Consider the following 72,089-nt stretch of genomic DNA (forward strand, 5'->3'; position numbering starts at 1 on the left):
AACTCAGGTTTTTAAAGATATAAATATCTTATTTCCAAGGCTCCCCAACAACCTTGCTCAAATTTCTCCCTTCAGGGGTAACCAGTCTCATGTTTTCTTCTGATACAGTTACCAGTACCACACTTAGCCCATTCTATGATTGGTTGTAAGATACTTGTTCTAAAGTATAAAGACGTATCACTTAAGATAAATGTGTGATTATCATTTGTTGTTTTCCTTCTACATATCTGATACTTGCATTAATTGAAATTAAAATCATAAGGAAGATGAACACCTTGATATAGTACACTCAAGGTGTGATCTTCTGTAAAAAAAAAAAAAAAAACTAAAACTAAAACATGATAAGAGCAGGGGATGTGGCTCTGACTAGCAAGTGCGAGACACTTGCATTTAACCCCAGTACTGTCAAAAAATGTAAAAAAGAAAAAAAAGAAAGGAAAAAACTCAAGGGATTTAGTTCTGCCCATTTACCTGGTGTAAATGCTTCACATATTCCTGGTTCATTTATTTTGGTAAAACACAAACTGTTAGAATATTGTGTTAACTTGCATTTAAAATGGACACCAAAAGAATAAATTATATTTACTATGCATACTGAAGTATTCCCACAGTCTAAAATAGGGGTAGTACGCAGAAGACAATAATTCACTAAATGAATAAATATACAACTCTATACTTTTTAAAACTATTACAATTCTCAATTATGTATGAAGAATAAAATTCCTGTCTATAGCAGGTCCCCAGACTGACCTCAGGTTCAGTGACTCATTGAAAGAATACAGGGGTCTCAGAAATCTGTTATACTCACAATGAGTTCTCCCATTCCTGATGTCAGAAAACCCATGCAAATTGTTGTGAACTGGGAAATCATCCAAAGCCTTGAATTATAGAGTTTTATCAGGAATCGGTCAGATAGTGTGCAATGCCAACGTGACAGATCTCAGCTACACAATGTCCACACCCCCAACAGAAATAGCTATGATGTGAAGTCTCATTTTTAAGACAGATTTACCAAATCAGATATCCCACCTGGCCCAAAGCTTCATGATGTTACAAAAGTATTGTCAGCTTGCAGAATATCTCTCAGAAACTTTCCACAGGCCAGTCATGAAGAGAGACTGAGTAAGGCCTGGCTGTGGACTTAATCTTTCCTTGCTCATGGTGTATAGCCTTTTCATTCTATTTTACCAGTTTCCTTTTCTAGATCCATCTTATCTCACTTCTGCTGCTATAATGTATCAACTCATGCTCAGACTAGTAAATTACTTTGAATTCCCAAGACATATTTTGCTCCATGTTTCTATGTTCTCAACCCTCTATGGATTAAACACCATAAATCCTTTAATACTTACTTGGTTCAAATATCTCATCTGTTTTGTGGCTTGTCAGTGAGATAACATGCTCTATGTGGCTGAATGACATACTAGAAAACAGCCAAGATTTAAACTGAGTGTCCTGGATCCAAATTTAATTTTTGCTATTTACTACCTGACTCTCCCTGTATGAAGTTAAATGTATATGAAGTGATGACTTTTAGTGGTTATCTATCTCATAGAGAAATTAGAAGAAGAGAATTAATAACTCTGAATGACAAATTAATATTTTATGAGTAGGTGTATTTGTGTGTATATATGTTCGTATCAGCAAATAAGATTTGATACATTTTAATATATACATACATACAAATTCTAATTGCTTATATATAAAACACATTGAAATATTGAGCATATGCTTATCAAAACTCTTTGTTTAAAGCTAACTACTAGCTGTATTAATGCAAAGTACAACAAAAGAATAATTATATCTTACTGTTTTAATGGTATATTATGATTAAGAATAATCTAGGTCCAATATCTTTACTATGCTTTTGTGAGAAGGCAAAGGAGCAGTAGATCATGGTATTTATATTTGGCTTACTGTTTATTGTATTCATAACACACAACATTGAAATTAAGCTAAAATGGAGAACTAATATATTTGGAATTGTTTTCTTCTCTTAACCTCTGTAAATAAGGTCAAAGCTCAAGATAAAATAAAATAAAAATCTTGTTCTATATTTCTTGTTGAGTACTTTGAAAAACACAAATGTAGTTTGCTCTAGTTTCCATTACTTTTCTTTCTCTTTCTACAGATTCTCTTAAAGAAGGGGAAAAATATTGGTAAATGATTAGTGCCGTGATCCTGGCCATGGTCTGCTGACTTACCTAGGCCATATCTTGTAATGAAGTTACTACATTTAAATACTTCATTTCCCATGGTGTAGCAACAGTTTTCAAAAAATGGCTGGGTTATTTCTGAAAGACATTACTTTTCTTGACACAAAATTTGTGTTTTATAGCTCAAGGTAGTTACATACCTATCAATACAGCAATAATAAGGGAAAGTTAAAATAATGATAGTAGTCATCAGTTTTGAACTCTTAAAGCTACTATTAGTATGTTTTATCACAGAAAGAAGTCTTCAAAGAAGACCTAGTTATGGATCTGTTCCCCGAATGGCCACTCCCTTCTTTACTGAATAACCTTTTATGGATTTAGGAAAACAAATCACTTGATGACAGAGACAATGTACATAGTGTAGTTCTTTGGTCTTTCAACTGAAATAATTATTTAAAAGATTGCCATTGCCCCCTTTCAGGTTTGAGTGAATTTTGCATAAATCTTTCTTCAGTATTTCTCTTTCATTGTTTCACATAGTTGAAGAAAATATTAATGTTCATGCCTGCAAGAGTGCTCCTGCTTTTAGCTTATGTCATATATCTCATATTGTACATTTGGCTTTTCATTTAGTGACACAAAATAATATTTATTCCATCTCTTGTAACTTGCACTTGTCCACTCACTACTTCATGTTCTCTTTCATATTGAATCATATTGAACTTTGCACACTGTGCTTCAGGATTCTTGATAGATGGGTGATATTTCAGTGAAGTTGAGAACAGAAGGTGGCATAGGAATATTATAGTTAAATCAAAATCTATTGTTATTTTGAAACACTGAGCATATAACATGTCAAATAAGTATTAGCCTACTTTTTGGAGTATATTAGTCCTGAATTACTTCCATGTCGTCATTAATTGTTTTTGTCATGCTGAAGATTAGAGGAAGAGATATTTCTTTGCTCCAAGGAAAACTTAAATATTTTCAATTCAATTTGTGTGAGTGTAACATTGCTCATTTCGGGAAATAATAAGTGCATTAATGGAAAAGTTAGCAAGTTGTTTTAAATGTGTATTATTAAAATACATCCAAAATAAGAGGTTTAGTGATCCTGAGTACAGTCAGTTTTAATGAACCAAACAGTCATAAAGATTATAAATGCACAATATAAACACAAAGTTACACTTACAATACTATTGCTACTGGTCGCCACATTTAGTCTCTGGGGATATACAAATTAAAATCTTCATTAATGTAATAGAAATACAGCCAAAAAATAATCTGCTTCATTCAAAGTAAAAAGCTCATTTTCTAGATATGTCTCTAAAGAGAAACAAGAATAAATGGAAATTCTAACTTGCCAAAAACTACATGAATGGGCACATTCTGTCAGGAGATTTCAGAAGCTCTCAATATTGGAAGTGTTTATAACAAAGCCAAATTCATTTAATTGATAAAATTAGTTGCAAAACATCAGGCAGTATAGTTTTTCTTTGGCTTAGAAAACAGTACCTTGGGGACTAAACGGACATTTAGCATCAATTCAAGATTTGTGCAATAAAAGGAAAGAATTTTAAATACAAAGAAGTTCTGCATTAAAACTGTCTCTATGCACAAGTCTCTCCTTCACATACATCATATATATTTTTGGTATAGGCTTGCATTATTTAGGAAAATAGCTAAAACATATTTTAATATTTAAGTAAACAATTTAAATACACTGTTTAAACTGGAAAAAATATCTGGAGCATTTGGTCATGTAGTTTTTATACATAAGTGTGTTTGCTAATGCTCAGGTAACTATCCAAATTAATTATAATATTTGCAGTAGAGTTTTTAATTCCCCCACTATTATGTTTATATATTTGTATTACAAAAATAAGATTTGTTCTTGTAAATAAAATTCTAAAAGTGAAAGTAATTCCTCTTAATGTGATTAAAATGCAAATATGTTTTATAAAGAAATAAATAATTATACCAAACTTTCAAACAAATAAAGTGTTTTTGATGTTTTCCTCTTTTGCAGGACTGTGTTTTGAATGCGTAGTCTCATGATTGCTAGGCAGGTGCTCTACCATTTGAGCCATGCACAAAGCCCATTTAAAAAAATTTTATCAAAAAAGAATACATGTCAAAGTTTAAGTTTATGTTTGTTTCATGCATCCCAGTTTAATTTTGAATAAGTTTGTCAAAAAAAACATAGATTTTAATTTTATTTCATGATTTGACAATTTATCAGTTAATAACTAGTAAAGATATTTGCTTCTGCTCAATAGAAAATGATAAGGACCAAAATTATTTTCCTACATACAAAAGCTGAAAAGTTTACAAAAATATATGAAACAGATTCTTGTTTGGTTTTGTAATACAACAGAGCAGTTAATGAAAGACAATTGCTTCTGAGAGATAAGAAGGAAGTGGAATGAGTCTTATTTTTGCTCTAGCTTATTGCCTTGAGGGAATTTCCAGGCTATAGATTACCAAGAGAGAATGTAAGTGATGTCCAATGGACTCCTAGAATATAGTAGCTGGAGTTAAGAGGGGAATATGAATGAAGCTTTTGTTCATAGGACAGAGCACAAGAGAAGAGAGAAATGTATAAAATGAGATCTCTATTGACCTGAAGAGAGTCTCCATCAAGAAAGAAGCAGTGTATGCGTGTGAAGGAACTGTACACTTAAGGAGAATATATCAACACTGTAATAGAGGTAACCATGCCTAGTGATACAGAGGTCTAGAAATAATTTCTTTCTTCTTTCGCCAAACTGGAAAGCATCATGAGCAGAGCATTGGCATAATAATGGACTATAGTTAGCTGTAGAATAAATGGTGTTGTGATCAATTTATAACAAATTGTAAATCTCATTAGAAAGAATTAAGTAACTTAAACGAGTCACAAAATAAAAATATCTAAACTGGAAAAGTGAAATATAATGCCTCACATTCAGTCAAAAATTATTGGTCACAACAAGAAGTACCGAACAAGCAGCATAATGAGAAAATAAATTAATCAAAATCAAGTCAGTAATAAAACCACAGTTTAAATTAAGAGCAAGAACACTAAAACACTGTTTTAACTGCATTTTATATGTTCAAACTGTTGAAACTAGAAAGTAAATCCTCCAGCTATTGAGTGAAATGTGGAAGCTAAAGAAGATTCAAACTAAAATTCTGGAAGTAAAAATTACAAAATGTGAGATGCAAAATTCTGTATCCGTTAGACATTTCAGAAGACAATATATTAGTGTAAAAAAGATAAATTAACTGATACTATTCAGAAATGATAAAAATTATTTAAAAGCAAAATATAAAACATGAAAAGAACATGGTGAGCTATGATGAATGTAAGCAATATCAAAATACACACACATATGTATATTTATGCACATATACCATATATAATTATATATATATATATATATATATATATATTAGTTACCAGGAGAGAAAAGAAGGGTATATACATTTAAAATTTTAAATTGAAAAATGCCTAATATGTTAAAATCTTGGGAAAAACATGTTTGTGAGCATGAACTTTTTATATGATTCTCATTATTATAAGACTGATATTTTCAATGATAGTGCTAATTGACCCTCATCCTAATTTTTAGGTTATTTTAGTTCCAACCAATCCACAACCCTTTTTATTCAATTTGTTTTAAGTCCATCCTAGAATTTATAATATGACTTAGAGCTGATACTTATATCAATATTTTATTTTTTCCTAAAATAAGTTATATAATTACTCTGGATAAACAGAGCATATGAAAGTGGTTTCCACACAACTACCAAGTTGTTATTAAGTCTCAAGGGTGAATACAATTTATTTGTTGTGCTATTTGTAAGACAAATATAAAAATTGTACCAACTATTCTAAATTTAATGAAAACAGGGAGATCCAAAACCCCAATAAATGGTAAGGTCAAAGAATAAATTAATTTTATCATATTCATATTGTTAAGAGTTTGCTTCCATCTTGGACTTATTCTTGTGTGCTTCTGCATAGCATGTTATATTTTTACCTGACATTAATAATTCTTCCAACATTTGAGAGCTAAGGCAGAAGGATCGTGAGTTTGAGGCCATCTTGGGCTTTATACTAAGACCTTGCCAAGAAAGAACAAAATGAGAGAAAGAGAGAAAGGAAGGAAGGAAGGAAGAAAGGGAGAGAGGGAAAGAGAAAGAGAGGGAGGGAAAGAAAGAAAATAATCAATAGAAGTGAGATGACAAGAAAATCTTCAAATAAAAATCTAGTTAATATAGAATCTTATATCTAGTGAAAACATCTTACAAAAACACAAGCAAATAAAGACTTTCCCACTAGATGAAGAAATTCTTGCCAATAGATAGACACTAAAAAAATATTTCAAGTGGAATCGAAATGACAGTAGATGATGACATGTGGCTATTTTGCTCAAGGTCTTATGTGATTAAAATTGAGCTGTTGGCCTGCTTTATTCTCATCTAAAAGAATGACAGGGAATGTACACTTCCAGCTATTTCTGATTATTGACAAAGTTGACTTCTTTATGGCTGAAGGACTGATCCCTGTTGGCCTGTCTGCCATTAACCAAGGATCACATTTCTAACTTAGAAAAACCCACATTTCTTTCTCTGTGGTCTTCTCCATAGTTCATCTCAGGATTCCAATCTCTGACTTCATGGAGGCCCTGTTGTCTTTTAAAAACACAGATGATTAGGACTGGATCATTTGTGCTTAACTCAAAGTTAACTGGTTAGTAACTTAATCACAGTAGTGACATCCCATCATGTTTACAGGTTTCTCCAAACTGAAGGGGAAAAGGACTATATAGAGCATGCAAATAAATGATGCAAATCTTGAAGAATATCTGTAAGTTTCTCTACCACAACCCATTCCTCTCTGTAAGAATTTGCATCCTTCAAAATGCAAAATGCTTTCCATTCATCCCCAGGTTGTCAAGTCTCATCTCATCTCTTGTAAATATCATATCATCTCATCTCAAAATTCAAGTTCTAATCTAATCATCAGTTATAATTCCATTATACATGTGATCTAAATACTACCACTGGAGACCATTCTTCTCCTTCCATGGACCTATGTAATTAAAAAGACAAATTACCCATTTTTGACACTTCCAAACACATGGGGATTTTTACAGCCATATGTTTAAAACCACAACCATTTCAGTTTAAAAGAGGGAAAATGAAGACAAAGCAGACTCACTAGTTCAAAATAGTTCTGAAATCCACCAAGAAAAATGGCAGTTTCTTAAGTAGTTTACAAGATCTGGGAAAATTCTTGACTCTTGGCTCCATCAGCTGGATTCTTAGGTTTTTTTCCTTGTAAGTAATCCTCTAAGTATTCATGAAGACTACATATACATAGCTGAGTACTTTTATTCACTTTTTTTCCTGACAACTGCTTAGAGGCTTATTAACTTCTTTTCCTTTTTACACCCTCTTTCCCTTTTAGTACACTTCATTAGGAAAGTTGTATCCAAAGATGTTTTTTTCTGTAATTCCTCTTCTGCTTCTTCAGAGATAATGTCTAAAACGTAACTATAGGTCCTCTCATTTGAGTGAGGTGATCTTTGGGGAGTAATTTCAATCTCTTGAATGAGATTCTTTTTGTAACCAAATATTTGGACCTTTTAATATTTTTAAAGTTTTAGCAAAAGTTTGCAAAAATAGAGCTTAGCTTTTTCTCTGCATCACACTATCACCATTTCATCATCTTTTACCATTTCAAGAACATGAGACTATTCAGAATAAGCCATTCTGGTGGCTTTTGTTATGTAATTCTTCTATCAGTGTACTTCCTTTTCTATGAGCAGCAAAAAGCAAAGAAATCTTTTGCAGATTTCCTTAGTAAGACAAATGAATTTAAGTTTCATTACAAGTTCTGCTTTCTGTAGTTGTATGCACTTTGTTTAGCTTTCTGCATCACATAATGGTATCTCTCTCTCCAGTTTGAAAAAAAGTGAACAGTTTATATTTTGATCACTAATATTTTCTTAAAAGCTATATTTATAAAATGCTTCTTTTCTTTAAATAATATTCATAGAAAGATAAGTATTCAAAATTTTCAGGAAATTAATTTTCAGAAGTACATTATGGAAATTGAGTAGAACTGTGGTGTTCGTGGTGCCTCAATTTTGGTAATAATAGTTGGTATGATAATATTATTTACTAACATCAACTTCAATAACAAACAGAGATTCTCTAAATACTAAGAATTTTATTCAGACAAAGCATTGCAATGGAATATACATGCCTTAATAAACTCTGTGCATATACAAAGGGGTTGGGGAAAAGGGAAATTTTTCAAGACAAAATGAAGAGATTTACATTAGTTGTTCTGAATCAATATTGATCTAAGGGATCAATAACAAAGGTGATGTCAGTTCAAGGTTTGATAGGCAATAGTTAGGCAGATGTCCTTGTAGAAGTTTCTTCTGGGTAAGGTTGTAGTGACTTTTTGCAAGGTTATGGTTATGTCAGCTGGTCTATTGTGCCAGGTTTTTGTGCGTGAGATACTCTCCTTCATAACCTCCCAGCTTTCTTTATATTTTGTTAGGGCTCAACAGAAGTGACTCCATTTAGAGTCTGACAACTTATGCTTATCATCAGCCATTCATCACACATTTGTCATCTCATTTAATCACCACAATAGGTGAGTGCCTCTATGCCTGAACTCTGGACAGGGTCACTATTGTACTTTGCTTTAGAAGCAATATCGGTAAAATCTTGCTAGCGTTTTGACAAGTAAAATGATTGCTTTCTGTTGCTTTTAAATCTTTTCCTCACCTCTGTTTCATAATATTTCCATAGCTATGTCTTATGAAAAAATAACCCCAATTCTTTAAACAAAAGAAGTTTTAATATTGCTGAATATGTATCATGATTATATATGTATGTATAATGTAAAGTGAATGGATTCCTTTAATAAGTCTCTGTAAAGATTTTGTACAAATCAATGTATGACATACTTTCCAAACTTCTTTTTCAAAAATTCTCCAGTTAAGGCTATATACTGACTAATTAATTTACTCCTTCCATTTCTCCAGGAATGTATTTTCATTTTTTCTTTATGCTTCTGCATTTGATAAAAAATTTTTATCATTAAAAAGTTGATTTTTATGCTTATTCATTAATATAAAGACTATAAATATGCCTCCTCATTGTATTTGTGGGATGCATGTATTTTTAAAAGTAAGGATGAGATGCTCAAGTGTATGAGGACACACTCTGATTGATAATAATGAAAGTGCAATTTATTATAATTTATTCTTTTCTTAATGATATCTTGCTATTGGTAGGGGATATCATGGGATTCTGCTTATTTACATAAGCAATATATATGATTATATATATTATACATTATACATATTTTTACATATATATTTATATATATTTATAAACTTGATTACCATACATACAAATGTAAAATGTAAAATTTGGTAACTGTTATACATAGGACTTATGTTACTATACTCTTCTTCAAAGTACTTTAAGTTATCAGAGTTTCTAAATAACTATAAATGTAATATATCCTCAGTACTTTAGGAATAATAATTTTAAATGGAATTGACAAGATAAACTACTTTTTGAATGATCATACCTATTTTTCTTTAATAATTCCAACTAGGATGACAAGATCAACTGTAAAAGAAGAATAATGGTACATCAGTGAAGGAGAAGGAGGATCATATTTAGCTCATTTTTGTTGCATAAAGTTCATAGAGATTGTGAAGAAATGTCTATTGAGGACAACAGTGCTGTGTAGTTGTTGTCACTGCAGTTTTGAGATAAAGTCTTCCTATATAGCCCAGGTGGCACAGGATGGCTTAGAACTCCACATCCTGCAGCCTCAGCCGCCCAAGTTTTGGCAATATAGGTGTATACTACCATACCTTGCTGAGGCACCAACTCTTAAGTATAGCAATTCTAGTTTTATGGTATTAATGAAACCAGTTTCAAAAAATCTATCAAAGAAAAAAAATTACACTCTATTATTCTCATAATTTATTACACAAATATTGCTGTATATTTTAAGAAATGAGGATAAGAGGAGTGAAGTCACAATTAACTCAAAGAAGCATAATAATATCCCATTTTAAATTTTGTCAAACCACTAAAGAAGGAGGGTTATATTTATGCTTTAAACAGAAGTGGCATTAATTATCCTTGTGCTTTTAAGTTACCTTCATTGTTCTTTTTAACTGACAATCATGATTACTCATTATTGAGAAAGAATAAAAGGATAGCTAAAGAAAACAAAGCAAATTGTTTTATAAATTAGCAAAAAACTTGAATATGTCTTTCTTTCTTCCCTTCCTTCCTCTTTCTATCCCTCCCTTCATTCTCATCCTTCTCCTTTTTCTTCTCTCTCTGTCTCTCTGTCTCTCTCTGTCTCTCTCTCTCTCTCATTATTGTGAGTCTATGAGGATTGAACATTGAACCCAAGGCACAGTATCACTTGGGTCATACTGTCACCTTGTTCTTTTGGTAGCATTAATACACTTTCAGTTAAAACTTGTACAGGGTGAAAGACATGTACATAGCGTCAGTTTTCTGCAAGCAGAGGTCCAGTTTCCCCAGCAATATTTGTTCAAGAAGCTGTCTTTTCCATCATATGTTTTTGATGCCTTTGTTAAAAAACAGGTAGGCATAGCTTCATGAATTCATATCTAGGTTTTCTGTTCCACTGGCCTTCATGTCTGTTTTTATACCAGTGCCATGCTGTTTTCACTGCTGTGACTCTGTAGTAGAGTTTGAAGTCAAGTATTAGCTAGTGCAAGAAAGAGCTTGGAATACACTGGAATTCATAGGCATAGTCAATTACTTCCTAAAAAGAACTCAAATGGCTCAGCACCTAAGAGAAGAATTGACAAATGGGGTTACATGAAATTAAAAACCTTCTGTACAACAAAAGAAATGGTAACCAAATGAAGAGGCAGCCCACAAAATGGGAGGGAATCTTATACATATGACAAGGGATCAATAAACAGAATATCCAGGGAGCTCAAAAAATTAATTCACAAAAATTCAATGATACAATGAATAAATGGGCAAATGAACTGAATAGAGCTTTTTCAATGAAAGAGATCCAAATGGCTAAAAAGCACATAAAGCAATGCTCAACATTCCTGACCATAAAGGAAATGAAATTCAAAACAACATTAAGATTCCTTCTCACCCCTGTTAGAATGGCTACCATCAAGAAGACAAGCAATGTTGACGAGGATGTGGAGGTAAAGGAATTCTCATCCACTGTTGGTAGGAATACAAATTAGTACAACCACTATGGAGAACAGTATGAAGGCTCCTAACAAAGTTAAAAATAGAACTGCCATATGATCCTGCAATACCACTCTTTAGGGATATATATCCAAGGAATATAAGTGAGGTTACAGTAAAGGCACCTGCACACTCATGCTTATTGCATCATTATTCACACTAGCTAAGTTATGGAAATAACCAAGATGATCCACTACAGATGAAGGGACTAAGAAGATGTGGTATTACATAAAATGGAATTTTATTCAGTCATGAGGAGGAATAAAATTTTGTCATTTGCTGATAAATGGATGGAACTGGAAAACATCATCTTAAGTAAAGATAACCAAAGGCTGCATGTTTTCTCTAATGTGTGAATAAAACTTAATGCAAATACAAGAAATATTGTGAAAAACACATCATGCTATTTGGAGATATCATAAGAGAGAGGGAGGGTAAAGAAAGTTAAGATGAATGTTTGATATTCTTCATATATAAGAATTAATACAGAATTTTTATATTTGTTGAAATCACCATAAGAAGGATAGATTTCTTAGAAACATAGAAAGGAGAAAAATAGATGAGATGAACCAATTATATTACACATTTACATGGAAACATCAAAAGAAAACTCCCTATATAGCTATCTTAAACAAACAAAAATGTCATTTTTTTCATTCACAAAATCAGAAGATGATAGAACCAGTCCTTTCTGAGGGTTGTTACCTGTGGGAGGGAGAAGGATGTGAGGAAAGGGGATAGGAGGGTGAATATGGTGCAAATACTGTGTACTCAGGTATCATTCCTATTCCAGGAATGGGGGAGGGGGAAGAAAAGAGAATGGTGGAGGAAATGAATTCAAGTATGAGATATTTATATATTGTAAAACCTTTTGTAAATGCCACAATGTAGCTCCAGCACAACAATAAAATAAGAACAAAAAAAAAGAGTAATTTATTGCTAATGGTAGTACAGATTGAGAGGATAGGATATAAGACACATCAAATTCTATAAATATGTCAATAATAATTATAATATCTAATATCACTTTCCAGTGTGATTATTCTTCATTAGGTACATAAATATTTCCTTTGAAATAGTTTTAGAAAGCAGACACAAGAATTATTTGAATTATATTTATTTTTTCTTGTACTGAAAATTTAAGAATTATGTGGATTTCCTACAATGAGAGTGAAATCTATATAAAACTATTCCTCTAATACGAAAAGTTGCCTGAGATGTTCTTAGCCTTATTTCCTTTTACAGTTTTCAGGCACTTGTTATCAAATGTGATCATATCTTTGGAAGTGTCTTGTATTTGAGATTGTCTTTTATAGACATCCTTTACAGAAGAAGCTAGGAGTAAGGGGTATGAATGAGAAACATGGATATAGAGCCAAAAGTGAAGACAAGGTAAGGGGTCAAATACTACGTGAAATTCACACAATTTTTAACCATTCATCACATCTTCAAAGATGAAGTGTATATAAAGAAGAAATTGTTTATGTTTTCCATGTATAAATTTTTATTATTTCCCGCATGAATTAAAATTTTACCAAAGAAATGAGGGTAAGGTGGGATAAAGGAGAATGGATAGAACTGGTGAATTGAAGTATCATATATTCATTGTAAGAACTTTTGTAAATATCACAATATACCCCCACCCAGCACAATATTAAAAAAAAAACAACAAAATCTTACCAAGGAATTGCTTCTCTAATTGAGGCCACTAGTAGTTTGAGATGCCTTCCTGCTTTCAGATATATAAAACTAAATTTTTGCTTTACAGAACAAGCCTAACCCCTAAATCGTAACATAAGAATATGATTAATGAAATGTTTAAGACATAAATGTCTTATAGATTTCAATATTTTCCTTTCATACCTTGCTTTTAAAATACAGGTTGAGTCAATTCTTTTTGTAAATTTGCATGCTACTGTATTAAACCCAAGCTTCCATATGCATTGTAAGATCCTCCTGTTGTACATGGATAAGCCTACATTTTGATATACTTTTCAATACTTTCTGAAAAAAATAGCAGGATAAAGTAGAAAGTTTTTGGTGTGGAGTTTTGCAGCATTTCCTGAATCTGACCGACACTGTAGTACTAAGAATACTGAATACTGTTTTCCTGATCTGAGTCATTCCTTCCTCTTTGAATGTATCCTGTCAGTGGCTTTGAACCTGCTGTGTAGCCCTGGTTGATCTTGAATTCAAAATCCTCTTGCCTCAGGCTAGGAGGTGCTTGGATTACAAGCATGATTAACTGACTAAGCTTAGTTTTGGCCCTTATTGCTCTTCAAATTTGTCTTTGTAGTGAAGCCACACATTCAATCTGATGACCTAGAAAACGAGGTAACTGATTACCTAGAAAATGCATTCATTCAATATTTTCAATAGCTCATATTTTTCACAAAACTAACCAATATTAAAGAATCCATGTTTGATATTTTCAATTGGTGCCATATAGTTGAGATGTCAGAAAGTAAATGCACATATGTACTAAAAAGAGTACATTTGAATAATGAAAATATCTAAGATATGAAAATTTTGCTATAATCATTAGAATGACTGTATATATCACTAACTTTTTTCATAAAGAAGATAATAAGATTCAAAATGCAAAAGTAAATTTACCCATATCGAGTTGGTGAATATCATTCATTGAAACTGCTCCTTATTAAAATGTTTTTTTTTTCCTTTTTGTTTATTTTTTGGTGGTACTGGGATTTGAATTCAGGGCCTCACGCTTGCTAGACAGATACTCTATCAGGACATTTTTGCTTTGCTTATTTTTAAGAAAGAATCTTGCTTTACACCTAGGCCAGCCTAGTCTGGGAATCTTCTATTTATGCTTCTCTGTATAGACTGGATGACAGGCATGTAACACTTAGCCCAGCCATTGATTGAGATTGGTTCTCATAACCTTTTTGTCTAAACTGCCCTTGAATTGTGATCCTCCTGATATCTGCCTTCCAAGTAGCTAGAATTACAGGATTGAAGCATCCTGCATGGCCTAATTAGCATTTCTTTAATGCTTGCCATGTATAACACATTTTGCTAATCTTTGGGAGCATAACATTAAACATAATGAAATGATTTCTAGTTCTTGGCCTCAAAGATTTCAAATTTTGTTATTTTGATTCCAGATCTTGTGTTTTTACAGTACTTTATAATGCATCAAACAATCTATTAGAAACTTATTTTTAGATCATTTCAAACAATAAAATCTATTCATTACTTTAAAATTTTAATATTCATAGATTGTTGTTTGAATTACAGCAGGAAATAAGATTCCATCAAATGTCTATTTATTCAGTGTCATTGCAAATCAGTGTTCATCTTGCATACTTAAACCAATGTAAAAACTACATACCTTACTACACCATTGGAAATTTAACATCTCTGTGACTCATTCTCTTTAGGTGACATGTGAGAAACATAACTGTACCTTTCCTATTGGATTATTGAAGAAATTAAGTGAATTAGTCAATTGGACAGTGATGACACATTGTAAGCATTCAGAAAATGTTAGCTTTCATAGAACTTCCATTGCCAGTAATAACAGTTTTCAAAGCAGTTTACAACTTTGAGTTTGGGAAAATATTATGATGTCATATGTTAACAAAAATATGCTAGCACAGTTTTATTGAATGACAGCACTATGCTAATTGGTGTGAGAGATATAAAATATCCCAAAGAATCTGGCAGTCTAAAAGACAAGCAACATGAAGCTTGAATCTGATGCGGAGGAAAAAGAAATATGTGCAATGCTAAAGATAAACTCAAAACTGTGAGGAGTGAAGAAACAAGGTTATAATTCCCACATGACTCCCAAAACTTGCAGGATGTGTTCTTAGAGTTGATTGCTAAATTATTTCTTCTTAGTCCATAAAAGTATCTTGAAAGTACAATGACTTTATGATAAAGGAGCCTCTGCTAGTTCTATTGTAACCTTAGAGACTCAAGGAATATTTAATCACAGATATAGACTTCGTATGTTTCCCAGACTCAAAAAGAAAATATCCATTATTTCTACCCCACACACCAGTGGGTGTTAATGTTTTACAATGCCTCTCTGATGGTAACTGCTGAAATCAAATTACTCAACTGCACATCTCACCATTCTGGCTGCTTACCTCCTTTTCATAAGAAACTGAAATTCTACATCCATTTGGTTACTTTTATCACTAGTCTGAATCCAGAAATACATATCAGCCATTTTTCAACTTTTCATCTGTTCTGACTATCTATCTGATATTCTTAGCATCTTCCAAAGACCCAGGACTGGATTTTTGTTAGATTTTAGTACTTCCCTGAGATTGCCTGGAATTGCTGTACTTAAAAGTGTGAGTTTTTTAATTCTTCTCTTAGGCTTCTGCTTTCATAACAATATTTCCTTCTTTGGCTACTCATTCATTATACTAGGCTTTGTGCCAACATATCTTCCCTCCTTGTAAGCTTGCTTAACTTCAGAAGCCATGTAACAAATTATGCTAAATCACTTTTGACAATCCACAAAAAGATTGGAACCTTAAAGGCACAGATGCTACTTTCAGTTGTATTTGTATAGCTTGAGCAGTCTCCAAACTTCTGACTTCTATGTCATTTTTCCTATGTGGAAGAATAGTTGAATAATTTATGTCATCCTTCTCAGATCCAAAATATAATGACTTTATAGATTTCAACTCAACACTGTAATAATATATCATCATAGTGTCCTAATGCACAAAGGTATTGTTGTTATATCTGGCTGCCATGTATATTTCATAAAGTTTCAAAGCTGCCACCTTTGGAAGCGATTTTAATACATACTTTAAACATTTGTTTACAGGAGAGAATCTAATTAGGAGGAAGAGCAGGCAGGTATATATGAATGTTTTCCTTTTGTGGATTATTATGTGGAATTGACTGAAATATTTCACAATTTCTAGTTTATGAAATGATCACTTAATATGACTGACCCAATAACATTTGAACATAAATTATTTTTTTGTCATCCTAGAAACATTGAAACATGTATCACAGGTGTCATTGTAACCCATTCACATGTAAATATTATTAGGGACTCGTCTGTGAATATTTTAATATCTTGTAGAGTTCCACATTCACTTTTGCACAGTCATTTACATTATTTGAATAATTTAATACCCACACTTATCTTCTTCATTATCTGATCTCTACATTATTTCTTTTATAGCACATATAAATGTTTATGTTTACATTATATTATAATAATATTTATTAAATTATGGAATCAAAATACAAAGTGAACTCTCAAGGGAAATAAAAAGTATTAATAAAACAAAACAGGTTTAATATAAAATAATAACTAGTCCACATAATGCAAGTGACAACATATTATAAAGTCTTTCTGCATTTTGGGAATTATTGATATTTGAGATCAATGACATGAGAATAAATACACTTGATACACAATTCTACTTTACAACATAAATGGTTGTAATGAAAAATGATATAGAAGGATGCCACAATAGACATCCTAGAATATTCTATTTTAGAGCACAAATCTAGAGAAGAAAAAGGAAAGCAAAATTTATGCCTATTTGAGAGAAGTATTTATTTCTAGAATGGAAATAAAATTAACTCAAAATATATATCTATGATACAACCAAGGTAATAATTTCTGAGGCAGCTATTTCTCCATCTTAGGATAGAAGGAACATTTATCTGGCTAAGCTTTGCATTTATTACAAGTTTTCACATTGTCATTTCACTAATTCATGAATGTAAGGATTAATCACTTCTCCCAGTGGCATAATATGTTCTTGTCAAGGTGAATTCTTTTTAAAGGAAAATCCACTATCCTGAACACTCAAGATAACAAAATATCAAAGTAAATTGCAAAAATTTCCAAGTAAATATATCTTACTGACATATGTTTAAATGCTATATACTTATAAGCCTTTCTAGTATATAGTTTATAATATTAATAATTGACTTCAACCCTTTAAATGAATTTTAGCATTATGTTCATCCAACCCTATGCATTGGTATGATGTGTTGCTGTAAATGACAGCATAATTAAATACACCAGATCCTGACGCACAAAATGTTTAATCTTTCAATTACTCGGCTATAAAATATACTGTATGAAAAATACTGTTTACATCCAAAGATTTCCAACCCCTACTTTCCTATGACTAACAATAGGTTTATAAACTAATAACTGAACTGAGACTGGTTTTCAAATTACATTCCATTTGGAGGTCAAATAGAAAACTAAAGTCTTGTACTGTTAAAAATGAAAAACATAAAAGCAACACTATTTGCCCATGATGACAAGGTGCATACTAATTATAAGCACTTTATCCTAAACATATGACCAACTCTGACATTATTTATTTCAATTTAATCTAAAAAGGATGGTTGCTGTTTTTTATGTACCAAGCAATTTTCTAAATGCCAAAGAAATAAAGGTACAACTGCATTTTGACATTATAAATAAGGTTACTTGTATTTAACAACCAGTTTTGGAACATCACCTTGGTGTCAAACACACTGTTTCTTGAAAAACAAAGGTAAACCAGATGTGGAGGCAAGTTGAAAAAAATTCCTATACAGTCCTGACCAATTGAGAAAATCCAATGGCAAATTCAGGAAAATATAAATTACTAATGAGAAAAAACTATTATTTACCATGTGTGTACATATTAATAAGTCTTTGACATATGTCTAGTACCAAGTTGATATTCTAAAAATGATTGTTAATCTAAACTAACCTAATTTGCAATGACAAAATCAGTAGAGCAGTAATACAAGAATATAAAAATAATCTGGTTTTCTGAATCTCTGCTTTCCCCCCACAATATATATATACACATATATATACATACATATTTAAAACATATATATATATATTTATACACATTTAAAATATTCATGTTTTAAAATAGTTTGACTTAAAAGTATTGATTATCATACATTAATAATATGAGGGGTTTCACCACACATTCATAGTTTGCAGCATTCACTGTCATCATTAATTCTCATTTCCTCCTTCTTCCTCCCCACCCTTAGGTTTTATCATGCTGTCTTTGAACATATATTTATGTCATACTTGGATCTTCTTAACCCATTGGTTTTTTTATTCTTTCCCCTTCCTCCTTATTTGATACACCCAAAAATGTCCCCTTTCACATTCACATTCTATTATCAGCATCATCGTCATTGTCATCACCATCATAATCACTATAGGTCTAGGTTCCACAAATGAGTGAGAATATGTGATATTTGGCTTTTTGAGCTCATCTCACTCAACATTATGATATTCAGTTCTAGTAATTTCCCTGCAAATGACATGATTTCATTTTTCTTTCATGTGTGTGTGTATATATGTGCATACATATACGTATGATATCATATTTTCTTTATCTATTCATCAGTTGTTTGGTACCTCATCTGATTCAACAATTCAGTTACTGTGAGCAGAGTGCTTTAAACATGGATATGCATGTATCTCTCTACTGGTTTAAACTCCTTCAGATATATGCCCAAAAATGGTATGGTGGGGTCATAAGGTAGATATATTTTTGGTGTTTCTGAGGAACCTCCACACTATTTGCTCAGTGATTTCCTGAGTTTATATTTCTTATGTCAAGAATGTATAAGGGTTTTTTAGTCCTTACATTTTCACCATCATTGGCTGTTGTTTTCTTGATGATTGCCAATCTGAGTGGGTTGATATACAATGTTAGTGTAGTTTTCCTTAGCATTTCCTTTATGGCTAAGATATTGTCATCTGTTCATGCATTTATTAGCCATTTGTATTTATTCTTCTGAGAACAGTTTATTCAATTCATTTGCCCATTTATTAATAGGATTATTTTTTCTTTATTTTTTAAGTTTTTGAGCTCATTGTATAGTCTGAATATAACATGTTATCTATGGAATAGTTGTTGAAAATTCTCTCCCAGTCTGTGGGTTATCTTTTGATTCTGGTAATTGTTTCTTTTTGTGTTCAAACAAATTTTAATCTGATACAGTCCCATTTGTCAATTCCTGCTCTTATTTCTTGGACAATTGGAGTTCTATTCACAAAATAATTACTCATGCCTATATCTTACAGTTTCCCCTGTATTTTTTATGGTAGTTTAACAGTTTCAGGTCTTACATTAAGATTTTTAAAAATTTTTTTTGTTTATTTATTTACATGTGCATACATTGTTTGGGTCATTCTTCACCCTGCCCTCCTTCCCCACTCCTCCCCCCCTCCCCTCCTCAGTTTCAGGCAGGTCCCATTCTGCCCTTATCACTGATTTTGTTGAAGAAAGGACATATGCATAGTAAGAAAGACAAAGCATTTTTGCTAGTTGAGTTAAGATCTTTTATCCATTTGGACTTGTTCTTTGTACAGGGTGAGAGTTAGGGGTTTACTTTGTCTCCTGCTTGAAGATAACCAGTTTTTCCAGAACCATTTGTTAAGGAGCCTGTCTTGTCTCTGGTATACTTCCTTGGCTCCTTTTCTTGTCTGTAACTCTGGTTTTAATTAAGAATCATCTGTTCTTTTCCATTGGCCTTTGTGTCTGTTTTGGGGCCAGTATCACACCGATTTTGTTATTATGGCTCTATAGTATAATTTGAAGTCCAGTATGTTGTGATACCTCCAGCATTGCTCTTTTCTTCAGGATTATTTTTGCATTTTGGGGTCTTTTATTCTTCCACATGAATTTGAGGATTGATTTTTCTATTTCTGTGCAGAGTGACATTGGAATTTTGATGGGCATTGCATTGAATCTGTAGATTGCTGTTAGAAATATAGCCATTTTCAAATTCTGCCAATCTATGAACATGAAAGGTCTTTCTATCTGATGGTACCTTTTAAATTACTTTTTTGAGGTTTTACAGTTTTCACTGTAGAAATCTTTAGCCTCTTTGGGTAGATTTATACCCAGGGCTTTTTTTTTGGTTTTTTTGGCTTTTGTGAATAGAATTATATTCCCTATTTCTTTTTCAGTAAGTTCATTGTTGGTATATCGAAAAGCTATTGATTTTTATGTTGTTTTTATATCCTTATATGTTTCCAAAAATGTTTATGATATTGAGGAATTCATTGCTGAAATATTTTGGTTTTTCAAGTACAGAATCACATCACCTGAAAATAAGGATAATTTGACTTCTTTCCTCCCTATTTGAACCCCTGTTATTTCTTTCTCTTGCCTTATTGCTCTGACTAGGAATACCAATAAAATAAGAGTGGAAAAAGTGAACACAAGGATGAAGAGGCTCATACTGACTTTAGAGGCAATTATTTCAGTTTTTCCCCATTTGGTATGATGTTGACTACTGCTTTGCAAAATATAGCCTTAATTATTAGTGGGGAGCCAACAGGTGTATTGAATAAGCTGTGTGAGTTTGACACAGCTCCAAACCGCAGAAGGGAGCAAGTATAGTTATACCCAGTAAAATTGAACACTTGATTGGCATAGCCTCAGCTGCAGAAGTGGGCAAGATGCAGTACAGCTGTTTTTTACTTTAATGTTTACATTTGGAGAGAAGCTGTCATGGGTTCCTCCTGTTCCTAAGGATCATGGTGTCATGCCCCCTCCCCCGAAATGCCTCTCTGCCTTGAGTTGCTACTGTATATAATAAATTTACTGGAGGTTGGGGGTGCTGGTGTGTCTCCATCCCAACACACAGCTTACCTGGCCCTAGCTTTATGCATGTTTTATCTTCTGTCTGTTGTCTTTTCTACATCTCCCGTCAACCTCAGTTAGGTTTCTAGGACAAGCTCATGCGGGTCACGAGAATTTTTTTGAGGTACTGTCCTTCTATTCCTAGTTTCTTCAAAGCTTTTATCCTAAAATGATACTGATTTTGTCACAGGCTTTTGATACATCAGTTGAGATGATCATATAATTTTTTTCCTTGATTCTGCTTATTTACTGTATTACATATTTGAATTTACATATGTTGAACCATCCTTGGATTCCTAGAATGAAACCAACTTAGACATTGTGTATGTTTTTTGAATTAAATATGAAATTATTTTATCGAGAATATTTGCATCTATGTTTGTGGGTTTGTGTATGGTTTTAGAATGAGTGAAATGCTGTCTTTATAGAATGAGTTTGGTAGTGCTCTTGTCTTTCTATTTCATGGAAAAAATTGAGGAAAATAGGTGATACTTCTTCTTTAAATGTCTTATTGAATTTGGCAGAGAATACATTGGGCTTCTCTTTGTTGGGAGATGTTTTATTACTGCTTCAATCTCATTGCTTATTACAGTTCTATTTAGGTGATTTATATCCTCTTGGTATATTTTGATGGGTCAAGTTCTAGAAGTTTATCCATTGCTTCTAGGTTTACCAGCTTGTTTGAATATAGGTTTTCAAAATGCTCCCTTACTATCCTCTGATCTTCATTAGTATTGTTATGATATCCTCTTTTTGTTTCTGATTTTGTTAATTTGGTCTTTTCCTTCCTCTATCTAGTCAGATTGACTAAAGTTTGTAAACAGCTTTTTGTTTCCTGGATTCTTCAAATAATTTTTGGTCTCTACTTCATTAATTTCTGAACTTTGAACTGACTTTTTACCTGACATAAGGAGCTTTTCATTTGCAGAGCTTCAATTTGACTTTTTTTTGGACTATCTATATCTTTATTGAATTTAATATCTTGTACTAACTTCTGTATATCATTTAGCTATTTATTTGAATCCTACTACATTCACTCAGTTGTTTATTTGTATCCTCTTTGAGTTCACTTAGTTGTTTACTTGTATTCTTTTTGAATTTATTTGTATGCTATTTGATTTCATTGTGGTGTATATGCATGTCATATTTATCTCATTAATCATTCTTATCAGTACTCTTAAATTTTTATTTATTTTGTTATTATTTATCATTTTTACATTAATTTTCATGTGTATACATTGTTTGGGCCACCTTCCCCTTCCTCTCACCCTCCCTTGCTTCTGGGCAAAACCTGTTCTGCCCACTTGTTCTCTGATTTTGTTGAAGAGAAAATATAACAGCTAATAAGAAAGACATATGATTTTTGCTAGTCTGAAATAAAGAAAGCTATTCAGAGAGATTCCTAGCATTGCTTCTGTGCACATGTGTATTGGAACGCATATTGGTTCATCTCTACCAAACCTCTTCGCTACTTCCTGGTCCTCTTCCTATAGTGGCCTCTGACAGTTTAAGATTAGTACATTTGCTCTTCTACAGTGAGCATGTCAACCACATTCAAGTTTTAAGTTGTCTTCCCTTTCCCTATTCCTTCTGTGTGTGTTCTCCACTTAGTGTGTGACCCATGTCCAATAATATTATTGTGTTGTTTTAGGTCTATAATCTGCATATGAGGAAGAAAATGGGATTTTTGGCCTTATGAGGCTGGCTAATGTCACTTAAGATGATGTTTTCCAGTTCCATCTATTTACTTGTGAATAACAAAATTTCATATTTCTTTATGGCTGAATGAAATGCCATTGTGTATAAATACCACATTTTCTTACTCCATTCATTAGTAGTGAGGCATCTTGGCTATTTTCATAGCCTGGGTATTGTGAATAGTGCTGCAATAAACATGGGTGTACAGGTGCCTTTGTAATAACCTGACTCTCATTCCTTCAGGTATATCCTGAAGAGGTATTGCTGGATCATATGCCAGATCTGTGTTTAATTTTTTAAGAAGACTCCATATTGTTTTCCAAAGTGGTTGTACTAGCTTACATTCCCACCAGCAGTGTTTGAGGATTGTTTTTTCCCCTGCATCCTTGCCAACATTTGTTGTTGGTGGTGTTCTTGATGATAGCCATTTTAACAGGAGTGAGGTGGAAACTTAGTGTGGTTTTGATTTGCATTTCCTTTGTGGCCAGGGATGGGGAGCATTTTTTCATGTGTTTTCCGGCCATTTGGATTTCTTCTCTTGAAAGCGTTCTGTTTAGTTCAGTTGTTCACTTCTTTATTGGTTCATTGATTTTTGGGGAGTTTAGATTTTTAACTCCCTATGTATTCTTGTTATCAGTCCTTTGATGTATAGCTAGTAAATATTTTCTCATACTCTGTAGGTGGTCTCTTCAGTTTAAAGACCATTTCTTTTGTTGTGCAGAAGCTTTTTTATTTCATGTAGTTCCATTTGTCCATCCATTCTCTTAATTGTTGGGCAGCTTGAGTTCTACTGAGGAAGTCCTTGCCTATACCTATTGCTTCCAGAGTATTCCCTGCTCTCTTCTGTACTAACTGCAAGGTTTTGGGTCTGATATTAAGGTCCTTAATCAACTTTGAGTTAATACTAGTGCAGAGTGACAGGCATGGATATAGTTTCAGTTTTTTGCAGGCTGATAGCCACTTTTCCTAGCAACATTTGTTGAAAAGGCTGTCTTTTCCCCATTGTACTTTTTGGTGCCTTTTTCAAAAATAAGGTGGGAACAGCTATGTGGATTCATATCTGAGTTCTTGATTCTGATCCACTGGTCGGTCTTCCAGTACCATGCTGTTTTTATTGTTATGGCATTGTAGTATAGCTTGAAGTCGGGTATTGTGATGCCTCCAGCATTGCTCTTTTTGCTGAGTATTGGCTTGGCTATTTGTGGTCTTTTGTGTTTCCAAATGAAATTTAAGGCAGACTTTTCAATTTCTGTGATAAATGTCAGTGAGATTTTGATGGGAATTTCGTTGAACATGTAGATTGCTTTTGGTAGTATAGCCATTTTTACTATGTTGGTTCTGCCAATGAGGATGGGATATCTTTCCACCTTCTGTAGTCTTCATCTATCTCTTTCTTCAGTGGTTTGTAGTTACCTTTGTAGAGGTCACTTACATCCTTTTTTAAGTGTATTCCTAGGTATTTGATTTTTTTTTGAGGCTATTGTAAATGGAATTGTTTTCATATATTCTTTCTCAATTTGTTCATTGTTGTTGTATAGAAAGACTACTGATTTTTGTAAGTTGATTTTATATCCTGCTACATTGCTGAAGTTGTTCATGGTGTTTAGGAGTTTTGGGGGGTTTTAGGTCCTTGGAGTGTTTTGGTACAGGATCATGCCATCTGCAAATATGAATACTTTATTCTTCACCTATTTTTAATCTTTTTATTTCTTATTCTTGTGTTATTGTTCTGGCTAGGAATCAAGGACTATGTTGAACAAGAATGAGGAGAGTGGGCATCCTTGTCTGGTTCCTGACTTTAGCAGAAATGATTTCAGTTTTTCCTCATTAAGTATAATGTTGGCTATAGATTTGCATATATAACCTTTATAAAGTTCAGGTATTTTCTTTCTATTCGAGTTTTCATAGAGCTTTTATCATGAACTGGAGGTGCATCTTATTGAAGAGATTTTCTGCATCTGTTGGAAAGATTAAGTGGTTTTTGTCTTTGCTTCTATTAATGTGCTATATTACATTTATTGATGTGCATATGTTGAATCTCTTCATCACTTGGTCAGAGTGAATGATTTTTATGATATGTTTTTTGATTTGGTTTGTCATTATATTATTGAAGGTTTTTGCATCAATGTTCTTTAAGGAGATTGGCCTGTAGTTCTCCTTTTTGGATGTGTCCTTGTCCAGTTTGGGGATTCGTGAAATACTGGCTTCATAGAGTAAGTTAGGCAGTGTTCATCCCATTTCTGTTTTGTGGAAAATTCTAAGAAGTGTTGGTATTAGTTCTTCTTAAAACCTCTGGTAGAATTTAACTAGATTTTTCTTTTTGGGGAGACCTTATTGTTGCTTTAATTTCATTACATGTTATAGATCTGTTTAGGTGGTTAATAAGCTCTTGATTAAGTTTTTGGATGGTCATGGGTATCTAGAAATGTATCCATTTTTTCAAGATTTTGCAATTTATTGTAATATAGGTTCTCAAAGTAGTCTCTGATGATTCCCTGGATTTTCTTGGACTTTGTCATTATCTCCCCCTTTTCATTCTGATTTTACTAATTTGGGTCTTTTCCTTCCTTGTTTTAGTCAGATTTCCCAGGGGCTTATTAATCTTATTTATTTTTCAAGGAACCAGCTTTTTGTTTCTTTGATTCTTTGTATGGATTTTTGGTTTCTATTTCATTAATTTCAGCCCTTATTTTTATTCTCATCTACTGCTTTTTTTGGGTTTTGCTCATTCTTATTTTTCTAGGAGTTTGAGAAGTCATTTAAGTCATTATTTGAGATTTTTCTGACCTGTTAATATATGCACTCATGGCTGTAAACTTTCCTCTTAGGACTGTCTTTGCTGTGTCCCATATAGTCTGATAGGTGGTGCTTGCAATTCACTGACATTCAGGAACCTTTTGATTTCCTCTCTTATTTCTTCTGTGACCCACTGATCATTGAGCAATGTGTTATTTAGCCTCCAATTATTTGAGTATTTTCTGCTATTGTTTTTTGTCGTTGAGTTTTAGTTTTATTGCATTCTGATCAAAGAATGCAGGTGGTTATTTCTATTTTCTTATATTTGTTGAAGCTTGCTTTGTGCCCTAAGATATGAGGTAGTTTGGAAAAAGTTACATGGGCTGATGAAAGAGGGGTATTAAAATCTCCCACTACCACTGTGTTGGACTCTATAGGTACCTTTAAGTCCTTTACAGTCCTTTAGTGTATGTGTGAGGAAATTGTGTGCACAGACATTGGGTGTATATAGTTTGATAATTATTATTTCCTTTTTAAGTATTCCTCCTTTTTATTAGTATGAACTGTCCTTCTTTGTCTCATTTGACCACTGTAAGTTTGAAGTCTACTTTGTCTTATGTAAGTATTGCTCCTCCTGCCTGTTTTCTGAGGCCGTTTCTTCATAAATATTCTTCCAGCCTTTCACACTAAACTAGTGTTTATTTATGTCAATAACATGGGTCTCTTATAAAAAATAGATTGTCAGACCTTCTTTTTAAATCCAGTTTGCCAAATGTGTCTTTTAAAGGGGGAGTTGAGTACATTGAAATTTACTCAATGTGGTTAGGTATGTGATGATTCCTGCCATTTAGTTGTTTTTGCTTTTTAAGGATATGATTGTGTGCAGTGGAGTCAATGCTACTCTCTGATTACTTGTCTTTTCTTCTCCTGTGATTTGATTCTTCCCATTCTCTTGTGGTTTTGTTTGCTTTCATCTTCTGCGTGCAGAATTTCTTATAGACTCTTCAGTAGTGGTGACTTGGTGGTCATATATTGTTTTAGTTTCTGTTTATTGTGGAGGATTTTTATTGTTCTGTCAATTTTTAATAATAGTTTTGCTGGGGAGGGTGTCCCAGGGCTTAAATTATTTTCATTCAGTGCCTGAAATACCATGTTCTTCTTGCTTTTAAGGTTTCTATTGAGAAATCTGCTGTTATTCTAATGGGTTTACCTTTATATGTTATTTGCTTTTTTCTCTCACAGAAAAAATATGTTATTTGTTTTCTTTCTCTGTTTGCTCTGTTTGTTGTTTTAATGATAATATGCTGTGGAGATGTTCTATTTTGGTCAAGTCTGTTTTGTGTCCTGGAGGCTTCCTGTACCTGAATGGACAAAGCTTTCTCAAGATTTGGGAAATTTCCTGTTACTATTTTGTTAAATATATTACATATCATTTCAGCTTGCACCTATTCTCCTTTTTCAGTGGCCATGATTCTCAGGTTTGGTCTTTTGATGGAGTCCTTGAGTTCTTGCATATTCCTTTCACAGGTCTTGAGTTGTTTGACTAAGATTTTCTCTGTTCGTTCTTTAATTTCTATTTTATCTTCAAGCTCTTGAGATTCTGTCTTCCACTTGTTGTAATCTGCTGGAGTGGCCTTCCAATTTTTTTTTTTTATTGCTAAAGGGACTTTTTATTTCCAGAATTTCTGTTCTGTTCTTTTTTCTGATGTTTTCCATATCTGTGTTCAACTCCTCTTTTATATTTTGTTTTGTCGTCTTTAATTCATACATCTCTTTTTTTTATATTGTACTTTGTTTCAGTTTGGTGTTTGTTGAAGTTCTTTCTGAGTTCATTTATTTGTTTCTGTGTCTTCTCATTTTCTTTATTTTTGGTGTCTTGAAATTTCTTATGTGTATCTTGTACATTCTGGTTGACAACATCTTGTATCTTCTCCATGAATTTCTCAGTGATTTCTTCCAATATTTCTTCTTTGAGTGTTTTTTTGTGGCCATCACTGGGCACCTTTATGATATTTATCATTGTTTTGTTAGGTTCAGGAACTGGGTATCCATTTTCTTCATTTCCTGTATTGATACCTGTATTGAATTATTATTATTATTATTATTATTATTATTATTATTATTTTGAGGAGAGTGGTTTCCATCCCTTCTTCATTTTCCCATTGCTCCACTTGGTGTGGAACTATGTTTTTTATGGGCTAGTTGGTGGTTTTATTTGCCTGTTTTCTTTCCCTTGATTTAACATTTGTGTTGTGACTGGCTTGGTTGTTATCAAGATCGATGTATTCTTTCTTTCCATGGCCTAAAGGTGTAATTTGGAAATAACAAAGGCATAGGTTCAATGCGAGGGCAGTTGTTTACATATTATACAGAAAACCCCTTGGTGACAATTTCTATACAGAGTGGAACTTGGGGGGATAATGGTTATTAGGCTAGATTCAGTAATTGCATAATTGGTAAAGATGGCACTAAAAAGGGCAGTGGGGAAAGGAACAGGTAGGTTTGGGAAGATGTATGTGGGCTGCTGGTTTTGTGGTCCTTATGCATGTGTGGGTGTATTCCTGTTATAATGGAAGGTGCTTGTGTCAGGGATTGCTGGAGGTTGGGATTGTATTCAGTTAGTACAGTAGGCTAGTCAGTGGGTGTTGAATGTGTAGGAGGGAGAAGAAGTGTGGTAACAGGTTTGGGGAGTATAGGAGAGAGAGGTGAAGATAGGCAGAGAAAGTGTATGAGAAGGAGCAGAAAGAGTGGTTGGGAGGGGGGAGAATGGATTGTAGCACAGGAAAAGGAAGGAATGTGAAGAGGGTGAAAATACAGAAAAGAAAATAGTTATGGTGAAGTTAATAATATAGAAAAAGAAATAAACACACACACACACACACACACACACACACACACACAAAACAGGGACAGGAACAACAAAAAATTCAATCTTTTGGTAAAAGTTCTGGAGTTATTCTTTAGACATCCAATCCTGGTATTGGCATGCAAACCTGAGCTCTTATATGATCTCACTAGGTGACTGGCTTTTGAGTAGTATTTGCTTCTTTTTTCAACAGGGTTAGTTGCAATTGGGAGATGAGATCAGTCTGCCAGTTCATGCAGGATGGTAGAGCTGCTGTTGTTCTCACCAGGTGGCAGCTGTGTTTCCCTTCAGGTGCAGCTCTGTTTGGTTAGCTACTCCCCCAGAAAGATGGGGCAACTCTGTTCCACAAGGTTAGCTCAAGGATCCATCATCTGCTTCACTTTGAGGGGTTGTCCTGTCTCCCAACCCTTGCTCTCAGTCTTTGTGCTTCTCCTGACCTCTGCCCGGTACAAGTGGCTCCTCTGGGACATTGGCTTATAGCCCCACCCCTGCTCTCAGTCTTTGTTGCTTTACCTGTGTTTTTTCACAGACAGTTCAGCACTGAGAGTTTGACTCTTTGCCCCACCCCCATTCTCCAGAACAGGTTCATTGTTCCACCCCCATTTCTGCTGTTGATGTTTGATTACATTTCACTGTGTATCTTTTTCAGTTTTGTTGGGTTGGAGGATTCAATCTGCCCAGGGTCTGTGCTGGATTATGTTCCTGGATAGTAGGTAGGGGAATCACACATGGTGCATGATGCTCACCTGTTTGTTCTGCAGATCCACACAAGCAACTTTGAAACTGCTGGCATGGAGAAATGGCACAGCATAAGGAGGATTTCCACAGGTTATGGGTCCAGGATGTCATAGAATTCAATTCTGATTGATGATCTGTCTTCTTTGGGCCTTTTGATACTATCCAGAATGACCGTGGATAGTTTCTTTCTGTCTATCAGACAGTCCCCAAGTATATACCTCCAGCCTTCAGCATGGTTTCCTTGATGGTTCATTTCAGCTGGAACTGGGTGCAGCTTTTGAGCTCACAAGCAGAGAATGGTTTGTGGATACTCCCAGAAAATTTCAGGCTTCCACATTGACTTCAGTTCTACCCACAACCCTGGTGCCATGTGCAGGTCACAGCAGTAGGGAAACTGAGTCACATGAGTTGCTCTCTGCAGTACAGTGTGATCCAGAAAATCATCAGTATTCTTTTGACTCAAAAATTGACATTTCATCAATTTCAATATCAAGCAGATTTTATGTAATTGTTGAGCTGTTGAGATGTCATATTTCTTTGCTTTTTCAATTTTCATGTGTTTTTATTTTCAGATTTGCTCAATTTGGGAATTGTTTAGGGGTTTTAAACACTTAATATCTTTCCTTTAAGTTATTATCTAAGTTCTGACAGGACTGGTTAGTAGACAGGTTGATGTGCCGTTTGTGATCACTAGTCTGGGGATATAAGTCAACATGAACAAATTTACCAATTTAATACCAAACTAGATATTTACATGAAGTAAAATACCATTGGCAGCATTATCTATACAAACAAACATGTTACATATGAAGGGAACTACTGTTCTTATATGGTACAGTTAAGGGTTAGAAAAATAAATCTTGTTCATGTAGGAGTTAAAATTTAGGGTAGTAAAAATAAGAGAATTTAGGGAGAAAATGCAAAAGAAATATGATGGGAAGAAGGGAGTGAGTGAAATGTAAGGGATGCAGGTATACAAAATACTAGTGTTAAGAATATAGTGAATGTAGTTCAATTATTGTGTTATTGCCAATGATTGCAAAAGTATAAAAAGGTTGAGAATAATAAAATAATGAGATAGGATAAGTCAGCAGTAGAATACTTTGTAAACAAGAGCTAGGAAAATTAGAAAAAATGTAAGAAGAAATATTGACACAATAATATAGACCAACAAAAATTTTAAAATTAAAATGTAAGTCAGTAATTCTTCCTTATTGAAGAGAAGAGTGATCATCTTCTGGGCTCTATCTGTACATTGATTGTAATGGTAAGAAATCACTTTGCAACTCTTGCAGTGTAAGCTGTTCCTTCTTCAGGAAACCCATTGCTACTCTGGCTTGTCTATGATGAGATTTTCCCCCTTTTTCACATGGACATCCAATTTAATGTTTCTCTTGGAGAATGAGGTGAAGACAGGTCTGGTCACTTGTGTATATGTACACACTGCTGGCTTGGGGGATGGGTTAAAGGCTCTAGCTAGCTGACTACTTCATTTCAATGCCCTTCTTGTCTTGGGATAGATAGCTGGATGTTCAGCTCTAGCTAGCTCTAGCCTGAATGAGCTCTAGTCTGCTCATTTCTGTGCCCTCCTTTAGGATAGAGACCCTGAACCTGTTAGCTTCACCCAGTCCCATTGGTTTGGCATCCTATGTGGGTTTCTTTTATCAGCCTGATTATCCAAAAGTCTTCTCATGAGTCTGATATATTTGCATTCATGCTTCAGGCTTGGCTGAGCATTGGTCCTCAGAGTAACACTGGTTGTGGTATGTATGATATGGTATGGTATGGTATGGTATGGTAAAGTACAGTATAGTATAGTACAGTATAGTATAGCATAGTATAGTATAGTATAGTATGAGCACCCCTCCACTGGGGCCATGTTTGAGGGCATTTAATCAGCCCGCCTAGCCAAACTGTTTCTTATGGGTCTGATATATTTCTGTTCATGTGCTGAAGTGTCCTGTATGTTTACCCTCAGGAATAAAATCTTTTCACACAAATGGCTCATTTCTGTGCTGGCCTTTTAGCTCCAGGAAGTGGGGCACACTCACTGGTTGCCTTCTGCCTGGTGGCAACTGGAGAAGGTTTCCCAACCTGCTCTTATCCCTACATGGAATTATTTTGTTCACAGGGTGACCCACATGCCTGGCCCTAGCATGATGCAATTCAAGCCCAGATAGCAGAAAAATTAAAATTAAAATTAAAATCTCAGTCTGTGGGGGACATGGATGGAGCAGAACCACACCACAGTGGATTTGTGCTTTTAGGGGTTCATTTAAATATCAGTTTTTCTTAATTTTTCCCTAGCTATTATCTGTTTTTATACTGGTGCCTCCTTTAGCTTACTAACTTGCCTACCTTTCTTCATAAACACATACTCTTAGGTTTAATTTCTGATTCATGGAGACACTGGAAAGTGATGCCTGTCTGCAACCTGCTGTCTTGGAACTTTTTCAAATCCTTGTCTATTAATCAGAATCAAATCCTTGTCTTTGCCATGTCAACTCCACTCTAATCCAGTCATAAAAATTCCCAAAAGAGAGTACTTATTTACTAATGATTTCTCCAGAGAAATCAACAAAATTGAAGTTTTTGTTAACTTATTTATACCTCTAAAATATGCCATAATACATAGGTTTTGTAGCTTCATTTTCTACTTTGGGGAATTGTTGTGATTTCTTGGACTGTTAGAAGTGAAACTAGCCATTCTTCCTCATTATGCAGTCTCATTTTTCTATAATAAAGTGATACAAATTGGAAGAAAAGGTGGTCAGAGAACTTGTTTTTTGTTTTTCTTTTTACAAGTATTTTAAGACCATCATTGTCATCTCTGTGTGTTCTTCTCTCCCTAGTGCAGCTCAAGTCTAGTCATGTTATGTACTGAAAACAAGTTATTGTTCTATTATGATTTATTTTATTTGCTCTTGCAGAAAATATTTCTGGTTTTCATTTACCTTTTTGATATTTTTGAATTGAAATATTGGTCCCATAAATTTCATATCTAGAACTCTTTAACTATCCCAATGATATCCATTAGCTTTAGAGTTTTCTCTGTAACATAACATAATTTATTTTTTTCCTTTAATTTCAGTGTTAGAAGCATAATAATAGCAAGTTAGAGAATTTATTTTTAGGTAAAATTATAATATTTGAAATTATTCTGGCATGAAGAAAAACAATTTAAAATGAGTTAATAAATTAAAAGTGTGCATTTGCCCCAACATATGCATATAATTGCCATCATACGGTAATAATATAAGAACCGTATGTCTTCATTTTCAGTACAACATATGGAAAACTTTTATAGTAAGTACATCATAAAAATATGACAGGCTTGATAAAGGATATATTTCTAGAAAGTAAATGATTCACTATCAGAGCAAAACAGGAACATCAGATTATAATGTAATCTAAGCAGAAATACTAGGGAGCTAAAATTAATTTAAGTATTTAAACAGGATGACTTCACTGAGGTCATCATTGTTTAGTTACTAGTTAAAATAACATTTGTGGTTGTGTAAGGATGTTTGTGGGTGTACACGTGCATGTGTGTGTGTGTGCATGTGTGTGTGTGTATGATATGATGGGGCAACCATGATAAAAGACACTTATCACACTCTGCAATGGCTGAAACCACTTCTAATGCTAATTAAATAGTGCTTAAACCTTTCAGAATTTGGAATATCAAAGCAACTATCAACATGCCTTTGCACATAAAGATGATCTAAATTGGCACATTTCATCAAAGTTATTCAGTAATCTAAAGATCCAGACATTTCTATGTATAATTCATTTGAAGAAGTAAACAACAAAATATTGCATACTACTGAAATGTCATAATGTCATACATTACATTAAGGTAGTGATCAGTGTTTTCTTAATGTGAATTCACATTACTTCATTCAGATTCCTTCCACATGTGAGATGAAAGGTTTATTTTTAGATAATTTAGTTACATTGATATTACTTCTGAGCAATACCATATTTACCCCAGATTCCAAAATATTTACTTCTGCTTGCCTTTTCCCTTATGCCACATGCTAGTCACATTTCAATTACTGTGACATAATACCTGACAGAAAAAAGGAGGAAAGATCTATTTTAGCTCATTTTTAAATTTTGTTTTATCATTTTTTTTACATTTACTTACACGTATATACATTATTTGGGCCACTGCCCCTTCCACCCACCATCCCTTCCTCCAAGCAGAAGTTTCAGGTTGTGGTTGGCTGGCTTTCGTACTTTTTCCTGAGGTAAAACTGAACATGATGGGGGCAGGAGTATGCAGAGAAAGAAGCTGTTCACCTCAAGGCAGACAAGAAGAAGAGAGGAAAGAAGCATCCCTGGGCCAGGCATGGCCTTCAAAGGAATTCATACAGTGCCCGCCTTCCTCCAACTAGACCCTGCTCTCTACATCTCAAAATGGTGCCACCAGTAAACACCAAGCTTAACACAACAGACCATGAGGGGAATTTCATATTCAAACTATAACACACTACATGTCAATCTTAAAATTAAATGCATTTCAATTCTAAATTCATATCTCATGTCTACAACATAACAAAATAGTGACAAAGAAGTGTTTGTGAAATATGAAATGACAGACTAGAATGTCTTAATGTTATAAAATCTTAAGATTCTTAATTTTAAAATGGAGGAAGTAATGGTAAGCAGAGAAAACATAGACCAAGTAAATGGAAGAACAGAGTGGTCATACTGGGTCTACCTAGAAATGGGTTAAAAATCCCATATAAGCAACCAATCAAAAGACATAAAGACCACAAAGGTTTCTGTAGTTTACTTGTTAGTAATGATGGCTGCTCTGTGTTTTAGGTCCAGGAATTATGATGTCATGGATGGAAAATGTAAATGAGGATTAATGATAAAACAAAACAAAAACCTAAGACAGAGTAGTCCTGAAAATTTATAAGGAAATAAAAAATGTAGCTCACAAATGAAGGAATCCAAAAGAGAAATAAACAGGCAAAAAATCTCTACTTCAAAAATTGCTACAAAATTACAAATGAAGACATTATAGATCAAACAGACATAACAGTCACCTACAGAATATTTCACATAGTCATAGAATACACATTCTTCTCAGTAAACCATGTATATTTCTCCATAGTAGATCATATTTTATTGTAAAACAAGTCTTAACAAATATAAGAAAATTTAATTAACTTCCAGCATTTTATCAGACCATGATGGAATGAAAATAGAAATCATAGCAAGAGAAAATAAAGAAAATATTAATACATATGGACACTACACAACTCACTTTGAATGATCAGTGGGTTAACAAAGAAATAATGGGGTTAGTAAAATATTCTCATAATCACAAAGTTTCACACAAGTATTTCATTAGATGATTCTCAAGAATTGTGCTGGATTCTCAGAATGATGCAAAGAATAATACAGAACAAAGTGTTATTAAAGATGACAGATGGCTGAGCATGGTGGCTCATTCTTGTAATTCCAGCTACTTAGCAGGTGGAGAATGGGAAGATAATAGTGTGAGATCAGTCTAGTCAAAAATGTTACTGGGAATCCATCTCAAACAATAAGCTGGGCATGGAGTGGGCCACATCTATAATCCCAGCTACACAGGAAAGATAAATTGGAGGATTTCAGTCTTAGGCTAGTCCCAGGCATCAGTATAAGACCATATAGGAAAAACTAATAAAAAAAAAGAGCTGGAGATGCAGTTCAGTGGTAGAGCACTTGCCTTGCATGAGCAAGACCCTGGGTTTAGTCCCCAATGCAGCAAAAGGACAAAAAATGTCAATGTTACCAAATTATCAAACATTTTCCAACCTAGTATATAAAAACACTTAACTTGTTTTGAAATTCTCATTTGCTTAGTTTATACTCAAATTCATCATTTTAATATATATGCTGTAAACAAAATTAGTTTTTGTATGTGTGTTTGCATACTCATGTGTGTTTCTTCCTCACCACTTCTCCACATTTTGGCTAAGATCCAGGGTAGTATAAATTGACTCTTCATATAAATCAATTCTTTTTTCTAAAGTTATTGCCTCTTTAGATTATTGACTTCTATAAGATATTGGTATATTATCACCACATACCTTCTGCAAAATTTCTGTTTCATTCCTTTATAATTGTTCAAAAGAATATACAAGTTGTCTTACTATACTGGGTCTGATTATCTTGCTTGGTGATTACTTTATACAAATATAATTTCATTTGATTGTGTGGTTGTGATTTTAGGTTTCACACATTGATTTGTCAGGAATTTATTGTAAAGTAAGGTAGATATTGTCCAAATAGTTGCTGAGTTATACTAATGATTTAATAAATGAATGATATTTTACCATTTACATAAAATACATTTTAGGTAGACAAACCATGTACCTTCAGCATCTAAACATGAATTCTGATAACTATTTTGAATATTTGCTCAAGAATATTTCACATATCTTTATATGTTCTTTTCTAGGCACTGATACATTTTTTTCAAATCCAGATTTTATTTCAGGCATATTTTTTGTTTGATTAAAAACTTTCATTATATTACAAAAGTGTCTTTCTAAACATGAACACAATATAACTTAAAATTCAGTAGAATTATGTTTTTTAATTTAAGGGTTATGGAGAACTCAGTATATTTCAACTGAGAATTGCTTGCTCTCTAACTTTTATGTATAATGTTATCAGTGATATAATAAATGAAATTATTTCTCAACTTGTGTTTTTCTAGCTAGTTTCTTGTCTGTAGAATACTTACTGATTTTGACAATTGTGTATCTGATAATCTTCTGGAATTATCTAATTATTTCTGGTTATTTTTGGAGGTTAAATTTTAGCTTAATTGTATATTATGTTTATAAGGCATGATAGTTTTAACATCTTACTAATTTTATATGTTATTTTTATTATAAATTTCTTCAGCAATTTTTTAGTACTAAGGATTAATCCCAGGGCTTCGTGCATGCTAGACAAATGTTCTACCATTGAATTTCATTCCATCCCAGCAATAAGTACAATTTTTAAGGAAACACAAGTCAAAGTAATACTTTTTTTATTCCTGACAATTATTAATGTAAGGGATTTATTGGTTCTAGATATCATATTTAGAGAAGAATTCTAATTAATAAGTAGCAGAAATTATCAAGTTAGTTGCTTGTTTGATATCTGAGTCCATTGCCACTTTGTGTGCTACATAAGAAAATTATTAAAACTTAGTGCTTCAATTTCTTTTCAATAAGAGGACAATAATAATACATCATTTATCAAATTCCTATGTTGAATAGATATTACATGCAAAGGAGTAAAGATAATGTCCAGCTCTTAGCAAGTTATTAATAATTGTGTTTGTATATATTTATATTCACACATACATATGTATGTACATTAATATCTATCCATATTCTAATGTGATGTATAAATTCTTCTGTAACAATTTCATATAGATATAATCACAGTTTTTCACACAGAAATGGATGATCAAATGAAATAAGTGTTTTCCAATATATTGAATATAGACTTAGGGTCATGTCCCTGAGCCTTTACTATGATGATGATCTCGTTAGTTCTTTGTACTGTGTTGAATGCTTCACTCAACATCATTTTTGGCAGATTTCTAGAATTTTATTCACTATTTTTAATTTAAATTATTTTTCATTCTTTTATATCCATGAGATTGGCTGGTTTCATGGTTCACAGCCCTTTATGAAAGGGTATCACAGATACACAGATAATCATTAATAGTGAAGTAGCAGTGAACATCATGTATCACACCACTGAAGTCAGTAAGTGCAAATGTACCCGAACCCCAGAAGCCCTCACATAGCTTCTAGTCAACACTGTTCCATACCAATGTAAAAACATTTTGTCTTCAGACAGATTAGTTTTGCCTGTTATTAAAATCTAGACAAATGGAATGACAAAATGTTCCAAATTACCCTGATATTTTAATGTTAACCTTGATAACTGGAGATGCTTATATGAGATAATTTCAGCATTTAATGATACATTTATATTTTTACAATCAATTTTCCATTTACAATCTCTTTTTCAGTAAGAAAAGTCAATTGATATCCATTAGATGAACACATTTTTCTAATCTTCTCCATACTCACTTTAGTTATAATTAATTTGACTTAGCTTGACGAAGGACAGTTACTAGTGCTTACTTCTGCTATATTTCCATCAGTTCCTCTTTAAACCTTTTCCTGTCCATGCATGCATTATGATACGCGGGCTCTGCTATTTAGTTCATAAATATTTGTATTCCTTTCTCATTATAGATTATAAAAGTCATCTTATTAAAATTGCCTTTGTTACCTCTTTTAATTGATTTAATTCTGGAGATAATAATGGTACTGTTTTAAATATCTTCACATTTTTCTACTTTAAGTGCTTTCTTCTGTTATTTTTAAATCAGACATAGTTTATGAAATGGAAATCCATTGTTTCTGAATAGCCATACATTAGTCGGTTGCCTTTCGTGTTGATCACTTTGTATTGAGGATCTAAAGATGATATCACCACAGGGTGTACATTACTATAGATTAACTAAAGGCATAAATTGGACAGGTGTCCCTGTCTTCATAGTTTTCTCAGAGCTGACAGCATTGGCTTATTTGAGAACCTTCTCTTTGTTAATTGTACACAGGTAGCAATATTTTTCAATAGTGTTACATGTCAAACTTTATAGAATTTATAGCTATCATCTGATCTGTTGTTGGATAGATGCTGGATGAAAATACCATAAACAGTTGTCTTATAAGCATAATGCAATTTATCAACTTTATCAAAGGTGTAGTTCATTAGTTTACATGAAATTATTATGAATTCTGAAATCAACAAAGAATTGTTTAAAAGTTGTTTATACATTCACTTTGGAAAATTAATCTAAACTACTGTTTATTCCAAATAAAAATTATTCCTACAAGTTATTAACTACTTGTATATTTGTTTATATTTTTATACTCTTTAAATTTTAAGTTTTGGAATATGAATGGCAATATTATATTGTGGATGTGTTTTGCTTCTTCAGAACTCATTTTGAAACTAATGGCCAAAAGTATTGAGAAGTGGTGAGTCATGGGAGCATTGTCCTCATGAGGGGATTAATCTGGTTTTCATTATAGTAGGTTAGTCACGACTAAAACTGGTTGTCATAAAGCTGGTCAGCTCTTTTGTCCCCTCTTTCTCTTCTACACAGTCACTTCCCTTCTGCTGTAAGGCCCTCACTAGAAACCAAGGAAATGCCAGTGTCATGCTTCTGAACTTCTAGAAGCAATGCTATAGCAACAAAAAATAGACAAAGACAATTTCTATTAAATACAGCAGGATTTTAATATTTGTCAGGTAAAATTTTGTTACTCTATTCATAATTTTTTTATATTTTCATAAAACTGCTCAAAACAGAATATGAGTTTAGGAGAACCAGAGACTGAAATTTTTCTGATGATAACAATAAAATGATAGAAATCACCAGTGAGTATTATGACTCTACTATAGCACAATTTCATCATTTAAATATTCTATTTAAGACATAATACAATATGATTGAATAAGTACTAAGCTGGCATTAAAACCAGTACCATCACTCCCTGTGTACTATATGTGTCTTAAATCACTGACTTCAATCCTGTTCCCTATTCTGTGTGGCCAACAGCCTCATGGATTTCTTTAGAAAACAAATGATGTATGAGAAAATTATTTGAAATCATAAAGCATCACTCAAATATAAAATGATATGTAGTCCTGTTGCTAGAACTCCAGTAAATTCATTAAAACATTGATCATGTTTTTTTCTGCCAAAGATACAGGAATTAACAGAAACATTGCACAAAATTAAAATTTTAAGATTTACTTGTCTAGATTGTACTCCACTAAAATAGATTAACACATGATTATTGTCATTCAGCACACTAGAAAGTTGTTGATCATTATCAAGATAAATGATTTGCTCCTAAGTTACATCAACATGTATATATATATATATACAGATCTGTATATATATATATATATATATATATATATATATATATATATATATATATACAGACTTTCTCTCTCTCTCTCTCTCTTTTTCTCTCTCTCTCCAAATACATATATATAGACTCCAGGTTAAACATTGATATTTAAATACAGGTATTTAAGAACACATGAATTCAGAATGATTATTAACAAAAAGATTTACCTAATGTATAGCATTAGTACTTAAAAATATTCTTCATCAGTAATAATCTTGTAATTCCAAAGGCACTTGTTTAGTTCGTATTGAGAGAAATTGGTTTGGCATTTACACATTTCTCACCAACCTGAATGTCAGCAAATTAAAGTCTTAAGTCTGCACTATTGCGCACGGCGAAATGCACCTTTGCTCATGCCGCGTGTGCACACTCCATCATAAAGTCTACTTAGATTTTGGTCCAAGAACAATTACAGGCTTATTGCTGTAGTTGCAATAAGAGATCTAGGAGAATTTTCATAGATTAAAAAAGTAGAAATAATGAAAGTTGGTCTTTCCCTCTGTCAATTTGTGACATGTACATACTAATGTGTTATGCATATTAGTCAACAGTTACTTTGTATTTTGAGAAACCAAGATAATAGCCTTGGGGACACTTACAGAAAATACAATTCTCACTAGGAGCAAACAGATATTAAACTATGCATTTAACATTTTCTGTCAAAATACACTTTATATCAATGCCATTTGTTTTTAATGAAAATGACTTATTTTTACTTTTCAAATTGTGTTGTTTTTCCATCCAAGTGCAATGATGTGTTTCAAATTATTTGCATTGAATTGTATTGGACCAAGGCTTTTACTACATGTATCCTTAGTTGTAATGCCACATAATATTAGAAAATTTGAGAAAAATCATGTATATTTTATCTGAATCCTCAAAAGAAAATTTAAATAAAATGTTAGTTTGCTTCTAATTTTTCATCCTGTCAAAAGCATGACCATACACTTGTAAAATGTTTATTACCCTGAAATTTGTTTTCTCTGTTAGGAAGAAATGTAAAAATTAGTATCTGTCTATTATTTCCTGAGCATTTGCCCTTTAATCTTGCCTCCCACTCTGTATAAATGTTTTGAATAGTAACTGTGAAATAAATTTTATTTAGTTTTATTGCCCTTGACCTCAATGCATTAGCAGGAGAAATAACTTTTAAAGAAATCATTACAATGCCATGTTAGTGTTGAGGAATGAGATGCTGAAGGCATCATAGGAGAAAGCAAGAGATGGTTTTGGAGGATTTCCTGGAGGCTGAACAGATAAGAAGGAAATTTCACTCATTATAAAGAAAGACTAAAGGGGAGGGGCCGTTGCTGAATTAGAAACTTCTTTGTTTGAGTTCTTTTAATGTCCTCCCTTAAATAGGTCTTGATTTCACCATCAGAAAGCATAGCTTGTAGATACTCCAGGTTTTAAAATTAGCATTACAGATTTTTTGATAAGGCTGCTCTTTGGCTCCTGGACAATTGATTGTCATGATGTCATCTAGTGCCCAAGAATTCTGGATAGAGGCTACTTGTGTGTCAAATAATTAAACTCTCATTTCGATAACACCTCCCTGATAAAATTTAATAAAAGTGAGAAAAGCCAGAAAACATTTCCGCTAGTTATTTCTGCTAGTTATTTTTACAGGAACCAAAAAATGAATCCTTTTCTATATAAAAATTTAAAGGAATGCTTTGCTACAGTGTGTACCTTCTCATTTTTTTCCTGTTCCTTTTTAAGGTTCTGGAAATTCTAGAGAATGTGACAGATGTGTTCTGATCGTATTTCCTCCTGTCTTTCTCTCACTAAGCACCTCTTCATTTCCTCCATTTAATTCTTTAATTTTGTTTATATTTTAATATATTACCTTTAGAGAAAATATCTGCGAACCATGCCAATCTAATTTAGTCCCCTTTTATAATAATTCATCATCTGCATTCATATCCCTTCATAAAAATGATTTGCTAATTTTTTAGCAGTTTAGGGACTTGAACTCTGCTATTGAACCATGCTCCCAGCCCTTTTCATTTTGGTTAATTTTTAGATAGGGTCCTGTATGTTTTTCTTGGCCTGCCAAAGACCATGACCTTTCTACTTATGCATCTTGCGTACCTGGGATTCTAATTATGTACCACTACACCCAGCTTGTTTGTTGAAATGGGGTCTGACTAACATTTACCCAGGTTGGCCTTGAGCCATGATTCTCCCAGTCTTTGCTTCCTGACTATCTGAGATTACATATATGTACCACCACACCTGGACCAAATATTTTTCTTTTATTTTCACTGCACATATTTGTCTTCTGGGATTTGCTTACAAACTCCATGAATTCAGCAATCTTGTTCCTCTTATCCACTTTTGTTTCTTGTATCTGGCACTTAGAAAAAACTCAGCACATATTTATGAACAGAATGAATTCACAGATAATTATTTTTTTATTCCATATTGTAATATTGTAATTATATAGTGTACAAATAAATTTTTGAGACCTAATTTTATGTATACTAGTGCAGAATTTGAAGACAAATATTTAAAATGTAATGTTGATCCCACTGAGTCATCTCCTACTTAATGCTGTTGAGTTCTCACTACTGTAAGACTTCATGCTTGCTCCCATTGAATCAAATCTCACAGAACTTAGAGTAAGTACAAGATGTGGCTTCATACTAACCTTCATTATAATTCCTGCTTTTGCCTCACTGCTCGGCCACTTGGGAAAACCATTTGCCATGTTCCAGGGGACATTAGGTGGGCATCTGCTGAAGAATAGCTAATTTAAATATTCACCTCATCCAAAACCTCTCACAGAGAAACCCAAAATGATAGTTGATAATAATTATCTGTACTCTCCATGGCTCAGTCAAATTGACACATGAAACTCCTTCATACCTATGCTAAAGATGCTTTGTAGGACCAAAGAAAATTATGAATGATACTGTAACATACCTGAGATATATTAAAGTCTCAGAAGATACTAGCTATTGTTAGGATAATCATTTTAAGACAGTCATGGTTCCCAGTTCCTTTGTCTCTCATTCGTCAATAGTTATCATGAAAATGAGTCAAATGTCTTATAAACAAATGAAAGTATTATGCCTCAAAAAAATATTATGACTTTTAAGTTGGTACAGATAATTTAGGAGTACCTACAAAGGTCATTACCATACTTTGAGTTGTTCATCATTTTGGATTTTTTTAGCTCACATGATTTTCACCTAGAAATGATAGACTTTCTATAATGAAACTCTGCCTATACTTCTAAAAATTAAGCTTTTACAGTTATTACTTACTCAATTATTTTTTAGCACTCAAGGTCCATCTCAAATGTTAACTCATACCAGCCAAGGTGAGGCATATGTCTAATTCCAGCTAGTCAGCTACTTGAGAGGTAGAGGTAGGAAAATTGCCATCCATGGCTGGCCTGAACCAAAGTGCAAGACTCTGTCTGAAAACTAAATTGAGAAGCAGAAGAGAGCTGGGGAAGGAGCTAATGTGGTAGAGTGCAAGCATGAGGCCCTAAGTTAAATCCCCAGGACTGCTAAAAATACATGTTACCTACCATATGCCTTCAGAGATATCTATTAATGGCTTTGACTGTGCCTAAAAATCACAATACAATTGCTTCCAATTTTATCATAGTATATACATCAATACACTCACTTCCAGTGCTGTATGAAAGTTAAGTATGAAAAATTGTGATTCTAAAAAGTCTATTGCACAAAAGTAGAGAGAAAGTGGTGGTTATCATGGACTGGAGGGAGAGGATGAAAGCTAGAGTGATATTGGTAAAAAGACTCAAACTTTCAATCAAGCAAGTGGTCTATATCATAACATGGAGACCATGGTTAACGAACAATCTATTGTAGTTTTGAAAATTGCTAAGAGAGTAAATTTGAAGTGTTCGCACCCTACATACACAAGTAATGTGCATTATATTGATTCAATTTTTGCCATCCCTCCATGTATACAGTACATATTTCAAAATGTGCTCTATATGATAAATATATGCAATCTTTATTAATGATTAAAAATAAAGAGATTATACCACTAGAAAGAAAGCTGTGATTTTGAAAGTTTCTTTAGATTTATTGAGCAGTAAAATTGAGATTAAGTACTATTCAGAAAATTGATATTGAGGTTTTTAGTTACTAAGCACAATGGCACTACAATTCTCCTTCACATTATTGTAGATTACTACAGAATATTATGCTTTAAATTACAATCATAATATTCAAACTTTTCAGTCAGATTAGCTGTCAATAATTTTTAAGTTTTTTGGCAGTAATGTGATTTGAACTCAGGGCCTCTAATTTGCTAGACAGGTTCTTGTACCACTTTATCCGTGCCCCAAGCACACTTATTTTTAGTTGTTTTTTAGGTAGGATCTCCTTGTTTTTGTCAAGTCAGTCTTCAGCCCACAATCCTCTCAATCTCTGTGCCCCCATAGCAGGGATTATAGACTTGAACTACCATGCCTGGCCCATCTGTCGTACTTATAAAGACTGTCTTCAGTATTATTCCTTGCATCATTCCTAGGATTCAGCACAACTCTTGAATGAGTTTCATCTAATAAAACAATTCTAGGAAGCTTTGTGAATATAAGGACTTTTTATTGCAAAAATACAAAGTTCTTGACCTGACATATTGGTGTACACCTGTTACCCAAGCTACTTGGGAAGTAAAGATTCAAATTCAAGGCCAGCCCAGGTTAAAAAAAAAAAAGTTAGCAAGATCCCATCTCAATCAACAAGTCCAGGAGTAGTGGTGTATGCTTGTAATAATCTTAGCTATGCAGAAGGAACAAGTAAGAGAATTGCAGTCTGATTTCAGCTCCAAGCGTAAAATATGAGACTCTGAAAAATAGCTAAAGCGAGAAGGACTGGTTATGTCTTACATGGTACAGTGGTAGAGTTCTTGCCTAGTTGCTAGTAAGTGTGAGTCCCTGAATTCAATCCCCAGATATGCAAATTATTTATCTATCTATCTATCTATCTATCTATCTTTCTGATCTATCATGTATCTATGAAGTTCTATGTAATGCCAGATTTTAAAACTATATATGCAATCATTTTTTGCTCTATAGTTAAAATTAGCATATACTCATGCTACATCTGAATTTGGTGATCTTTAATTGATGACCTTTAAATATTGGTAGGGACTCCATTCCTATTCCTTGATTGAAAATAAAGACTAAGCATACATTCTTCTTTACCCAGACACACACACACACACACACATATAGCCAAAAGCGGAATTAAAGAGAAGCTATGTCATTTCTATTCTGTATTGCACGTTTCTCTTCAGGCAAATTCTGAAAAATTTTGAGACATCTGATACTATTTTAAGAGAGATTTCTTAATGGTACCAATAATGCCTCACAATGTATATTTTCTGGAACTTTTTTTTGGCATGCTAAGAGTACATTCTTCAGCAAGTACATTCTTTCTGAGGGAACAAAAGTAGCAATGAGTATTAGTGCTACATTTAGGTCATATTGCTATTGTAAAATAATAGGGGGTAATGAAGATCTTTGCTGCTTGGTGTTAAGTGATTTTATTACCAAGTTGATATTCCAGGCTTTATAGTAGAAATTGTTCAGCCTTATTTCAAGTAGGCAGGTTTTGGGCACTCATTCAAAGAGTCACAGTCAGCTTTTCATTAATGTTGTATTATATACATGGATTCTGGGCACATTGTATTTCCTAATAAATTGAAAGAGCTATTATATTTGGAAATTGCAAATGCTATTACCTTGATTTCTGGCTGCATTTTCTTAATTGGGAAAACATATCATGCTGCCCTAAAATCAAGAGGTTGGTTTCCTTGGCATAAATAATTCTATTACTCCATATGAGAGGAGATTTTTTTCCCTTTTTGTTCATAATAGAACATGATTTGAAGTAGCATTCAAATGAATCACTAAAAATACAATGAAAGTATTATACCCCAAATAACAAAGGATCTGTCTTTCACCTTTGGTTTCCATGGGGAAAGCACAGGAGTTATTTACAAGGTTCTTTTCAAAAAAATAATTTACTAATGTTGATTGCACACTAAAGAAATAAGGAAACAATTAAGTTCAGAGTTGGAGAAAAAAATGTTGACTCAAACTAATTTGGATCAAAAAATTATGCTACAAAATATAAGTCAAATAAGAACTTCAGAAACATAAGACTCAGGATATAAAAGAACACCCTGGAAAGAGTAAGCCTAAAGGACAATTACTTGGACATAATGTGAGAATTAAGATAAGTCACTCAAAAACAATAGCACCATGCCTGTTTACTAGTGTGTATAGTTAAGAAGTGTATTAAACATAGAAATTTCTCTTAAATCTATTGGATAGACATCCAAGAATAAGAATAAGAAGAGGACATTTTGCTTGGTCTCTGACACCTTATTTAGCACTCAGAGAGTTTCACATTCTCCAGTTAATTCACCCAGGCAATACGTTGGACCTCAAAATTTTAGACTTTTAAAAGTGCATATGGTATTAGAGGATATTCATTCCAACTACTTTTTTCTACAGTTCAGAAGAAGATCTGTGATTCATATGAAGTATAAGACTATTGGGAAACATCTAACAATTTTCTTTAATTTCAAATGGTATTTTTCAAAATATTCAAATTTCTTTTGATCACAACTCTTTTGAAATGTCCTTGTCTGTGCTTTATTTTAATCTTCAGGAAAGTGTAAGTATGGTTGTATGTGTTACTATGATACATATTTTTCTTATTTTTGTTTCTTCCCTGGCTCACAATCCATCTCACGTTAACAGCATTACAATTTGCTCCAGAAGCAAAAGATGCAAATGTCTTTACACTCTTTTCACCATGACAGTGTGTGTGGAGTCTAGATTCCTCTCTGAGCCTTTTACTCCTTACACACTATATGAGATGAGAGGATTCCAGAAAAGATGTTGGAAAATGCCACTTGGGACTTCTCTTCCCTGGGACTCTCCAGCCTGTCTGCAGCAAGCAGTCATTGCTCGTAAGTGTACTCTAAAACAGCTCAGCCACTGTCTGGCCATTCTTAAAGTCTCAGATGATGAAGTGTGTCTCTACTGTGGGAGAAAAATATTCATAAATTAAAATGTCTTACTTTCAGTTCTAGAGTTTATGTAATAAATCCTTTAGGTTTTTTTTTTTCTTTTCTTTTCTTTTTGTCTACACAGCTAGGGTTTTGCAATTCAGTAATCTGTTTTGTGAGTTTTCCCAGGCTTGACTGAGGTATTGAGAATATAGAATAAATTCAACTTTTTTTTTCTTTTAACTGTATATTTTTTTATTATTCATTTATTCACATGTGCATACATAGTTTGGGTCCTTGCCACCCACCCCCACACTTTCCTTACCTTCCCCCCCTTGCTTCCAGGCAGAATCTGATCTGCCCTTATCTCTAATTTTGTTCAAGAGAAGATATAAGCATAATAAGAAAAAGTGTTTTTGCTAGTTGAGTTAAGGATAGCTATACAAAGATTCCTAGCATTGCTTCCATGTACAAATGTGTTACAACCCAAGTTGATTCATCTGTAACTTATCTTTACACTGGTTCCTGATCCCCTTCTCAAGTTGATGTCTGTCGCATTAAGATTTCTGTATTTAGTCCGCCAGAGTGGGGATATGAAACGAGTTCACGTTTTGAGTTTCCTACGTGTCCCCATACCTCCAGTATGTACTCTCCCCTTGTCATGTGACCCAAGTTCAACAACATTGCTGTATTTGCCCTACATCTAAAATCTACATATGAGGGAGAACATACGAATTTTGGGTTCTGAGCCTAGCTAACCTCGCTCAGAATGATGTTCTCCAGTTCCATCCATTTAATTGTGAGTGGTAAGATTTCATTCTTCTTCATGGCTGAGTAAAATTCCATTGTGTACAAATACCACATTTTTTTGATTCATTTGTCAGTAGTGGGGCATCTTGGTTGTTTCCATAACTTGGCTGTTGAGAATATTGTTGCAATAATCATGGGCTGGCAGGTGCCTCTGGAGTAACCTGTGTTGCATTCCTTTGTGTATATCCCCAGGAGTAGGATTACTGGATCATATGGCAGATCTATGATTACATTTTTAAGAAGCTTCCAAATTATTTTCCAGAGTAGTTGCACCAGCTTGCATTCCCACCAGCAGGGTACGAGGGTATCTTTTTATCCACATCCTCACCAACACCTGTTGGTGATGTTTTTGATGATGGCTATTCTAACAGGGGTGTGGTGGAATCTTAGTGTGGTTTTGATTTGCATTTCCTTTATGGCTAGAGATGGTGAGCGTTTTTCATGTATTTTTTGGCCACTTGAATTTCTTCTTTTGAGAAAGTTCTGTTTAGTTCAGTTGCCCATTTCTTTATTAGTTCATTGATATTGGGAGAGTTTAGTTTCTTAAGTTCCCTGTATATTCTGGCTATCAGTCCTTTGTCTGATGTATAGCTAGCAAACATTTTCTCCCACTCTGTGCATGGTCTCTTCTGTTTAGACACCATTTCTTTTGTTGTACAGAAGCTTTTTAGTTTTATGATGTCCAATTTGACCATCCTTTTCCTTAATTACTGGGCTGCTTGAGTTCTAGTGAGGAAGTCCTTGCCTATACCTATTATTTCCAGAGTGTTTCCTGATCCTTCCTGTACTAACTTCACAATTTCAGGTCTGATATTAAGGTCCTTGAAGCATTTTGACTTGACACTATTACAGGATGATAAACATGGATCTAGTTTCAGTTTCCTGCAAATGGATAACCACTATGCTCAGCAACATTTCTTGAAGAGGCTGTCTTTTCTCCATTGTATATTTTTGGCACCTTTGTCAAAAATAAGGTGAGTATGATTGTGTGGTTTCATATCCAGGTCCTCTATTCTGTTCCACTGGTCTTCATATCTGTTTTTGTGCCAGTACCATGCTGTACTTATTGCTATTGCTTTGTAATATAGTTTGAGTCAGGTATTGTGATACCTCCAGCATTGCTCTTTTTGCTGAGGATTGCCTTGGCTATTCGTGGTCTCTTGTGTTTCCAGATGAATTTTAGGGTAGATTTTTCAGTCTCTGTGATGAATGTCATTGAGATTTTGATGGGAATTTCATTGAACATGTAGATTGCTTTTGGTGGTATAGCCATTTCTACTATCTTGACTCTATCAATCCATGAACACAGGAGATCTTTCCACCTTCTGTAGTCTTCCTCAATCTCTTTCTTCAGGGGTTTGTAGTTTTCCTTGTAGAGGTCATTCATATCCTTTGTTAAGTTTACTCCCAGGAATTTGATTTTTTTTCAGGCTATTGTAAATGGAATTGTTGCCATATATTTCTTCTCAGTTTGTTTGTTGTTGTTGTACAGAAAAGCCTATGATTTTTGTAAGTTGATTTTGTATCCTGCCACCTTGCTATACATGTTTATGGTGTCTAGGAGTTTTTGGGTATAGTTTTTTGGGTCTTTAAGGTATAGAATCACATCATCTACAAATAGGGATATTTTGACAGTTTCTTTACCTATTTGAGTTCCTCTTATTTCTTCTTCTTCTTACCTAGTTGCTCTGGCTAGGAATTCCAGTTCTATGTTGAATAGGAGTGGGGACAGTGAGCACCCTTGCTTACTTCCTGATTTTAGGGGAAATGGTTTCAGTTTTTCACTGTTAAGTATGATGTTGGCTGTATGTTTGTCATATATAGCCTTTACAATGTAGAGATACATTCCTTCTATTCATAGTTTTCTTAGAGCTTTTATCATGAAGTGGTGTTTGATCTTGTTGAAAGATTTTTCTGCATCTATTGAGATGATCAAGTGATTTTTGTCTTTGCTCTTATCAATCTGCTGTATTACATTTATAGATTTGCATATGTTGAACCACCCCTGCATCCCTTGGATGAAGCCTATTTGGTCATGTTGGATGATCTTTCTGATGTGTTCTTGGATTCAGTTTACCCTTATTTTATTGTCGATTTTTGCATCAATGTTCATTAAGGAGATTAGCCTATAGTTCTCCTTTTTGGAGTGTCTTTATCTGGTTTTGGGATGAGAGTAATTTTGGCTTCATAAAATGAGTTAAGCAGTGTTCCTTCTCCTTCTATTTCGTGGAACAGTTTAAGGAGGGTTGGAATTAGTTCTTCTTTAAACGTCTGATAGAATTCAGCTGAGAATCCATCAGGTCCTGACCTTTTCTTTTTTGGGAGGCTCTTGATGACAGCTTCAATTCTTTTTGTGTGTTATAGATCTATTCAGGTGATTAATATCTTCTTGATCCAGTTTCAGGTAGTTGTAAGTGTCTAGAAATCTGTCCATTTCTTTGAGATTTTCAAATTTATTAGAGTATAGGCTCTCAAAGTAATCGATGATGATTTTCTGGATTTCCGTGCTGTTTGTTATTATTTCTCTTTTTGCATTTCTGATTTTACTGATTTGGGTTTTCTCTCTCCTCATTTTAGTCAGGTTTGCCAGGGGTCCGTCAATCTTATTTATTTTTTTCAAAGAAACAGCTTTTTGTTTCATTGATTCTTTGTATGGTTTTTTGGTTTCTATTTCATTGATTTCAGCCCTTATTTTAATATTTCTTTCCTTCTGCTTGTTTTGGGATTTCTTGCTCTTGTTTTTCTAAGAGTTTGAGCTGTTAGTGTTAGGTCATTGATTTGAGATATTACCATCCTTTTAATATATGCACTCTTGGGTACAAACTTTCCTCTTAAGACTGCCTTTACTCTGTCCTATAGGTTCTGGTAAGTTGTGTTTTCATTTTCATTAACTTCCAGGAATCTTTTAATCTACCTTTTTATTTCATCAATGACCCATTCATCATTGAGCAATGTGTTGTTCAGCTTCCAATTGTTTGCATGTTTTTTACTGCTGTTTTTGTAGTTGATTTCTAGTTTTAATGAATTGTGTTTAGACAGAATGCATGGGATTATTTCTATTTTCTTATATTTGCTGAGGCTTGCTTTGTGCCCTAAAATATGATCAATTTTGGAGAAGGTTCCATGAGCTGCTGAGAAGAATTTATATTGTGCAGAAATTGGATGAAATATTCTGTAGACATCAGCTAGGTTCATTTGGTCTATGGTGTGATTTGGTTCTAGAATTTCTTTATTGATGTTTTGTTTGGATGACCTACCTTTTGGTGATAGGGGGGTATTAAAGTCTCCCACTACCACTGTGTTGGAGTTTATATATGTTTTTCTGTCCTTTAGAGTATGTTTGAAGAAATTGGGTGCATTGATGTTGGGTGTATATAGGTTGATAATTATTATATCCTTTTTGGTGTATTTCCCCTTTTATTAGTATGAAGTATCTTTGTCTCATTTGATCAATGTAAGTTTGAAGTCTATTTTGTCCAAGATAAGTATTGCTACCCCTACATGTGTTTGGGGGCCATTGGCTTGGTAGATCTTAATCCAGCCTTGCACCCTAAGCCAGTGCTTGTTTCTGTCAATGAGATGGTTCTCCTGTAAATAGAAGATTGTTCGATCTTCCTTTTTATCCTGCTTGCCCTGCGGTATCTTTCGATGGGGGAATTAAGTTAGTTAACATTCAGTGTTAGTATTGATAGGTATGTAGTGATTCCTGTCATTTCGTTTTCTTTGTTGTTTAAGGGTTTGATTGTGTGCAGCTGAATCAATGTTACTCTTTACTTTTTTGCCTTTTCTTCTCCTTTGGTTTGGTATTGCCTGTCCTTTCATGGTTTTGTTTGCTTTCACTTTCTGTGTGCAGAATTTCGTAGTGGTGGCTTCGTGGTCATGTATTGTTTTAGTTTCTGCTTATCATGGAAGACTTTTATTGCTCCATCTATTCTGAATGATAGTTTTGCTTGGTAGAGTATCCTTGGGTTGAAGTTATTTTCATTCTTTGCCCAGAAGATCTCACTTCATGCTCTTCTTGCTTTTAAGGTTTCTATTGAGAAATCTGTTCTGATTTTGATGGGTTTACCTTTGTATGCTATTTGTTTTTTTCTCTCATGCAGCCTTCAATATTCTTTCTCTGTCTCTGTGCTTGTTGTTTTAATGATAATATGTTGTGGGGTAGTTCTATTTTGGTCAAGTCTGTTTGGTGTCCTGGAGGCTTTCCACACCTGAATGGGTATAGTTTTCTCTAAATTTGGGAAATTTTCTGTTATTATTTTGTTGTATATGTCATGAATTCCTTTTACTTGCCTCTCTTCTTCTTCAATTCCCATGATTCTCAGGTTTGTTCTTTTGATGGAGTCGGTGAGTTCTTGCATATTCCTTTCACACGTCTTGAGATGTCTGACCAATAGTTCTTCAGTTTTTCCTTTAATTTCCACTTCATCTTCCAGTTCTGACATTATGTCTTCTGTTTGTTGTAGTCTGCTGGAGTGGCCTTTTACTGTGTTTTGTATTCCTGTTTCATTCTTTTTTCTGAGATTTTCCATATCCTGGGTCACTTCCTTTTTAACATTGTCAATTTTTGAACTTAATTCATTTATCTCTCTATTTATGGTGTTTTCCATTTCACTTTAGTGTTTATTTCAGGCTCCTATGTGTTCATTTATTTGCTTTTCTGTTTTCTCATATTCTTTGTGTTTTTTGGAATTTCTTGAGTGCCTCCTGTACATTTTGTCTAACCATGTCTAGTAACATCTCCATGAAATTCTCATTGATTACTTGCAGAATTTCTTCTTTCAGAGTGTTCTTGTGGGCTTTGTTGGATTCCTTGGTACAGTTTATCTTTGTTTTGTCTGAGCCTGGATGTGGGTATCCATTTTCTTCATTTCCCTCTGAATCCTGTATTAATTTATTTTGGGGGGGAGAATGGTTTCCATCCCTTTTTTGTCTTCCCGTCATTCCACTTGGTATTGTTTCTGTCCCTGGCATATATATAATTTAGTATTAGCTAACTTACAATAGTAAAATTAACAAAACCAAGAAAGAAGGAGAAAAAAGAAGAAGAAAAAGAAATAGAAACAAAATGGAGAACCAAAGAAATCAACAGGGAGAGATGGTGGACAATCAAACAGTGAACAAGACAATCAAGCACTTAAAGAAAAGAAGAATAAAAGAAAAGGAACAAAAAAAAAAAAACCCAGTTCAAGAACAGTAGAATTCCAGTCTTAGTAGTTCTGGTGTTACTCCTTTAGCATCCAGTCCTGTTTGTGTCTCCTATGTAGGTTTGGAGCTGGCATCTGGTGGTGTTGGAGACCTCCTGTGGCATGTTGCAGTCATGCTGGTGGGCCAGCAGGTGGGTGGTGTTCTGGTGGGTTGGCAAGCAGCAGCCTGGCAAGGCAGTGGCTGGAGGGCTGGTGGGTAGCTGCCTGGTGGGCCTGTGGGGTTAAGGCCTGAAAATTCAACTGTTTTAAGGGTTGAATTCAATGAATTGTAACAATTTACAGTAAGCTTATAAACAACACAGCTAAATTATAGAACATTGTAGTGAACACAGAATGCATCCAATTTACTAATTTTCAATCAATCTCATTTTCTACCCTCTGCACTCAGGCAACTTCTGATCCAAACTCTTTCTAGTTTTGTTTTTCTTTTTTTAACTTTTTTAAAGAGATGCTTCATAGTGTGACTACAAAATGTGGCATCTTTGCACCAGTCTTCTTTCTCTTCGCATGTTTTTCACCTTATTCCTGGAGATTTGTTAGGAATTACATAATACCATGGATCTACTTAGGAGCAATTTCCATCTCACTTTTAAATCTTTGAATTCAAAAATTTATCATTGCTCTTTTAAGTTGGATCTTTAATTTTTGTAATAAAACTTTCCAATATTCACTGTAATATTTGAACTTGCTTTTAAATTTTTATTTGTTTGTTTTTATTATTCCTGATGCATATATATACATATATATATTTTTTTTCATTTTTTAAAAATTATTCACCATTGGTGTGTAGAATGCAATAGTCATTCTTAAAATATTTGTAGAACTCAAATTCTCCTGGGAAGTTTTCTAAGTCTGAGTTTTGATTCCTTAGAAAAATGAGAAAAATGTTAATTTTAATTTAAACCTGTTGTCTAATCCAAGTCTTTCCAGATTTGAATTTATTTCAATAATTACATATCTCTGGAAATTTGTTTATTTAAAGATGACAAGTGGCTGGGTGTCAGTGGCTCATGCCTGTCATCCTAGCTACTCAGGAGGCAGAAATCAGAAGGATCATGTTTCAAAGTCAGTCTTGGCAAATAGTTCACAAGACCCTATCTTGAAAAAAAAAAAACACAAAAAGCACAGCTGGTGGAGTACTCAAGCAGTGAGATTGCCTGCTTTGCAAGTGTGAGGACCTGACTTCAAACTTCAGTGTTTCCAAAAAAGCTAAAAAGATGAAAAATTATTTGCATGAAGTTGGCCAAATTCTCTTTTTTCCAATTTCTAAACCATTTCATCCAGAATTGTGTTTGTTTCCTGGATCAATAAACACTACATAAAGCAATGCCATATAAAAATGGCTCCTATTTTTTCTTCTTGATCCTCCACCTGTGGAGGATTCTAGGTTTTCTGGGCAACCTCACTTGGGTATTCTCCCTACAGATTTCATCTGCAGTGGAGGATGAATTGACATGTTATAACTCCTTGAATCATTTCCTGGATTATTCAGCTGGGATGCAAAAGCCTCTGGGATCTTATGGAAAATAGATTAGGAAAATGATGTGTTTTTTGAGAGACCATGTTACCTGGAACAAGAGACTACCCCAAGAAAAGGATGTGTAATATATTCACAGTTCATTCTTTTGCCTCAAAAAGTGGCATTTATTCAAAGAAAAAATAAGAAAAAAAAAGATAAGCTGTCCATTTTTTACATCCTTTCCCTTCCTACTCCATCTACTCCTCAGCATCCAGGAATTAAATCCTGGATTGGGCTAGGTGTCAGGACAGCCTCTCCCAGATGAGGTTAGCAACATTGAAGACATTTCTTTAAAGAAAGTTTTTCAGAAGGTCTTGATTTCTCTAAGAGCCCTTTCTCCTTCTTTCACCAGGTTAAGGACCTGTGACTGATTCTGTGAATGTAGTTTTCCCTGTCGGTAGAAAAGGCATAGCTGATGATTAAAGAAATCTCCTGTACATCAGTGCCTCTAGCCAGTGAAAATCAGTGCTCTGATAGAGCCAGAGAGAACTTCTTCATTAATTACATGTCATTCCTTTTGGTTCAAATCTCCTTGCATAGTACAGAGAGTAAAGTTATAGGCATGCATCTTCTTAGTCAATTAACCTCCTTCATGTGTGATGAAGATGACTATGTGTCAGTGATAATCAAGTTTTCATTCAAGTCACGCAGTGGGTCAAGCTTCTACTTCTCTCCTTCCACATTGATACAGAATTGTGAATACTCTTTGGGGTATTCTTGACAAGAACTTGAATGAGGATCCTTGTGAGCTTCTTGGTCATGTCAAACACATAAGAAGACATTGTGGCTAACAAAAAAAGAAAACACCTGAGTGTTGCTGTTGAGATTTTGAAATATATCATAGATTTGGTCCTTAAATCCATGAACATTTCATCAGCCCCTTCCAGTACAGATATCTATGTACAATTCAGTACAATACTCAAGTACAATCATCCAGTACAATGCATCAGTACTTGGAAGATGGGTTATCACCCATTAAGCATATCGAAGATGCATCCAATTTATCTACCATATTGTGGGGAAATTCCATCTGGGGTTTTTGCATATCATTATGAATGTTGATGCCCCAGTGAAAGCATTATAGGATGTACACATGTAATATCCTAATGCCATGGCCCCCTTCTGTGTCTGCTGAGCCAATTCTCTAGTGAGTGCAAAGACCAATGCCTTGGTGTTTTCTATCTAATTAAATCTGCAGCAGAATCAATATGGCAAAAATGGTCATTTTTCCAGTTCCAGATCAAATTTCAGCATTTACATCATAATCCTTGATACAAGGAAGAATAGCTTGCTGCCGGATAGCAAAGGTTTTCTTAAAAGATAATTCAGAGGAGGGGACCAAAAAGGTTGATGTCATCAAACTGTCAGCAATCTCATTCAAGTTTACTCTGGATGATGCCTTCTATCTCCGTTCCATAAGGGCCATTGTCTGTGGATCAAGAATTTTGACTTGAAAATATGATCCTTAGGAACTAGGGACAAATTGTTCATTATCTTTTAGTGTCTATTAACTTCTGGAAAGTTGTACAAATGTTCTCTCTTCATTCCTGATTTTGGAGTTTGTGACACCCGTCTCTCACTTTTCTTTTTCATAATCTATCTCTCCTCTGAAAGTTTGTCAACTTAACTTATTATTTCAAACAGTAAAATCAATTTATTATATTTATATTTTATGTTTAACAATTTCTAATTCAATTTAGTTTTCTGTTCTTTCTACTTATTCTGGGTTTTGTTTACTATTTTCTTGGCTCTTCTAGTGGAAGATTTGGTTTTTGATTTTAGCAATGTAACATTTTCAATATATACTCTTAATTTCAATATATACACTTAAGGTGTACTTCCATCTCAGCACTCTTTAACTGCATTCTACATATTCAGATACTGTCTTCAAATTTTCACTCAAGTCCCCAACTTTCCTTTCATGTTTCTTTTGGTTTTCCCCCAAAAAGTACTTAAAAGTGAGCTATTTAATTTCCAGTTAGCTACATTCTCTTCTCTTATTTTCTCATTGAGTATCATTGTGAATGGAGAAAATACTTTATAGAAGTTAATCATTTTACATTTGAGAGTTGTTTAATATAGTAGTATGAACATAATATTAGAGAATATCTCTCATATTCTTTGAAAGAATGTGGATTCTGCTAATTGGAGGTAAGGAGTTCCAGAGGTATCAAGTTAGTTTACAATGTGGTTCAAGTATTCTTTACATACATAGATTCTCTGTCTTGATTTTCTGTTTATCATTGAGTGTGGGCATTAAAATCTTTAATTATTATTGTTGACTTGTCTCTCTCTTCCTTCAGTTTTGTTAGTTTAAACATCATGTAATTGGAGACTTCTCTGTATGTGTCTTTCATATATGTATATATATATATATATACATATACATATGTGTGTGTGTGTGTGTAATAAATATAGATATACAGAAAGGTCTATCTGTTCATATATCTACCTATTTAGGTATGACATCTTTCTGATGATTTGGCATCTTTGTTGTTATAAAATCATCCTATTTCTGTCTAAAAACATTTTAACCTTTCAATACATTCTATCTGTTATTAACATAGCTACTTTCACTCTTTTTAAATTACCATTTTCAACTATTTTCGTGGTATACCTTTTTATACTATTTTACTTTTAACCTGTACATTTATTTGGATATAAATGTCTGTTTTATGCATGGAATAAAGTTTGAACTGGTTCTTTTCTAGAAAAATTCTGAAAATCTCTCATTTTTGAAAAGAAAGTATATAACCAATTCACATTTAATGCTATTCAGGTTTCAGTCTATGTCTACCATTTTGTCTTAGATTTCTATATGTCTCATTTTTTTTTAGTTTTTGTGCCTTATCATTTTTATTTCATAATAGTGGTTTTCTAATATATGAGTGCCTTGTTGCCATTTTTATTATTCTTAAATAATTTTCTTACTCATTTCTCTGGGGATTACTTTATACAACTTCTGTTATTACAATGTATTTCAGATTAATGTTAAATCAGTCCTTATCCAATATATAAAACATTGATTTATCTTACCTCAGTTTTCTCCCTCTTTTATTTGTGTAAGAACAGAGGGAGGTTTCCACTAGCCTAAGTCTTTTTAAATTTCTTACACTATCGCTTTTAGTTTTCACTTTGCAAGCTTTACACTGCTTTTATTTTTTAATTAACGTATACTGGTTGTACATAGTGGTCTTATTTTGATATTTCCATACATGAATAAAACGTACTTTAATCATATTTACCCCCATAGTACTCTTTTTTTATTTCCCTTTCCCTTTTTGTTAATTAAGTTTTGCATTTTTTAAAAAAGTTTATTCCTAGATATTTCATTCTTTGTGATTTTTTTATGGAATTATTTCACTTTCAGTTTATTCATTATAGTAAATAGAAATATAGTTGGAATATTGATCTCCTATTATGTTGAACTCATAAATTATGCACATGTTCTTCAGGGAAATCCTTATAATTTTCCTTATGTATACAATGTTGACACCTGTGAATAAAGATAGTTTTGGAATCTCAACATATTTAATTCTTTAGTTTCTTTATATATTCTGGATATTAATCTCTCATCACATGAATACCTGGCAAATATTTTCTCTCATCTCTTCACTCTGTTAATTGTTTTCTTGCTGTATAGAACTTTTTATTTTGATGCAGTCTCATTTGTCAATTCTTGCTGTTTTCTGTCTCTCTCTCTGTCTCTTTCTCTTCTCCCTCTCTCTCCTCCTTCATGCCATGTTACACCAAAGTCAATATCCTCAGGCAGTGTTGTGGAGGTCTTCATCCTTATGACCTGTGTCCTCTTGATGAGAACATCTGTGAAATTGCACAGTGGCTACTGACAGCTACAAAGTATCACTATGAGAAAACACTGGGTGATATGGATGGTCTACCTTTCATATTATTAGCTTATACCACTAGTGTTGAACCCTTTCTCTAAGAGGAGCTTAAGTCAAGTATTCTAAACCTGTTACACCAAGGGCATAGTTTCTGCTTCAAGAACAGAAATTGAGTGAGTTAAAGGGACTTTAATTTTTGGTCCTATATACCTAAAATAGAGCTTCTACAGAATGATTTTTCTGGGAGATGAGAAACACTAATGGCCTACTTCTTCTTCTGAAAATAAGCCATATCCCTAGGTCTAGAACCTGAGTTAGAGGCAGAAAAAGTCTTGTCTGTTCATCTTCCTGGTATAGAGTTCCCAGTGTAATTTATATATGATGGAACCAGGTAGGGAGAGGAAGCAGTTTATAGCTAAAACGACCAGATACTTTCTATTCTTACAAAAATTTACAGATTCTCTTCAGTAAATAATTGTTCATGTGCTATATCCCTTAAGAAACTGCTAGAGAATTTAAACGATTTTCACAAAGTAATTTTCCCCATATAAATTGGTGCTTTGTCATTCTGGAAATAGATCCTCTGCAGTTGGCTTTTTATATCAAGTAAGAGAGAAAAAGAAAAAATACTTCATCTTATGTGATTTTTATGTATTTACCTTGCCTGTGTTTTTATTTATTTATGAGAATTGAAGTTACAATTTGTTGTCTTTTCTTTCCATACTGAAGTAGTCACTTTAGTGTTTCTCATAAAACAGCATATCAGCAATAAATTCTCATTCTTCTCTTTAAGAAAAAAAAATGCCTTTTTCACCTCAATTTTTGCAGACTGAAATGAAGAATATGAATGAAAAGAATGAGAAGAATATTTTTGCAGGATATATACACCTTGTTTGACAGGCTTTTGTTTTGTTTTGAGTGTATGGAATATGTAATAGCACTACAATCTTTTTGCACTCTTCCACATGTTTACTCATTCATCTCTTACTACCTTCAAAGTTTTCATTTTGTTTTCAAATCTACCTGTGAATTCTTAGTTTTAGTTTCTTTAATGTGTGAATTAATGTTTTTTTGTAAAATCTGAGGAATTAATCTCTTTCTTCCTTAATTTTTAAAAGGTAATTTTGTTAAATATAAGACAGTTTTTTTTTTTAAGTTTTAATTTGAGCACTCTGAATATGCCTTCCCATTATATCCTGGATTCTATCTTTTCTGGATTAAAGTAGTCTGTTATTTTCATAGATCCATTTTCCCTTCCTTCCTTCCTTCCTTCCTTCCGTCTTCCTCCTTTCTTTCTTTCTTTCTCTCTTTCCTGTCCCAATCTTCCTTAGCCCTCTATGATTCCCATTATGTATGTTGATATATTATAGTATGCCCCATATGTTTTTGAATACTGTTGATTTCTCTTCATTTTTTCTTCATCCTTTTTCTATTATGCACAATGACTAATCTTTACAAATATACTGTCAAATTGTGATTCCTTCTTACAGTTCACATGTTCTTTCAAGGAATTTTAGCAAATTTTTAAATTTTGTATTTTTAAAACTGAATTTACCTTTTTATTATTTTTATAATTTCTGTTTTTAATCTGTATTCTACATACCGTGATCATTGTCATGATTACTAATAAACAGTTTCTTATTCCTTATAGAAAATTCATAATGAAACTCTAGAAATTTTTTATCTCCTATCTCATTTATCCTAATTTCTTGAAAGAAATTAGAAAAAGAAAATCCTTTGATGTGTGTGTGTTTGTGTGTTATAGCAGTATTTGTTGTTGTTGAAACATGACATGTTTGAGCACATATTTTAAGAACTCTGGATTCTGATCTAACCCAGAAGGTGGTTGCTAATGTATTTTGATTTATTTACTGTCTATTTCTCTGAAAAGTATTTCTAATTTGACATTTTATTTCAAGGTGGTACCAGTAATACTTTGTGCATGTGTTTAGCCTCTAGACCAGCAATGACCAGCAGTATTTTGCAAAGCCACCTTTCACTGTCTCCTATTCTATATTACCCTATAGTATTTTGGCTGGGATGGGTGTCTTTTATTCAACTCAACCGAAATCCAAACTTAAACTTCAGATGTTCTTAATTTTACCCTTGCCAGATTGCTTGCCACTAAATTGATATTATTTTTGACAATGTCTTGGTATGATATTTTCCACACTCTTATTCAAATAAAATTAACTACCTTGTGTACCATTTCAGGGAGTGTGAGATATGGGAACAACTTACTCTCATTGTTCCTCACAAAAATGTTACAGATCCCTAATGTTTTTTATCAAAGAACAGTGCATTTTCCTCTTGAATAAACACTCAATTTGTTCTATACTTTGATCAATTTCCAGAGTTCTTAAACCATTAGTTTTGACAATTATGAGTATTTTATCACTGCATTTTGGAGAAAAGATATACCAAACACTCTCAGTCATTTCAGAAGTGAAACTCTCAACTTTAAAAAGGTCAAACACTTAATACTGACATGTACAAATATTTGTCTTATGACACTGTTAGTACAGATTTGGTTATTGAGAGCAATTTAAATCTCTTGTTCTATCTTGGTTCTTTCCTGGCCACACTTTTCTGAAGTAGTTAATTGATGTGCAATATATTTCTTTTACTCAGTAGGTACAGAACTTATAACTATAAAATAATTCATATTCAATTGTCATATGTTAAAAATAATAAAAGTAATAAACAGTTATAAGTACTAGTGTGGGTAATATTTTATTTCTTTGCAGTTTTACCTTGATAATCATTAACCTTGTTCAAATGTTCATTTGGACATTTTGTAAACAAACATCCGTACTTTATATCTACCATTATTTGTAGTGGCTAAGGATATATAAAAATGAATGAAGTGTGTTTCATTCCTTATACATTGACTTAGCATATCCTTAGGTAGAAGGATCACTAACCAGACTTTTATTATTCTTGTTATTCTCTTTTTTTTATGTTATAATATTGAGGATTTTTAAAAAATTCTGGGTTCAAAGATGCTAAACACATCAGCATATACATAAAACATGAATATAAAAGTGGGACTGTTGGGAGATGGAAACAGTGGGGGAAAGGAGAAGGAGATAGGGGATAATATGATTGAAGTCCATTACATTCATGTATGAAAATAGCATAGTGAAATCCACTAAAATGAACAAAATGAGGAGGTAAGAGAGGAATTAGAGAGTGATAATGGAAGGTGCAAAAAGGATCAAAGTGCATTACATGCATATAAATGAATAACATAATGAAACCCCTTAGTACAATTAACATATGTAATAAAAATAACAAAGCTTTTTCTTATAGGCCAATAAATATCTTTTTTGATAAATCAGTTTACATTTTTTAATTCTTCTAAAGACATGTATAAAGACTGACATTAACTTTCCAATAAAGGCTTTTGATGAAATTGTCTAGTGTCTAGAGATTGTAGAATCATTGTGTGATATCATATTGAAAGTCTAAAAAATATGTGCCTCTTTCCAATGAAGTTATGGTCAATCATCAGTTCAACTATGGTTAGAAATAGGACCAAATCATTTGAACATCTTAAACAGTACTTATTTATTCTCAAGATTTTTATAATATCATACACATTTAAATATGTATGTGTATAGTACTGTAAAATAATGATGACCACTTCAGTTACATTTTTTTTAAAGTCATTGGACATTTTTAATTCAATTTATCATGATTCTTTCACTAAGACATAAATGTTCACCCCATAGAACTATGTCATATTTGTAGAAATTATGCTTAGATATAAACAAACCATAGTTGGACACACAGAAAGCACTACATGTTTTGAAGAATATAATGAATGCATAAAATAAAGTACAGATATTGTACAAGAATGTTTCTTAATAAATCTCAGAGTTAAATGATACCAACATTCTAGAAATTCATCCCTACTCATTTCCTACTATGCCTAAAACAGTGATTATTCTTCAGACTTTTTACATTGTGCATTATTTTATTCATTTTGAAAGTTTTAAACTAAATAGAATCTTATAGCATTTCTGTTCCATCAGGTTCTTTTATGCAATACTGTGTTTAAGAGAATCATTCACAGTGTGGAGTGCATTACAGATTTTATTATCACCTCTGCACTGTAGAACATTATGAGAACATGCCAAAAATTGTTTACACATTCAACTGAAATGAATAATTCAACTGAAATAGTATAATTTCTAGTTTAAGACTATATAAATATCTCTCCTCTGAGAGTTTTTGAGTCTTAGGACACATATGCATTGTGATAGCCTTATAGTCACAAGTTTTGTCCACACTCAGAGAGAGGGAAATCATGCTAGGTGTACAAAGAAAAGGACAGGTTTTCATGAGCCACCTTACAGTGGTATTTACTACACTTGAATATACATTTCTCTACTTATATACTTGTATTTATATGCTCATATACTTGTATTCTGCTTTCCATAATGGGCTAGGGAATCTATCACCAGAAATTATGAAAATGTTTGCCTATGATATATGCAAACATCTGATTTGGGTTATGTCTTTCATTTGATCCCTTCTAAAACACATTCTTCTAAATACAGTATAATTAAAGAAGACTAGGTCATAAAACAAAGCAAAGTCAACCAAACAAATAAACAAATACATCCAGCTACAAAGGAAACTGAAAATTCATGACATATAGAAATTTCAAAATGAAAGAACATTTAAAAATTTCTGGATGCCCTCAAAAAGTCAAAAGTCTGTTACATCACAGAAAGATCAATTTGTTGTTTCTGTAATGTATGGGGAAGGTGGTTTTTCTCAAGGCAACTATGGGATAAGCAACTCAGACATGCCTGCCTTGTAGCCTCTGTTGTTGCTGTTTGCCACCACCTTTTGAGATCAAAAGAAATTTCAACTTGCAAAGGAAGCTTTCAAGATTTTCTGTTAGTTTCTCAGCTACATGGCTACATTTTGTCTGAGGTTTGTCCTTTGCTGGTTCCCCATCTTTCCAGAAACTTGAAGCTGAGATTTGCTCTTTTTTGCCATAAATATGGCTCATATTAGTAAACATTCTTTGTGCTTGAAAACATGTTTGCATTATTCAGATATTGGATTTAGGGCTCTATGTATCTCCTTTGAATTATATTGTTAATTTTTTTTCTCTGACGCTATAACTGTTTTCTCACTGGTTATTTAGTGGAATCTGACAAAAAAAAATCTCTATATTGGTGTGTTTGGCCATGCTACTTTTACTTCCATCAATTTTTGTTTTAGGTCTTTTATGATGCTTCATTTTTATTGTAGTTTGAAATTTCTATAAACTCCCAGAAACTAAAATCTATGTAGGTATGATAATCTTGGATATTCTCATTATTATAATTATTATTATTTTGGTGGTAAATGTAGTGAACTCAGGGCCTCGTGCTTGCTTGACAGTTCATATGCTACTTGAGCCACTCTGCCAGCCCTTGGGTATTTCTCATAGTTTACCTTTTTGGGTATAAGTATATCTTCCTTATATTCATTCTTATTGTAAATTTCATCTTTATTTTAATTTTTACAATTATGCTTTTAAACAACTTTAAGGATTATGAATATATAAAAATTCTGTCAAAATTCTCAATCTTTTAAGTGGTGTGTTTAATCTAAAACATTTATTTTGATTACAAGTATATTAAGGCCATTTTTGTATAACATTCATGTTTTATATTTGTCATGTTATATCCAATGTTCAGTTTTAAATTTTATTTTTTATGTGACTGAAATCAATTTTATTTGTTAAATTTTTAGTCATCTAATCTTTTGGAGATCACATTCTTAACTTTTATTTAGTTAACTATTTTCCTTAAAAATTGATATAATTTATAGCATATTAGAAAAGCCTAATAATAATCAGTCTCACAGGTATTGGTGTTGATATTGGTATCAGTTGTATTTGGTATTGAAGACAACACCAAAATACACAAAATCCTTTAGGGGATTTCAATCTTCATCTTTGCCATGTTTTTGATCTTAACAGGAAAACACCTAGTTTCTCACCACTAGCTATGTTGTTAGCTGTAAGGATATTTGTAGTTTTTTTTTTTTTAATCAAATTAAGGAAGTACTCCTTGATTGTTAGATTGCTCAGAATTTTTATCATGAATAGTTGCCATGTTTTCTCAAATGTTATTTAAATATCTATTTACATTTCATAGAGCCAATTGATGCTATACAGTAAACCTCTCTTGTTCATGGTACATAGTTATCTTCAAAAATTGCAAGATTTCACTTGCTATTATTTTGTTTAGACATTAATATATATGAGAGACATTGATCTGTAGATTTTCCTTTCTTTCACTATCTTTGTATGGTTTTAGTATTAGGGTGATGCTATTCTCAAAGAATGAATTTGGAAATGTATCCTCTACTTTTGTTTTTTAGAAGAAATTTACACTGTGGTAACTGTCTCAACTACTTGTGCTGCTTTTGAACCCTGATTCTTCATAGGGAAGGCTGCTGTGAAGGGTAAGTTACACACAAACAGTGTAAGTTAAAGTGATAGGGAAACCTTTGGACAATTAGGCTGTGTGAAAGTATTCAGATGGTCAACTAAAAATGTCATAAAATGAAGAGATAACCATTAAAACTGTGCTAATTTCATATAAGAGTTTAGGTGGTCTGACTTTTTTATAAAATCCTCAAATAGAAAAAAAAAGTCAGCCTGTGGCAATGTACTCATTTCATCCTATTCCATGCTTAATGAATGTAAGAAAAATTTAAAAGATGATGTAAAATCAGTCTACAGATCCTCTACAACCATTACCAAGAATTTAACATAAGGAAAAATGTGGACTTTTATGGGGGAGATAGTAGGATTTGAACTCAATGCCTCCTGCTTGCTAGGCAAGTGCTCTACTACTTGATTCATGCCCTTAGCCCATTTTGCTTTTAAGTTATCTTTCAGATAGACCCCCACACTTTTTGCCAGGGGCCAGTCTCAGATAAATGTGCAATACCCTGCCCAGCTTGTTTGTTGAGCTAACTTTATTCCCACACTGGTCTCAACTAATGATTCTCTTGATCCTTACCTACTAAGTAGTCAGGATTATAGACATGTGTTACCATGGCCTTCGATTTTTATTTTGGGAAAAGGACTGTCTATGATGTTTTGGCAAAATGTAGTATTATGAGTAAAAGGCCATTGGTGTGATGAAGGGAATTTATTTGGATTTCTGGACAATAGTATACAAAGTAGTATTATATACAAACCTGGTGATTGAAAGATAAAGATAATGATAATATAATTAACATAGGAGAATATTACCATATAAATGAAGAAGACACAAATAATAATGATGTGTCTGAATATAAGAATTAATAAATGAAAGTGATTATAGTTTTTTAGTTAGAATATATTCATTATACAGGGGGGATTCATAGTGACAATTCTGATTAGGCTTATATTGTGCCTTATTTACATTGCCCTCATCATCTCTCCCTCTCACCCCACTTAAAGCAATTGCAAGAGGTTTCTTTATTCTGTTTCATATAGGCTTATGACATCCATCAACCATATACACTTACCTTATAGTTTTTGCATAAGACACACACAAATGAATTCTGAAATAAATGTGAACTCTGTCTGAGATATGATAGAAAAGAATTTGCATAAAATCTTGCTATCATCCTGTTGATTTTAGTTGGAACCTTTATGTAATGACACTTATGCAGTTATTTTACAATAATACACAACAACCAAAGTCCATTAAGACTTTATTCTAATCATTGGATTAACATGCAGTCAATTATCTCAATGTTAGTTAATTTAAAAAATGTTCAGAACTCAATATTATAATAGAGATGATACATATATTAACTTAGAACTTTCTTTATTTCCATGGCTTATATTTCTCATATGGGAATTTAATTGACTTGTGGTCAAATTTTTAGCATCAAAAATTCAGTTTAGCTTAATATGAAGATTAAGATATCAGTATTAGAGGATTCCAAAATGGCAGCTAGAGGAAGGAAGCAGAAAGCATGCCTCCTAAAGTAAAGATGCTGGCGATACACTTTACAGGCAAAACCACTGAGAAGAGGCAAAACTTTGACCCCTCCACACTTCCAGCCTGCATAGAGCATCTCCATTTCACATTAAACAGAGAAACCAGGAGGACTCCCGGGCCCCTGCCAGACACCGGTGCCCAGATGGCTTAGGAAGACGCGGACCACAAGGTGAGCTAAGCAGTACACAGTACTCCCACAGACAAGCCTGGGCCAGATCGGCATAGCTCCCTGGACAGACCGACCCCCACCCAGGGAAAAAAGAGAAACTGAGTAATAAGCAATAACAACAATAAAGACACATAGCAAAGAGGGTGGGGCACCCTGAACACCAAAGAGGGGAGGAAGGGAATCCCTCACAGAACTGTAAATAAACAGCTGGGCTGGAGAAGGCAGGAGCGGCTGCACACACGCTGCACACACCCAGAAACCAGGAGCGGGAAAGCTTGTAAAAGTGGAGGAGGGAAGAAAACTCCACAGGAGAAGGAGGAAGACCCACTTCCCATGTGAGCTGTAAACAAACAAGCCGGGCTGGAAAAGGCAGGAGCGGCAGCACGCGCCCAGCAATCAGGAGCAGGAAAGCTTGTAAAAGCTGCGGTGGGAGGAAAACTGCACAGGAGAGGGGGGAAGACTCACTTCCCACATGAACTATAAATAAACATGCTGGCCTGAGAAAGCTGGTGAAGTGTCACCACCCCCAGTGTGCTTGGAAAGGGGAAAGCTTGTAGCAGCAGCTCACGCACAGGAGAACTCTGAGAAAAAAAAGCCTGCGGGGCTAGGTGAGTGCAAAGCTCACCCCAGAGATCTACATAAATAACACCTCCAGCAACAGCAGGCTGACAGCAGAGGGCAGGCAAGCCACAGCCGCAGATACCATTCACAGAACTGTCTCCAGACTCCTTTTTTTTTCTTTCCTCTCTCCCTACCTTTGATGAGACAACAACCAAACTACACCTGCATGCTGAAAAATTTACTGAAAGTGTATTGCATTTGACACCCACTTTGTGGGTTTTTTGTTTTGTTTTGTGCAGTTCTGTTTCATTTTATTTTTCCCCTTTGATGAGAAAACTACAGAACAACATCTGAAGCACCATCTCCAGGATTGGAGGCTGAGGTATGAACACCAAAATTATTAAGACAGAAACTTTATTGCATTTGAACTTGGAGATTTTTTTTATTTTTATTTTTTATTTACTTTTTAAATTTTCTTAATTTTATATATAGATATTTTTCATTTCTTTCTTTATTATTTTTTCATTTATTTTTTATTTTCAATCCTCTCTCTGTCTCTCTAATGCCTTTTCAGCTTACAGTTGATTAGTACACTGTCTCTCCCTGTTTATATCTTTGAAACTTTTTTTGTTTGTTTCTTTGTTAAATTTTTTTCTACTTGTTTATTTGTTTTTCCCTTTTCTTTTAACTTCTTTGCTTTCCATCTCCTCTCACCCTTCCATTTTAAATATCACTAGTGCTATTATTACAAGCCAGAAATTCAAATGGCCAAAAAACACATGAAATACACTCACCATCTCTAGCAATAAGGGAAATGCAAATTAAAACCACACTAAGATTCCACCTCACTCCTGTTAGAATAGCCATCATCAGCAACACCACCAACAACAGGTGTTGGTGAGGATGCGGGGAAAAAGGAACTCTCTTACACTGTTGGTGGGAATGTAAACTAGTACAACCACTCTAAACATTGATCTACCATTTGATGCAGCAATACCACTCTTGGGGATATACCCAAAAGAATGTGACACAAGTTACTCCAGAGGCACCTGCACACCCATGTTTTTGCAGCACTATTCACAAAAGCTAAGTTATGGAAACAGCCAAGATGCCCCACTACTGACAAATGGACCAAGAAAATGTGGTATCTATACACAATGGAATTTTATGCAGCCATGAAGAAGAACGAAATGTTATCATTTGCAGGTAAATGGATGGAATTGGAGAACATCATTCTGAGGGAGGTTAGCCTGGCCCTAAAGACCAAAAATCATATGTTCTCCTTCATATGCAGACATTAGATCAAGGGCAAACACAACAAATGGATTGAACTTTGATCAAAAGATAAAAGCAAGAGCACACAAGGGAGATATGAGGATAAGTAAGACACCTAAAAAATTAGCTAGCATTTGTTGCCCTCAACGCAGAGAAACTAAAGTAAATACCTTAAAAGCAACTGAGGCCAATAGGAGAAGGGGACTAGGAACTAGAGAAAAGTTTAGATCAAGAAGAATTAACCTAGAAGATAACACACATGCACAGGAAATTAATGTGAGTCAATTCCCTGTATAGCTATCCTTATCTCAACTAGCAAAAATCCTTATTCCTTCCTATTTTTGTTTATACTCTCTCTTCAACAAAATTAGAGATAAGGGCAAAATAGTTTCTGTCAGGTGTAGAGAATGTGATGGGGAGAGAGGGGGGGCAGAGTGGGTGGTAAGGGGGGGGTGGAGGGAAGGAGGAGAAATGACCCAAACATTGTATGCACATATGAATAAAAAAAAGATATCAGTATTATATAATAAAAATAAATATGTTTTCAATTGAATCAAATCGTTTCATTTTGACAAACTGTGGGAATTAGCAAGAAGTATATAAATTTAAAAGTATATAAGTACAATTATAGTACTATCCACAAACCCCATTTACGTGCTTGTGTCCTATATGAAAGTATGAATTTTAAGAACAACTTTTGGAACCTGAAATTCAATTATATACTACAAAACTATTAACTGTGTTCAATGTAGCATTAATAAATCAGGCTAGGCAACAAGGTAAAGGATGTTGGTGTTCTGCGATCACTTTCTTCTTAACTTCTATCTTTTAAGAAAATTAATACCAGCTTGAATTTGTGTGTGATGGAGTCTGATACTTATTTTCTATGTTTTCTCAGTGGTATATGAATTTTCTTGCTAATTTCCACAATTTGTCAAAATGAGATTTGATTTGATTCAGTTGAAAACATCTTATTTATTTTTATAATATAACACTGAGATCTTAATCTTCATATTAAACTAAACTGAATTTTTGATGCTAAGAATTTAACCACAAGTGAGTGGCTATTTGAATGTAATTTCAGATAGTGATAATTTTATAAGGAATTATTTAGCTCATCTCTATTAGATGTTTTCCTCAAATAAAAAACTCATTATCTTATACACAACACAAAAGGTAGAAAATTTAAGTGATTTGTTTGATTTATGAAAAGATCACATATGTCATCTGGAAATTTCAGAAGCGTAGATTTACAAAGATCTGAGGAGAAAGATTGAAATTTCCATGGTGTTCTGAGTACTTGCAGGCTCTCTTGGAGCTTCAAAAATTACCACCCAATGGAGTCCTCTGTGATCAAACTCCTCCAATTTTCAAATGACAATAGAATTGTTGCCAACTCATCTACAAATAGAGACCTTTAGCAACAGCCCATGTCTGCATCTAGTGGTGGGAATTTTATTGAAATTACCTGAGTTTACTTCCAAGAGTAGTAATTTGAGAGATAGTTATTAGACTATTATTGAACTTCAACTGAAATTGTTCATGTTACAGAGGACACAAAATTATTTTAAGATTTGAAGTGCCTACCATTTCATGGGTAATACCAGAATAACATTATACCATGGATGGAAATTTATGTCCAAATAAAGTGTGCTAAATAATATATGTCAGGGCACCATTGAGGATACTTGTCATAACTGAACAAGAGGCTCTTATGTCTTTGAGTTTTACATTGCACCTCCTGAATATTTATCTAATTCATAGTCAAATGGACCACTTTTTCTGATTACCAGAATAAGGTTAAGAATGGTTTACCAAATGGTCACTGAAGAGTAGAGGCTTGAAATTTAAATAGGAAAGCTGCTGTATTGCAATTGGTCAAGGTTGTATATTGAAGAAATAAAAGAATATTTCAACAGGCAGGATAAAAAATGATAAGTCTCATTACATCATATGAAATAGATAATAGCAGGCATTATGTGAAGAAATGTCAATGAGGGCAAAGTCACAGAATCTCTTCTACAGAATGAGTCTGGGAAGATTTAAGAAATCTCCAGTTCAGAGTAAACTAGGTTTCTAATGTGTCTTGATCATGTTGAGTGAGCATTTGCAATGATTCTAAAGTCACTCTGTGTTTTGGTTTCTCTTTTAAACTTTTTAATCTATTTCTGAGAGTGCTTTCCTCCATAATGAGTGTGAACTCTTCTTTCCCAATACAAAGGGCTTTGTTCGATAGCAGTGATGTGCAAAATGTATAACTTACAAACTAATTCATGATCTTTTTAGAAAAGATGTTCAGATATAACAGTTTGAAATGTCCCCTGATTTCACAACTTCTACCCCAATGCTTTAGATCAAGTATTTGTGGAGGAAAAGCAATGATCAAGGTAAAGTGTATGTGGTGAACGGAACCCAAAGTCATTTGGGGGTGACTTGGGTCCCAGTCAATCTTTTGAATTATCTAACACTGTGATTGAAACCTAGATTCATTCCCAAGAGGTCGATTCATTCCCAAGAGGTCACCAGCATTTGACTGAATTAAGTGTTCTACCAAAGCATGTGTACACTCATATTAGTGTCTCTACAGGTAGGTGGGCTTAGTCATATATATATTAGTTTTTAAAATTCAGGTGAAATTCACATAAACATAAAATTAACCACTTTAAAGTGAAAACTACAGTGGGATTCTGCAGTTATACTGTTCTGCAACTGCTCACCTCTATTTTATTCTAAAACATTGATGTCAACCCACAAGAAAAGTTCATATATATTTAGCTGCTACTTCCTATGTTTGCTACCCCATCAGTTTGTTTTCTGTCTTTGTATATTTATTTATTTATTTATTCTGTATATTTTATATACATGGAGTGATTAAATATATGTGCTCATTTGTGCTTGGCTTCTTTTACTTATCATAATGTTTTTAGTTTATCCACTATGTTTATCCACTATGTATTCTAGCACTGCTCTTGATGACTGGGAAAAATCAGAAAATAAACAAATGATAATCTGTGCCCTCAGTATTTTGCAACTTATCGGATGGCAAAGGTCAAGAATAATAAATATAACATACAAATATTTTAAATTTTGTATCATGGTTGTTGGTGATGAAAAAGAAAATGTAAAGCAGAATAAGTAGAATTTTGATTGTTATTTTTTGATAATAAAAAACAGGCATGGGTAATTTTGTTAAAGAAAAGAGATAAAGTGTTATTAAGTGGAGGTAGGGGGCATTCTATACAGAAAAATTAAGACTAGGAAATGCTCTAGTGTTCCTAGTGCTGTGAAAAGCTACGAGTACATTCATGTGCTAGATCTCAGGAAGCAGCTGAGAATCATGGAAGGTTAGAGATATAACAGTTGGAAAGTGGCACAGATCATGTACAGTAGGATGAAGTTCACTAATGTGAGGAGCTTGGCTCTCACCCTAATTGAATTGGGAGCTAATGGAATGATTTTGTGGTGATGGGGATTGAATCCAAGGCCTCTCACTTGCTAGGCAAACACTAAAACTGAGCTGTACCCTCAGCCCTGGAATGATTTTGATATGCTCTTTCTATATTTAATTATATCTAATTGCTCTATTGGAAATAGATTGGGGTAGCATGATAGATTTAGGAGTACAGAGAAAAGATAATGATGACTTAAGCTATAATATAACACAGGGATGGTGAAACAGACATGTATTTCCAAGCACTTAAATTTCCAGATGAACTCAACACAATGAAAAAAGAACTAAAAACAACACTAGTATTTTGGAACTGAGCAAAAGAAGAAAAAAAATGTAATAGAAGTGAGTGGCTATCCAACCACTGGGAAAGAATTTTAGATCAGGGTCCTGGTCTCTTGTAGTAGGAAAGCTTAGGCTTTGTTATAAATAATGACAAATGAAAAGTTTACTACCAGGAAGCTTAGGCAGGGGATCTAACACTCAGATATGAGAACATGATACACACCAAACAGGCTGCATAGCAAAGTGTCTGGTACTGGTGTCCCAAGTCCAAGTACATTACAAGGGGGAAACATGGACTTTTTAGATTTAGAATTTAAACATCTTTTGGTGGGGGTGGAGAATGGCCTTTCAGAGAGTCCCAGAAGAGGAGAAATTTCATAGTTTGGAAGCAGGAAGACCAGAAGGCATCAACAGGTTTTGGATTTTTGTTCTAGAAATTGTACTGGTAAATTTTGGCCCACAGGCAAACTCCAGCCTGCCTCATGTATTTGCAATAAAATTTGGTTGGAATACAGTTATGGACATTTATTTATATTTTTTGTGTAGCTGTCTAGTGTTAAATCCAGTCAACTGGATACCGTGTGGTATGCAAGTCTTAAAATATTTACCATCTGACCCTTTATAGAAGTTGGCCCTTGATTATGTTTGGAAGATTGAAAAAATAGTTTTATCTTCTTGGTGAGGTGCTATAAAATGTGCATTGTAAAAATGCTTTCATTCTCATGATTTTTTTTAACCTTATTTTTAGGTTTCCTGTCTTATAACCATTTGTCTAACATATACAAAATGAAAATCACAGTTTGTGTCAGAAACCAGTGCT

This window comes from Castor canadensis, chromosome 14, assembly GCF_047511655.1.
Source record: "Castor canadensis chromosome 14, mCasCan1.hap1v2, whole genome shotgun sequence".
NCBI lineage: Eukaryota > Metazoa > Chordata > Mammalia > Rodentia > Castoridae > Castor > Castor canadensis.